Source organism: Prionailurus viverrinus, chromosome A1, assembly GCF_022837055.1.
Source record: "Prionailurus viverrinus isolate Anna chromosome A1, UM_Priviv_1.0, whole genome shotgun sequence".
NCBI classification, from domain to species: domain Eukaryota; kingdom Metazoa; phylum Chordata; class Mammalia; order Carnivora; family Felidae; genus Prionailurus; species Prionailurus viverrinus.
In genome coordinates, this window is record NC_062561.1 from 113147343 (window position 1) to 113217872 (window position 70530).

Consider the following 70530-nt stretch of genomic DNA (forward strand, 5'->3'; position numbering starts at 1 on the left):
AGATACTGAGGATACAGCAGTGAACAGGACAAGTAAGATTCCTACCCGCAAGGAGTTCAAATTTAATGAGGGGACAGATAACAACCAACCAACAAATCAAATGGCAGCAGTTGTTAAAGGAATGAAAATGAATAGAGGGTGATAAGGGTCAGGAAAGACCTGTGTCCTTTAAAGCGAGTTCTGAGGACAAAAGAAGGGAGACAGAGGGAAGAGCCTTCCAGATGGAGGAGACAGCTAGTGCAAAGGTCCTGGGGCAGAACTAAACGTGGCATGCTAGAGAAACAGGAAGAAGTCATCCAGATGGCTAAAAGTGTGCAGAGTGGAAGTGGGGAGTGGGTGGCGTGGGAATAAAGAAGCGGGTGGGCTGAGGCCAGATCACACAGATTAGTCTACCTGTGCCATGAAGCCACCGAGGTGCTCTAAGCTGGGTGGGGGAGGGTGGCACAAATCTGTTCATGGAGGCATTTTGAGAAGACCTCGTGATCAAACCAGGGTCTCATCCTTCTGTGGGGATGACCCTTCCACTGTCATGCTGCTTTTAAGGGAGGGACGTGACTTTCTGCTGCTCTTTCCTCACTTGCTTAGCCCTTCCGGTGCACGTTTGGGCCTGTAGAGGAGAGAGACTGGCTCTCAGGAGGACGGAAACCACAACTCCGGGCTTGAAAGCACTGAACAACTCCACCCTGGCCAGGGCTCTTTGGTTTTGTGTGTGTGTGTGTGTGTTTAGTTTATTTATTTATTTTGAGAGTGAGAGAACCAGGGAGGGGCAGAGAGAAAGGAAAGAGACAGAATCCCAAGCAGGCATGGAGCCTGACGGGGGTCTCAAACCCACAAGCCCACGAAACATGAGATCATGACCTAAGCTGAAACCAAGAGTCAGATGCTTAACCGACAGAGCCCCCCAGGCACCACTGACCAGGGCTGTTTTAAACTGTAAGTGAGAGAGACACCACACGAACCAGCTAAAGTCAGAAAGGGAGTTTGTTGGCTGCCAAGACTGATAGTGACTGTGCTTGAACTTGAAGGGACAGCAGGACTGTCTCTGTCAGCTGTCACTCTGTTTCTCTCTTTGCACTGACTTTATTTTCTCTTACTCTAGCAGAGCTTCCTGCCAGATGCCTTCAGTCCTGCAAGGTAGAGTGTCTGTCCTGGACATCATGCCTCAGGGGGCCCCATGCTTTGGAGTAACTTCCTTGAAATTACTGGGGCTGGAGCCATCAGTCCCTTCATAGGTGCTCTGGTCCTCATTTCTTCCATTAGGTTCCTCTTTCACCTACAGTGTCAATCATAGGCTGGGAGGAACTTGAGAACTCACATCCGTGGGGTTATCCTGGGGCCCTGTGGACAGGCCCCAGTTCCAGGATGATGGTCTGATGAGTAGTTCACTCTCCCAGGGTAGCATGGTATTTCTTTCACTGGATCTCACAAGATGGCCATCAGAATGATGCTGACATGCTGATTTGGGATGACTTAAAAAAAAATTTTTAATGTTTATTTATTTTTGAGACAGAGAGAGAGAGAGAGACCCAGTGCAAGTGAGGAAGGGGCAGAGAGAGGGAGACACAGAATATGAAGCAGGCTTCAGGCTCCCAGCTGTCAGCACAGAACCCAACACAGGGCTTGAACTTATGAACCGTGAGATCGTGACCTGAGCGGAAGTCAGATGCTTAACCCACTGAGCCACCCAGGCGCCCCTGATTTGGGATGACTTTTACTCCCATCTGACACAGGATGAGTTCAGAGTTCTGGGCTACCATGACTCTTGGGCTCAAGGTGCATGTGAAGGCCTGAGCATCAGTCTCTCCTGTTCATGTCCTGATTGTGGTGCCCTTTTAGTCTGTAACCCCCGAAGATGGCCTGTTGGTGGCAGGCGTCCTTTATCCTGTCCCCTGCTGCTGTACCACCCCACACTACACCACATGTCAGGATCTATACCACATGGCCATGCCTCTCTCCCTCGAGGGTTTTGAGACCATTTCTCCACAACCACAATGTGCTATTATAATTGATATTCTCTCTTGCAACAGATTGATTTTTGTGCCCTCCTGGGTTGGTTGTGACGCATGCCAGATAAGGGACAGGCCTTCTTTGTGCAGATGGAGATAACAATATAGCTCTGACCTCTGCCCTCAACCACCTGCATCTTTTCATTTACCTCCCTTCCATGTATGATTGGCTAGGAAACCTTTATAAAGCCAGGACCAAGTGGCACAGTTTCAAGAAACACAGACCATCTATCTAAATTAATTTCAAAATAGCTCAAGTATTTTTATTCTTTACTCTTTGAAAATTCTGAAGGGAATCTAAGTACATGCTTCACAGCAATTCTCTACATTTTTACCTGACAGTTCACAGCTTCTCCAGCACAGATTTCTTCAAAATTCGTACCCTTCCTGGGCACCTGGGTGGCTCAGTCAGTCGGGCATCTGACTCCTGATTTCAGCTCAGGTCATGATCCAAGGGTCGTGGGATTGAGCCCCCTGTTGGGCCCCTCACTGAGTGTCAAGCCTGCTTAAGATTCTCTCTCTCTTTCTCTCTCCCCCCCCCACCTTCTGCCCCTCTCCCCTGCTCGTGCTCTCTAAAAAAAAGAAAAAGAAACAAAATTCTTGCCCTTGCCAAAACACCTAACCCCACAGCCCGTGTGGCCTTTCTTCTTCATTTCTACTCTTCCTCTTAGTATTTAATTACCTAGATCTGTGCTGTCCAGAGTATGGTGGCCACTAGCCACGTTTGGCTGTTAAGCACTTTAAGTGCGGCTGATCTGAAAGGAGATGTGCACTAAGTGTAAAAAACACACCGTATTTTGAAGGCTTGATATGAAATTTAAAAAGGAAATTTAAAATAACTGACTGATTTTTTATATTCATTCCAAGTTGAAATGATAATGTTTTAATATATTGAGTTAAATGAAATATGTAATTAAATTAACTTTACCTGTTTCTTCTTGCTTTTTCTAAAATATATATATGTATATAATATATATATACATGTACATATATATGTATATATATGGGATATATGTATATATATATGTATATATACATTTTTTTTTTGAGAGAGAGAGAGAGAGAGCAAGCAGGGGGAGGGCAGAGAGAAGGAGACATAGGACCCAAACCGGGCTCTGCGCCAACAACAGCGAGTCCAATGTGGGGCTCAAACTCACAAACCACAAGATCATGACCTGAGCTGAAGTGGGACCCTCAACTGACTGAGCCACCCAGGTGCCCCTCCTTTTGCTTTTTTAGTATGGCTAGTAGGAAATTTTAAGTGGCATATGTTGCTCATGTTATATTTCTTTTGCACAGTGCTGAGTCAGATCAGTGAAGACTTCCCAGTTTTCTCCTTTTCCTCCTGCTTCTTCCTCTTTCCTTCCTGGTTCTGTCTTCCTTGACCTGATGTCTTGGTTTGAAAATACAAAAGTCCCACTAAGTGGTCTGGCAGAAAAGAAGCTCTCCCAGATGGGGGCATCAAAGGGCAAAGGCTCTAGATATAAATACATCAATCATTTATTTTAAATTTTTTTAATGTTTATTTTTTTTTTTTTTGAGAAAGAGAGACAGCATGAGTGGGGGAGGAGCAGAGAGAGAGACACACAGAATCCAAAGCAGGCTCCAGGCTCTGAGCTGTCAGCACAGGAGCCTGATGCAGGGATTGAGCTCATGAACCTCAAGATCGTGACATGAGCTGAAGTCAGACACTTAACCACCTGAGCCACCTAGGCACCCGATACATCAATCATTTTTGTCTCATCCCACGTATGTTAAATAGTATTTGCTTTACTTGAGGAACGAAAGGACTTCACTATTGAAATCATCATCATAAAATTTACTACACAGAAAACAGATGGAGGAAAAACAGTAATTCTTTTTTCCTGAAACACTTACAAAGTCCACATCTTAATCTAGAGTTTAAATTATTTCATTCATGATTTAACTCCTCGCAAATGTCTGTTGTGTCCAGGCTCTGCCATGATTCTATACTTCTCAGTCGACACATTCATATTAAGACCATTAGCTCTTTTTTATTTAAAATTGGTAGGCAACACTTTCCTATTTTGTATTTCTTCACTTGGATAAATGTCTAGTTAGTTCCCAGTCCATCATCACCAATAACTTAAGAACCACTTTATTCTTCACTCCAGGAGGCTGTCCCTAACCAGGAAAGCCAGGCTGCTGTGACTCACGCCTCGCATAAAATATGTCTGTTTGGGAAAACAGCCAGAACTATTGCTTGACCTTATGATAAGAGATAAAAAGTAGTTGTGAATACAACAGGAGGATTTGTTCTAAACTTTTAAATATTTTTATTTGATGATCTTTTAAATCTTTTTTTTATTGAAATGCAGTGCACAATGACAGCTAACAAGAGACGTATTCCCACGTCTAAGTGTTCACATATGTGAAAAATAATTGGATGTGGGCTGAATAGATGCATTTGAAACAAATCATGGGTGAAGAACAAGAGACGATCTTTTACTTGATGATTATTCTCCCTGTGTTAATAAGGGAGTAATTTACCCTGGGTGGTTGCAGCCAAAGATTGAAAAGCTAACCAGTTAATGCTATCAGCCTGTGGTTTTGTTAAGTCAGGAATCGAACTTGGAAAATGGTTCCTTGGAATCTCCAGGGAACAGGGTGGGGCTGGAAAGCCGGAATCCCATGTCTTTGCCCATGAAGAGCACACATATATAATTTTAGGATTTATTAGTTAGTATTTACTAATACTTTGGTTTTGTACATTTAAAATTTCAGACAATTGCTTGTTCATGTTCACTGAGGAAGAGGAAGTCGAGTATTGTGTAATTAAACGGAATCAGGAGAATTTACGCTGATATTTGGTAAGCCATTTCCTCTTCTTACTACAAGTGTCTGATACATGCTTTTCCCGATAAGTAGCAGAACTGCTGTTCTCATCAGAAATTTCGGAGCTGAAATAGAAATCTCTGAGGGGCTGTTTGACTTTGAGGTGGCGTTTTTGTAAGGATTTTTTGGAAACAAGGGGCAGTTGCGAATTTAGATCTTCGAGGACTGTGCTATTACCTCTGACGAGATGAATGTTCAGGCATGTGCAAACAAGTCTCTTGGTGTTTGGCCCAGAAAGCTCGATTGTTTCCCCCTCTGGCCTGCACTTTCTGTGGACCCTTGCAGTAGAGCGGAAGTAGGACAGTGATCTGGAGATCTGCACGCTTACCCAAAAGCCCAGCCAGCTTCTCCTGAGTCAGGATGAGGCCGACTGCACTCCTCAAGAAGTCCCAACGTAGAAGCAGCTTTCAAAGGTCCCTTTCCCCACCCCTCCCCCTCTCTGCGGTGCTTGCCCTCAGCCAAATGCATGGCTGTGCGCTCCTAAAGATCTCAGGACACCTCCCAGCAGCTTTTGCAACCCGTCCCAAGCCTAACACTAGAGCAAATCCTCTAAATGTGTAATATAAATTTGCCCTGGTCTAATCTGGGGACCCCGTGGGGGCGCTGCCTTAATACCACATGTCCAGGTGAGGTATGGAGAGACAGACTGATTTCTATCTCTGTTAAATATGCTCCCTCTTAAGTGATGTGACTAAGGAAGGAACACCTTCTCAAATTTCTCTGGAGGCCTATGGTTTGGTGCTAAGAAGATACGGAGGCAGAAATTTGCGGCTCTTTACTAAATCTTGCCATACACCTACAGCCTTGTCAGTATAAATTCTGATCTCAGAGGAAAAATGAACTTCAAATGTGACCCACACGGATGCATATCAGAACCCTGTCTAATAGATAGGCTGGCAGGGCCATAGAAGAAGTGGGTACCAAATCACCAAGTCAAAAAGATGTCTACACCCCAGTGTTCATTACGATATTATTTATAATAAATATGGAATATATAAAAGATAGATATGGAAGCAGCCCAGGTGCCACTGATGGATGAGTGGCTAAAGGAAAGGGGAGGTGCACACACACACACACACACACACACACACAGGATGGAATACTATTCAGAAAGAAAGAAGGCACTGTTGCCGTTTGTGAGAACATGGATGGCCCTTAAGAACAGTATGCAAAGTGAAGTAAGTCAGACAGAGAAAGACAAACTACTGTTTGATATCATTTATACGTGGAATCAAAAGAAGAGAGAACAGACTGGTGGTTGCCAGACTGGGCGGTAGGGGACAGGGGCAGGGGACAAAATGGGTGAAGGGGGTGGGAAGGTACAAACTTCCCATCATAAAGTCCCGAGGGTGTAATGTACAACATGGTGACGATAGTTAATAATACTGAATGGCAAATTTGAAAGTTGCTCAGAGAGTAGATCTTAAAAGTTCTCATCACAAGAAAAAATAATTATATATATGTATGGTGATGGATGTTGACTAGACTTACTAGGGTAATCATTTTTGCGAGATGCATCAAATCATTATGTTGGAAAAATAAAACTAATACAAGGTTATATGTAAATTATCCCTCCATTTAAAAAAAGGTGTGGGTGGGTGCCTGGTAAGGGCAGGAGGTGAAGGTGAAGAAGACCTCCCAACACTAAAGGAGCACCAGCTGGGGCCCCGGGTCCCTGGGGAGGAAGACACAGGTCTGCCCTGCTTAGAGGCTGTGGAGCATCACTGTGGAGCAGTGATGGTGGGTGGAGCCCTCCTCCCGGCATCCTGTTTCTAGACATTAAATATCTGGTTCACTGCCTGAGCAAATCTCTGAATGCTTTTCATAGCGTGAAGGGAAAACAGAGGAGGAGTCCAAGCCTAAATGCTAATGCAAGTCTCTGCATTAAAGAAACATTTATTATGGGTTTGAACCAAGGCCAGGCTCAGGCTGCCAGAGAGAGCTGGAAGGAGAGATTGGAGAGTGCTTCCTTTGAAGCTGGTGGTCAGATCTCTGCTGGCTGTGGTAGCGAACCTATCTTATCCCACCAAGGAGGAAGGCTATTATTTAGGAGGGAGGGGGCCTGCATTTGAAGTTCTGTATTAACATTATTACAAATGATAGAAAACTTTTTTTTCCAGACAGCTTTTATGTTGCAGAGACCAAAACAACTTGCCTAATGTGGGTTTTGCCCACTCCCCTTAGAGTAGTAATTTTAAAAGAGCTTTAATTTAATGAAACAAATTGCCATGCCAAATAGTCCCCAGTGGGGGTGGAGATGGTCTGCAGTGCTGAAGAGCTCTCAGCTCTGCCTGAAATTTCCAGGCTGTGGAGTTTTCCTGGGCCTGCCCGCCGCCTAGGGGTGCAGCTCTTCACGAGTAGCTCTGAGTGCCGAGCCAAGAGCCAGGATGAACAAGGATGAGCCGACCTTACTCTGCCCTCATGGCAGCTCTGAGCCTGAGGGGGCCAGGTGGGATGGGGAGAGAGGGCATCCAATGTGAATCCAAAGCAGAAAGTATGAAGGGCCATGTGAAAGTCTGATAGAACATTGCAGGGAGATCACCACCAGGCAGGGGGCATCAGGTGGAGAAGGCATATTTAGGATGCACTTCAAAAGATGGTCAGGATTTGGACAAGAAACAGAGTAGAAGACAGATGAAAAGAGGGCACATGGGGAAGTTGGAGGCATGCCTGGGGAAGGAGGAGAGTTTGGAGAAGAGGCTGAGAAGGGTAATCAGGGCCAGGTTGTGGAGGGTCTGGTGTGGGAGGGTAAGGGCTGGGGGTCGCCGCAGTGGCCCAGGGGAGAGGAGCCGAGTCTGGCAGTGCTGTTGCAGGCGTGTCTGTGACAGTGACTGTCAGCGGGCCCTGGGAGCTTAAAAACTGAGGCTGGGAGCACAGAACCTGAGTTCGGGCTTAAGTGGTCTGAGGTGAGGCCACGGGCATTAGGATTTGTGAAAAGCTGCCCATAGTCACTGATTCTAAGATGCTGTCAAGGTGAAGAACGAATCGTTTGCATTGTGATTCAGTGGGGTGGGACTTGTTTTCGAAGCTTGCGGTGATGCCAGTGATCCTGGTCCACGGGCCACTCTTGGAGTAGCAAGAGGGTCCTTAGGACTCGGCCACGCAGAGCACCTGCCTGCAGTTGAACCTTGCTGGGGAGGAAAAACGGAAAACATTTGACCTCTTCCATCTGGTATGCCCTGGGATGCTGGAGCTTGCTGAGGGAGGGCAGCCTCTTTCACTAGCGGTCGCTGTCCTTCAGAGACAAATGGGAACTCTAAACTGAAGCACACATACTCCTAGGGCAAGAGGAAGACGTTTCAGGGGTTGAGCGACCATGGGCAACTTTTGCTGGATCCGTTTCCTCAGCTTCCACAGCTGGGCTCTCCCACAACAGATCCGCCTCCATGGCACCCTCCTCCATGCTGACCAGCCTACTCCTCCTCACCTTTCCTCCCAGTCTCTTCCCTCACCCTTGGCAGAGGGAAGATGTCCCTCTCATAGGCCTTACCACGGACGGGGCACTGTGGCCGGATGCAAAAGTCCCCACGATTCGTACCAGAGGGCAACGAGAAAATGCAGGCTCTCGCGATCAAAGCAAGAAATAGTTGACGGTGTTGCCCTTGGCTTCGTGAGCACAGAGCCTTCTCTATCACTGCTAGAATCATATCTTGTAAGGGATTCTCAGGAGGGCCCACAGCAATATGTTTATTTGAATTTAAAAGATGAAATCATTCTTTTCTGACCAGAAGTAAGTCAACTTTGCTTAATGTTGACAATGAGGACTGACTGCAATTAGATCATACATTTGTTTAGCCGTATGGACCAGTCCTTATTCCAAACACTTTACACAAATGCAGTGATTTAATCCTCTCAAAGGCCTTATAATTAAGTACTACTATTATTCCCAGTTGATACAGAATATTGATGTACAAGAGGTTAAGTAACTTGTCCACAGTCACATGGCTGGTAAGGGTTGACATTTTCTATAAATTTCACGAACTCAATCTATAGTTCCAACATTTTGAGAAAAATACAATGTGATGTCCATGTTCAAAGTACAATACTTGGGCATCTTTGGCAGTTATTTAAACATATGGTAAAGATCTTTAACTATCGCCTTTAAAATTTGGCTCACTGACTATGCAGTCTTGGCCCAGTCCCACTTTTCTGAGGGTCAGCCCCTCGTCTGCAAAAAATGGAACAAGCATCTCTGCTCAGCAGGGTTGCTGAAAGAGCAAATGTGAGAGCCCAAGAAGTAGCCTGGCCCATAGCCAGTTCTGGATGAATGGCAGATATTATTAACGTGGTTGGCATCTGGAAAGCCATCTTGGCGTGTGGTAGGAGCTCCCTGAATGTAAGCGCCCGTCCACCTGATTAATGATCCCCAGATTTCATTCCCATGGCATAAAATGCCCTGTGGGGGGTGGTAGTGTGAGGCAGCTATGCATCCTCTTGTCTTCCTTGTCCAAATTTCCTCAAAGAAGACATCACAGTGCACTTCCTCCAGCATGCCCCCTCTGAGTGATAAAGCCTCACAATGACCTCTCTTTTTGTTGATCATTTGACTGGCTCACACTAGGTCTTTGCGAGCAGATCAATGAATCAGTGAATGAATGAATGCTGGGAATCGGGGAGAGGGAATGAGGCAGGCACTTCCTTGCCTTCACCAAACTTGCAGTCTAGATGTCACCAGACAATTGCAACACTGACAGATGCCAAAATAGTAGAAAAAGAGGGGCCAGCACAAGCCCACGTAAGGGGCATCAAGGAAGGGAAGGAAGGCTTCCTGGAAGGAAGTGGTGTCTAAACTAAAATCAAATGGACAAGTAGAAGTCAGACAGCAGGAGCAGTGTGTTCATAGGCCTGGAGGTAAGAAAAGATCCACTGAGCTTTGAGAATAGGACTTAGTAAACTTGACCATGGATGAAGATTTCCTAGTCCTAAGCTTGATTTCTTGCCTTCTGTTGTCCCTCCCAGATGGTCAAAACACAAGGAGTTTTCTACATCTTTTGTATTCACCCTATATTTGCTCATTTCTTACCTCCTGGAGCACTGCATAGAACCCATTCTAGCCAGGAAATGGGTTAATAGCACCCCATCTGCTGGCCCCTAGGACACACATCCCAGGAAGCCATGCTCTGAAATATCTGTTCACACATCAAAATCGGGATTATGTGGGAACACTTCACCTGCAAGGGGCATACAGACCCTGTGGCCTCAGAGCTGGGGCTTTGGGTCTATAGGGTGGATGAAATGTGTGGCTTGTCCCAGTCTGCCTTTCCATCCCAAGATCAGAGAAGAGCACAGAGTCAGCAGCAGGGCAGGGAGAGCAGCATTGTCTGTTTATACTCTCTCTCTGTGACTGAAGGTCAAATCCTGTCACCAGCAGACAGACTAGCCTTTGTTGCTTCCCCGGAGTGGCCCTGGACACTCTCTCTCCCCCATACTTTCTGGGGCTTTCTGTTCCAGTCTGCAAAATTAACTCCTGCAAATGAAACAAGAAACAAGATCTGGACACTGCAAATCCACCAACCGAGATCAGATATGTCTTTTGAGGCATGAAAGCAAAGATTTTCTGTGATTTTTCAGAGCCTTCCCAGTTGCAAGATTTTCCTGGAAATCCACAAGTAAGTGCTACTTGTGTACTAGAAACAATGAAATTCATTCTTACGGTTGGCTCCAGAGTGGTCAGTGATATCACCACACAGGCAAACACACTCCCTATCCATCTGCTAGCGAAGGCTACATTTATGTCAAACTAATTTATGTGTTTCCAGTTTAAAAAATTCAGTTTATTTTCCCTGTGGTTGTGATGAGCAGGTTGGCTGACAAAGAAAAATCAGTAGAAGGAGACTTTCCCAAAGATCAGAAAAAGAGTAAAACAGAATGTGACAACACTTGGCTCTGTTGGCCTGACCAGTACATTGACCAAAGCCTGAGGTCTAGGGTGAAGTTCCCTGCACATGGAGACTTGGCCACTTGAACCATACTAGAGCCTGCCATTTTCTTTCTTTCTTTCTTTTTTTAAATATAATTAAGTGTCAAGTTAGCTAACATACAGAGTATACAGTGTGTTCTGGGCTTTGGGACTAGATTCCCCGTGATTTTTCACTTACATGCAACACCCAGTGCTCATCCCAACAAGTGGCTCCTCGATGCCCATCACCCATTTTCCCTCCACCCCCCCCATCAACCCTCAGTTTGTTCTCTGTACTTAAGAGTCTCCCATGGTTTGACTCCCTCTCAGTTTTTAACTATTTTTTTTCTTCCCTTCCCCCATGGTCTTCTGTTAAGTTTCTCAAATTCCACATACGAGTAAGAACATAAGATATCTGTCTTTCTCTGAATGACTTATTTCACTTAGCATATTACATTGTTGCAAATGGCAAGATTGCATTCTTTTTCATTTCTGAGTAGTATTCCATTATACACACACACACACACACACACACACACACACACATATGCACACACACATATACACCACATCTTTATCCATTCATCAGTCACTGGATATTTGGGCTCTTTCCATAATTTGGCTAGTGTTAATAGTGCTGCTTTAAACATTGGTATACACGTGCCCCTATGAATCACCACTCTCGTATCCTTTGGATATAAATGCCTAGTAGTGAGCCTGCCGTTTTCTAAGAGCACTTCTTTTTGCTCCTAAAAGTAGTCCCAACTTTCCTTTACAAGACCTTTAACATGTGTGTTTTCCAGGATGTCTTTCCTGACCAATCTCACCTGGCCCTGGTCACTCCTTTGGGTTTTCTTTCATGGCTGTGTGCCCCACCTCGGGTTGTAAGCCCTGTGAAGTCAGGAACAAACCATTTCTTGACTGTCCTCTCTGCAGCTCTAGAGGAAGCATTTGTCAATGGGAGGGATGGGGTCCGAGGCTACCGACTCCACAGGTACCATTTCCTTACTGGCAGGATGTTTGAGCCCAAATCCAGCCCCTGTCTTCCTCCATCGCTTAGGACTCCTCTTGCAAATAGGCCATTTTGCACAACTGCCTTTTCCAGGAGACACCTTGCGCTGCGGTGCTTGTGTTTGGCTGCAGTTAACTCCAAGGCCTGTGCCAGCCACACACTCAACAAGGGCCATGCTTCCAGCCAAGTGAGTCCTCTGAAATGAAAACACAAACAGGCCATCCTGCCGGGACCGGTAGCCGCCTGCTGCTAGCTGGGGAGGAAGGACTTTCATTAGTTATTGTCACTGAGCTGGCACTGTGCCAATCCCCACATCTGGAAACAGTTATGAAGAAAGAAGAGGCATGAAAGCCTGGGCCTCATGACCCTGCAGTGTTCCTTTCTGCTGCTTTATTTATTAATTTGCTGGTTTGGAGTGATCAACTCAGGTCCCCAGTGTAAGTTACAGGAACCGAAGTTAAAAAGGGGCCACGACAGTCACAATACGCTCCGAAAACAGGCCAAGATCTTATTTATGGGGTCTTGGATGAACTTTACATCTAAATAAACATGTTTTGAAGTTGCATAGTGTGTTGGACTTTAATCACCAAGCCAAGCCTTTCTAAGCTCTGCCTCGAGCTTCATGCTCCTCCCCAACTTGGCAGGACTCTGCCACATAGGTCTCCAGGGCACGCTAGGATTTGTGCTCATTGGATTTGGACATGCAGATAGAGCCTGCTGTTTGTGCACGCGCGCGCGCACACACACACACACACACACAGGGACACACTTGTTACCTCCCCCGCCTGCCTCCTTTAAACTGTAAGTAACTGAAATGTTTCAGTGGAGGCTGACCTGTGTCTGCACGCACCAGTGCCATGTGCCGTTAGCTGCTGACAGTGCCCTGAAGATGAAATAGTCCACAAGGCCTAGGGGCCTGTTCCAGAGTGCTTATTGGTTCTAAAGTTTGGAAAGTGCTATATGGAAGATGGGCTTTTTGAAAAGGACCCAAATTCAAACGTTAGGATATTTAGATTTCTATACAATGGAAGGGTGGAGAAGGATGGTCTTAAATCGAATGATCAAGAAGGCATTTTCCTTGGCCATTAAGAATGGATGCACAGAAAAGCAACTCTTCCAGGCTCTTGTAGGTCTCAGAAACTGTAAGGTGCTAATGAGAACCAGAAACCCAGACTAGTAGTATGTCTGTCTCTGGTACTAACTCTGTCTCTGGTTTGGGGTTTGATGAGTTGCAGTCTACCTTGCTGACTTGGCTTCCCTCCCAACCAGATGATGAATCACCTCTTCTGGGAAGAATCCCAAACCCCCTCCACTCCTCTCACCCTCGACCGACTAGCCAGCCACCATCCCCCCCTCGCCCCGTGTGGTTGGGTACTTTCCTTTGGAGCTCCTTTCTATGGAGCCATATATTAAGCGCTTATTTCATTGTATATACGCCTGGCTCCCCCACCAGACTGAGTGCCTCATGGACGAGGAATGACTGAGTCATTTCTGCAACTGCCACAGGCAGCCCGTCGCTGAGCTCGTAGCATGATTTCTGTGAGTGTTTGTACAATCAGTCCAGAACCACTTTGTGGAGTGAGACGGTTGACCCATGCATCGGCAGTAGCATTTTGTTTTTAATGACATAGAAAAATAGGACTTACTCAAACTACAGTTCAACTGTGACTTCAGAAACGTGCTAAATAATCCGGACACATCTTTTCTACAGACTCTGGGGGTCATTTTAATTCTTTTGTTGTCCTGGGATTCTGTTGTATTAAATGTTAATCTAAGTGACTGCGCCGTTAATTTGAAGAATTCTCAAGGACAGATAATTGATGTTTGATCAGTAATTTAAAGAGGAATAAAAGGAAAGTTTGGGTTTTTGTTTAAATGAGACTTACCGAAGTGTTGTCGTGTGTGGGGTTGTGCCAGGCACCCCAAAGAATTATCTTTCACTTCTTATGTTATACACTTTTACGGTGCTTTAAGAGAAATGAGGGCTCAGAATACATAGTCCATCCGCAGTGTGAAATGTATTAGGAAAGAAAACGATCTGTCTTGCCAGCCAAAGAGTCAGACAGAGGTCATTGCTGGAGTACGGGAGGCTGCAAAGAGGGGTCTAGATAATTAAAGAGGAATGATGAGGCCTTGCCAGTGCTTGCTGCAGTATGTTTAAGAGTCCACATGTGCTGAGACCATAAGTTAGCTCTGGGAGCCTAGAGGCTACCTGATGGTAAATTGGGTGCAGGTGGGAATGTTCCCTTTGGGAGGTCCCAGGCCATGGGGAGCCCAATGTCAGTGCTGCAAACTCCCTCAGGTGTCTGAGTAAGCCGTGGGGAAAAGACAGGGATGTGCTTCCCCCAAATTCAAGAAAGCAATTCTCGTCTTGCCCATGCCAGCTGAGTAGCATTTTTATTTGGTCAACGCAAATTCTGGAGACTTCATCAGAGGACCCTGCAAGTGGCTAATCTGAAGGAGCAGCAAGTCACTGCTATGGGAGCAGGTGGGTAATCCCTTCCCCTGTATCTGGGAGGCACGGGCTCATCTAGATTCACCAAGCAGTAAATACAGATGGTTCTTTCTGTAGGCTGGGAGTGGCCTAACGGTAAGGTTGTTGAGGGGTGCTAAATAATTCTAGTTGAGTCACTCAAAGGAACACAGATTTCATGGTGAAGACAAACGATGGTTCCACAGCTCAGTCCTCTGCCTCTCTGGGGTGGGAGGGAATGGCTCTGTGTCACCACTTTCCTCACCGAAGCTGCCTCATTCACCAGAAAGTCTGCTGGGGACTTGCAGGGGTTTGCTCAGTGAACATCTGTGCAAGCGAGAGAAAGTTCTAGAGCTTTCGAAAAGTGTGCAACTACACTGCCCGCCGAGGGGCATTCAACAGTGGTGTAGGCAGTGCGGCTGCTAGGACCTGGTGGGCCGTCTGTGCTCAAATGCTGACTCTTCCGCTTACAGCTTCATCACTTCTCTGGCAAGCTCCTTCACCTCTCCCAGCCTTGCCTTTCTAACATCTGTAAAACAGAAAAAATAACGATTCCCACCCCATAGGATTATGTTAAAGATGAAATGACTTAATGCACAGAAAGTACTTAAGACAGCACCTGCCATTGGTCAGCTAGGAGTGGTGTGCAAACGGGTAAATAGTCCGTGTGTGCGCATACGTACAAGTATAGCCTGTGCACATGCGTGCACCTATGTGCCTTTCTCGGCTTCCCCATCGCTCTGAAGCTCACTGCCTTTCTAGAAACAGCCTCATCTAGGGGATCCCCGGGCTAAACCCTGCTTTTGCTGTCTTGGGAAGCAGCAGTCCAAGCCCCTTTCCGTGGCTCCTCTCATCACAGCATTTAGGCCCTCAAGTCTTGGTGAAAGGTCAGGAGCCCCATGGGTGGAAGGCTGAGGTGGAAATGCTGGGGAAGGCTGGGAGTGGGAGGGAGCCGGCTCGGAGAGGCGGCTGGTGCTGACAGGTGGGCTCTGGGCCCAGCCTGACCGCTGCGTGAGGGGCGGGGCGGGTCCAGAGAAGTCAGCGTGTGTATCACAGAACGCTGAAATGCGGAGTAATTTTGCCTCCATTTCAGGGTAAAGGTGCTGATCTAGAGAACGGGCATGTTCCAAAGTGTGCAAGATGTGTCTGTTATCTCTCAAGCTGTCTGGCCTGCACAAATCACCTTCTGTACCATGGATTCAAATGTCCTGAGGCCTTTTGTGGGAGGCGGGGTGGGGGCAGGATCAGAGCATTTCTTAGGCACTTTCAACATGGCTCTCAGGATGGCTGCTGTAGAGCCACATCTCTCGATGGCTGCAACCTCTTCCCCCTTCTTCTGATGGTCACACAGCTTGCGGCTGAGGAAGTGGAGGCTTTCGCTGCATTTTAGCACGCGGTGGGGGAGTGGGCAGTCAAAATCAGGATGTGACGTTGGGAGGGAAGGTGGGGAGGGGAGCCAGGACAAACATTTTTTTAAGCCCCTTGGTTTCTGCCTGACTCTGAGGGCCGCTTAAATCAGAATCCTAGCTGCGTGGAGGAACCATCAGCTAAAGTGGTGTCCGTCTCCGCTTACTCCAGACCCATCCGTTGCAATGGGTGGGGGTTGCACCAGAAGGGATTTAGTCTGGGCCTTCCAAAACACAGACAGCAGTCAATCACTGAGGCTGTAGCTGTTAACTGGGCTCTATGCGGAGCTATTCTGAAGTTCTAAAAGAAGAGCATGTGTAAACACTTGGGCTAAGTGTCATGGCAGGCCTAAGGGCTGACATGGGAAAGGAGAGCCTCCCTCAAGTGGGAAGTCCAAGGAACGAAGACGAGATGATAACACAGCATCCCAGAAAGGTTACGGAATCTGCCTGAGGGCACACAGCTTCTCAGGAGCAAAGCTGTTCTTACATGAGTGGAGACCAGGAGGAGCCCAGTGCTCTGCATAGCGGAAGCAGAAGTGGGGCTGTGTGGGGTGTGGGCTGTGTGCTGTGTGCCTTGCCCCACAGGAGCCAAGGCTGATGTCAAGATACGTGGGAGAGCAGGCTAGATCCATCAAAAGGAGGCATTCTATAGGAGCCTTAGCGGCCAGGCACAGCAAAAGAACGGCAATGCGTGGAAAGTAACTTTGGGTGTAGGGATTATGGATGGGATCAGTTTTATTCTATGATCTAGCCTTTTCGGTGTTTTCCAAGCTCTGTATAATCTGCATGCGTTCTTTTTTTAACCAGAAAAAAAATTGTCCATTAAAATGAAAGAAAACAGACCGGGAAGTCTGGATTTTCTCTCATAAACAATAGAAGCCATTGGGCGTGTCCTAGGAGATCAGTGTTTCCAGAGAAGCGGTATTTGGGGAAGATAAGGCAGGCAGTGTTGGGAAAGGTGGATGGTGGCAGTGAGGGTAGGGTGTCAAGGAGACTGGCTGGGGACTGCTGATGGTGAGAAGTGAGGCAGTGGGGTATTTGAGTGCTACCTGGGGGAGCAGAAACATCTGGAGAGGTGTGGAAAGAATGCTTGGAGGGTCTTGGTGACCGTTTGCACGTGGGGGGCAAGAAGAGGGAAGAGGCAAAACTTGCTGTGGGGTTTCCAACCCTGGGCGGTGCCCTTGGCAGGAATATAGAAGCCAAGAGGAGTCGGACGAAGGAGAGGAGTGGGACAAAGCAGCCATTGGGGCTTGCTGGAGTTTGGAATGCATTGCCTTTGGGTGATGTCTATTTTTTTGAGGCCTTTGCCCTCCAAGCAGGAAAACTTGAGGGGAGTAGAGAAAAGGCATGGGTAAGCTTTGTGTCTCAAGTTCCCTACTGTGGGTATCACTCCTCGAAAGTATTTGAGGTCAGGCAACCTCAAAAGTGCCTGCGGATTCTTCTAGGAGATTTTATCTGAGCCAAATCAATGCAACTCTCGTGTGAAAAATCCATTTCCCTGGAAAATGAAGTTGGGTTCTAACCAACAAGTAGTAGCGTTTGGCAAGCCCTGATTAAGAAAGCCAGTGTTTGGAGAAGTTGTGACAACAGCCAGTCATTTAGGAAAGTAAACACTGGGGACCTCATGCCATTTTAGGGCTGTGACAGTTGGTTCTGTCCCCTTCAGATGTAGAGACTGACGCTGCAGGTTTAAGTGCTTGCTGTTACCAGCCTGTGGACTACCCAGGCCCCCTTTGCAGGCTTTGAAAAGCAAGAAGAATTGAAGGTGACCCTGACCAGACACAGTTTCCTTTCCCTGTTCATTGTGGAGAAGACACTGAATATCTAACAACTGGACTTAGCAAAACAAAAGACAAACCACCTGCCAGTCACCAAGGTATCTTGACCGACTTTCAGAAAGTCAGCTGGGCCTCAGTGCAGCAGCTGACCACTTTCCAACGTCGTCATGTTGCTGGCAAAAATTTTCGGGTGTCTTTCTCTTTGTCGATGTCTGTATTTCTTGAAAAGCTTTACATGAATTGAATCGTAGTTTAAACTCATCTGAGCTTTACCCGTTTAACCTAAAACGCCACTGGCCTGTGTTTCTCAGACTTTGACATGCACACAAATGACCTGGTGATCTGTTAAAATACAGTATCTGACGGGGGGTGGGGTGTCTAAGATTCTGCATGTGTTCCACATGTGCTCAGGGGCAAGGTTATGGTACGCCCTTGACAACCCAAATCCAAATTCCCCAAATGGCACTGCAGTAACCCCTCAATTTTAGTAGACAGGGCTGTTTCTTGCATTTGTCAGGGGGATAGAGAATTGCTGTGTGAAGTACTGTTCTAAATGCTGTGTGTTGTACAAAGAATGGAAGCTTTCCCCCACATGTGACTCATGTGTTCCTTTAAGTTGGATATCTCATGCCAAAGCTCATCCTTCTTTCTCCCCAGCAAGTCTTAGGGTGCTGAAGAGCTAATTCGCTACATGGCGGCAACTTTTTTAGGCCGAGTGCCCTCTGGAAATTATTTTGGCCATGTCATCTGACCCCACTGATGCACAGACATCACCAGGAACTCTGGGGAGGATGGCCAGAGGGAGGTATGAAGTGGACCAAGCTGCGAACACCAGTTCTCCCACCCACAGACCCCCAAACCAGTTTCTCTCGGTTTCCTTTGTGGGGAACTTGCTGGAACCACTAATTCGTTGTGATGTTTAAGGCGCGTCGTCAAGCACAACAGGGTTATTTTCAAAAACTGAACCGTCTTTGGTGATCTTACATGAGCCACAGAATGTGAAAGTAGTCATTTTTATAAAGTGCCTGAAAAAGCCTAGCAATTATTGTTCCAAACAAGCCGGTCTTTCTCTTCAGTTTGTCTGACGTGGAAAGAAAAAGAAAATCCCTTCCAAGTGAGCGGTCTTTTAGTGAGCTGTGCTTGCCCTGGCTGGATCCAGGTCAGCGGGGATGGGGGACCCCTGCTTTTCTCTCCACCTGCATCTTGTCCTGTGGTCCAAAAACACCCCTCCAAGCAGCTGTGTCTGGTGGGAGAGCATGTTTACAATCACGGCGCTCTGTGTTGTAAAACTGTAAAGTTTCCGAGAGGGGCAGTGGTGGGCAAGAACGGGATTTATTTTTTACTTACATCTAAACAGTCAATGAAATATTACTGTAATCTCTTACTGAGCTCATGGAAAAACTCAAGTCATCGAATGTTAGTTTTACAGATGAGGGAAGTTTTACAGCAACATTACCTGACTGGCTCCAAAGCCCGTAAATCTTGCTACAGGGAGAGTTAGGCTGGGAAAGCAGGGCTCCCGGGCTCTTACACACGAGATGCATCTTCCCTAAAACTGCGATGCAGCTAATGCTCCAGCCCCAGGGGAAATTTCAAGCCTGGGCTTGGATCTCTTTGAGTGCTTCCTAATGTCCTGTGCCAAGCAGTCATGTTGAAACAGAGAAACGTTCTGCTTGAAATTAATTAAAAGATCATTTTCACATGATCGCTTCTAGAGTTGTTAATCAGTGACCTCTATTATATAAAACAGTTACTGGGGAGAAGTAAGCAACTCATATGCATCGACCACTTGACTTGAGTTATATTATAATCTACCCTAAGTCCTATGGGGTAGTTTTGATGATCATCTCTATGAGATAAGTAGCAGTTGAAGCTCAGAGGAATTGACCAGCTTGCCCAAGGCCACACAGCTTATAAGGAGCTGGGATTTGAACTCATGCCATCTGCCTCCAGAGCCTGTATTCAACAGCTTTGTTATACTGGTGTCATTACTCAGGCAAGACTGGCTGTCTACATGGTGGATCCTGCGTGGAGACAAACGTGAACCAGCTGCAAACCTGAACCATCAAGCGAAATTGCCAAGGGCTGCTTCCTCCCTTTCCTTCCCAGAAACTTCCTGTCGTTTCTTACCCTACCCTTCTTGTCAAAGCCACCCCAAATTTACAATGGAGTTATTTTACAGCAGCTCATACTCAGATGCCAATCCATGGAGGCTGCTGTGTGCTCAGACCTCAGCCCAGCCAATGCAGCCTTCCCAGCTGGTGATCTGAGAGGCCATCCATCTTGACTCAGTGAGTGGGGTCATTGCCAAAGATACCTCTTTCTTTGCTTGACCACTGGCTGAGCAGAAAGTCAGCAGATAGGATTTTTTGATGGGAAAATCACCAAAATAGTTCCTCCTATGCTGCTCTCTGGATTTTCTCCCAGAGGCTCCAGAAAGAAAAAAAAAGAAGAAGAAGAAAGAAAAAAGAAATGATAATAAGCACCACGATGAGGAAAGAACTCATAGATAAAGTGGAGCTAAATCCTAGGGGCCCAAACCCAGAACCTAGGGCAGCAGGAGAGACATTTTCCTCTCTCAGAAATTTGTTTTCAGGAAAGTGCATTTATTCCAGACTGAAGTGTGTATTTTGATAATGCTCCCCAGTGAGCAGAATGAGCCTCATGTGGACAGAGATAGGCAAAGGGAATATTTTCCCCAAAGTGGCAGAGGTCCCCAGCACTGAGCCTGGCCCCCACAGATAGCCAGCAGAGTGAATGTCCCAACCCTCCCTTCTGGGGAGGTGGGGAGGGGAGGAGACAAGGAGGGCATCAGGGAAGGTCAATGTCAGGACCACTCCAGATCACCTCCTGGTCTTCAGGGCAGAAGACACAAGTGGGGTTTCCCGGAAACTATAGCCTTCTGGTCTTTGGCTTCCTGAGTGCCAGCCAGAGGCTAGAAGCCGCTTAGTGATAGGATCCAGCTGGAACTCTGTGCCCCAGTTGACAGTGGTGGTAGCTCTGTGAAATCCTCCTCTCCATTGGCCTCCCTTCAGGGTTTCTTCTCTGCTTGCTTCTCCGCCTCTCAGATGGATCCTTCCTCAAGCTCAGACCTGCTTCCTCACCTCCCTTCCCCTTGCTCTTCCTCCTTGTCTTTTCCAACGCAGGAGCTGCAGAGAGCTCACCTAGTCCACGGTTTGGCCACCACCTGCTGGTGTGCTGACTCAGATCTGCATCTCCAGGCCTCAGGATTCCCCTGGCCCCCCGCCCTGTGAGGGCAGGTCTGTACTGGGCCTCTCCATCTGGAAATGCAGGGGACCCAGAAGGCATGATGTGGACACACCTGGACTCATGGTTCACTCCCCACTGGCACCTCAATGTGCCCTTCCCGGGGTGCTCATCATGTATCCAGTCGTCCGAGCCTCAAGCCTTGGTTAACTCTGACTACCCCCCTCCCTCCCTTACCCTCCAGTGCCCACGGGGTTTCCAAGTCTAGTCAAGGCTACCCTGAAATCTCCCTGCAACCTGTCCTCCCCTCTCGACTCCCTCTGTTCCCCCATGTCAGGCCCCCAATAGCTCTTCCTGCCCCTTCCCCAGGCCCTCAACTGCTCTGCTCCCCTCCTCTCCTTGCACCCCACACTCTGATGACCCCTTCTTCTCTTTCTTCTTCCTTTCCATCAGCATTCTAACATGTACAAGCCTCTCTTGATTTTGTCTTCACCTGACCTCCGTCCTGACTCTCCCCTTCCCTTCCCAGACAGGATTCTTGAGAAGAATCTTCTCTACTCCATACTCGTGTCACCACTCCAACCACCGCAGTCTGGCTTCAGCCATCCTGCTGCCCACAACCAGGTCCCCAGGGGCTCTCTGTAACACGGCAGGCTGAGTCCGTCATGTATACAGTAGTGCTGCTAACAGCCCCTCCTTGCGGGGCCCCCTCCCCAGTGTAGCTCCACACTCCCCATCTCCTGTCCCTCTGTCAGCTGCACCACCTGCCTGGTGACTGCTCTGTGCCCTGCCTCCTCCCCATCATTGCTGTCACCCACCTGCTGCTTTGCCTGCCCTCCCCCGGAGTTCAGGGACTCCTGCAGCTTCAGCTTCATGCAGGCCCAGGGTGACGCCCACGTGGGAATCTCCACACCCCAGCCCCCCCAGAGAGCCACATCCCACATCCAGCTGTCTGTGGGACCCTCCACTTGGATGAGTCACAAGCACATCAACCTGAGAGGATCCAAAACCACTTACCCTCTCCTGGCAAACCTGCAACCCCGTCCGTGTCCCTTATTCTAAAAATGGTTATCACCACCCGCCTAGATGCCCATGCCAAGAGCACCTTAGTCATTGTGCCTCCTCCTTCTCCCCTTCTTACGTACAGCGTCCAAGTCCTGCTGAGTGTGTTACCTCCTCCACACCCCTGGAGTTTGTCCGCCTCTCTGAATGCCCACCTCCACCACTATTGGTCCAGCTCTTACATGGTCCCCCTCCTAGTCACCTGACCTTCCCACCCCAGGCTCGCCCTGTTTTGCCTGGGCCTCTCCCAGCCTGTTCCTGACACTGATCATGTCACTTGCCTGCTTTTCCGTCACCTGCACGACTCTTAGTTTGGGTCTGGGTCCTGTGACGTGTCATCCCGCTTCCTCTCTCCTTGACCTCCCTGTTCCTGAATGCATGCCGTGGTTGCCTGGCTAACTCCTTTTCACCCTCAGGCCGAGGAACAGGTGTCACTTCCATAGAGCCAGGGGTCTCCTCCCGGCCCCCCAGGCCCCAGCTGCCACTCTCCATGGCACGGTATTGGCTCAGAGATCTCCAAACGGTGAGCTTTTTCAGAAAGAGCCTCGATCTCCTTTGCTAGCACGTCTCTGTCTCCCCAGGGCTACCAGTGCCAGGTAACTGGTGGGTGATTAATAGGTGTTTGGATGGATACTTAGCTCCCTCCCATGTGACTGTCTGCTTAGGCACTCTGCGCTGCTCCGGGCCAGGAATCTTGCCCCTTCTTCCATCTCTTCACAGCATCCATCTGGCGCGTGGTGCTGCAGAGACGTTTACTTAAAGAGAATGAGTGTGTACCAAGGCGAGGGACCCCACCCTTCTCCAGGGTTTCCAAGGGTAGCTTAGCGTCTAACAAAACCTGCCCCGTGTATTTTTAGCTTCTGGCAGTCATAAGGTTTACTCCTTATCTGTCTGCCAGTTAGCAAGCCCTGGGGTGAGTGCTCTTCCCGAAATGCAGAGGCCGAGTGTGATGGGAGTGCGGTGGGCATCAGCGGTGCTCGTCAGTCACCCCTCTCCCCAGAGTTTTGTAGCCTCAGACCAGGGAGGGACCTCGGAGCTGGGCAAGCTGCGGGCCTGGAGGACAGAGACGTGTGAGGAACCCAGCACACCACCGCCCCGCCCGCCCCGCTGTCCCCGCTGTCCCCGCTGCCAGCCCCCACGCCCGCTGCGCTGTCGGATGACCCGTGGCCCCGGGGAGGGCGCAGCGGAGAGCGCGGGCCTGGGGCTGCGGGGGTGCCGCGCAGCGGGGGCGGCGGGTCGGAGGCGGGGGCGCCCGGCTTCCCCGCCCCTCGCGGCCGCTCCCTCCCGCTGCCGCCTACTTAACCTGGCCCGCGGCGGCGGCGCTCTCACTTCCCGAGGTCCGCGTCCTCTCGCTCCATGGCGCTCCTCGTGCGGCTGCTGCCCCTCGCCCTGGCGCTGGCCCTGGGCCCCGCCGCCACCCTGGCGGGCCCCGCCAAGTCGCCCTACCAGCTGGTGCTGCAGCACAGCCGGCTCCGGGGCCGCCAACACGGGTAAGCCGGCCGCCGCGCCAGGGGTGGCCGCGGGACGGGCCGGGGGGGGGGGGGGGCGCAGGGGACAGAGCGCAAAAACGCCGAGCAGGCAGCACGGGGAGGCCTGAGGGACCGGCCCTGTACCGGGTGAGGGAAGGAGGTGGGGGACGTGGAGGGCAAGCCCGTGGCACGGGCTTCGTAGAGGAAGAGGTGGGAGAACTGAGCGGCAACACCGGCCCTCGGGACCAGAGCACTGGACGACGGAGGCTTTCAGCTTCCTCTCCCAGGGGTAGGAAGGGGGAGTTGGCGGCCGTGCCCAGAATAACCGTGGAAAGGTGGCCAGGGCAGAGAGGAAGCCCACCTGCAGGGCACATGGTCCAGTGCAGCCAGGGCCTTGTCCAGAGAGAGCCTACAGATGTGGCACTGGAGCCGCACAAGGTGGCACCGTCCAAAGGCTCTGCGGCCACCACCTGGCTCCAGGCAGTGCTCACCAGGCACCCCAGGGGCCGAGCGGCACCTCCTCCCCTGCCAGATGAAGAGCAGAATTCCGTGGGCCTCATGCACGCTGTGTAGACTGGGAAACTGAGTCCAGAGAGGACTCATCCCTTTTCTCTAGTCCTGCCCTGGAGCCAACACTGGAATCTGCCTTAAAACATTAACTGGGATCATAAATGTGGCACATGATCCTCGCAGATATTCCTTTGAGACACTGACACTGATGTGTTGGCTGAAGGAGGCAAACCCAGGCAGAGGGTCTGACCTGGTAAAGACACCAGCCCAGACCCAGGCAGGGACAGGTGATATTTCTACATCCCAGACTAGACCATCCCACTTCACACTCACCCGGGCTTTGCCATAGCTTCCAGCCTGTCCCGTTGCACCAACTCTTTTTTCACAAGTAAGTAAAACCATACGTGGATAGAGTCATGCCACTGGGTCTGGCATTCGAACCCAGGTGGTGCCCTGGGCACATGACTGGGCAGACCTGTACTCAGGTCAAAACTCACTGTTGGGGGTGACTACAGGTGACTTCAGAGGCCTCACTATGCCTTGGCTCCCCACCCTTAGGAGTGCTCCAGGGGTGGGTGCCGGCTACCCCCCACAGAGAGCAGTTGTCCTTGGGCTTACCTGGCCTTTCAGGTGCCCAGGGCTGCGGGGAGGGGGATTTCTGCAGACTGGCAGGGTGAGCTGCGGCCTCAGTGCCCTCCTGGAAAGAGTAGAGCATGGGAGAATGTCCTGGGGTCTTTAGGGAAGGGGGAGAATCACCTTCGACTGTGGCTGTGTGTACAGAAGGGTGAGGGGGGCAGCTCAAAAAGTTGAGGGGGATCATAAGAGACGTAAAAGTCAAAAAGTGTGCGACTGGCATCTTCATTGTCTCTGCCCAGCTCACCTTTCCTTGCCTTTCTTGCCAAAGAAGCATGTTCTGTTTGGGTGCCGCAGTCTGCGTGGGAGGTTTCTGTTCCTTCTGTATGTTAGCCACTAAGTCAGGAGAAGGTGCCGATAGCATGCCGAGCAGCGCTGTCGCCCAGAGTGGGATCTCCATGCACACCACAGTGAGGCTTCCCCAAAGGTGTTGTCAGGGCTCCACCAAGAGTCATCTCGATAGAGAAGCTCCTTCCCTTCAGAGCTCAGAAGAGACAATGACCAACTGAAAATTAGGACTTTTTTTTTTTTTAACAAGGCGAGTGCTCTTTGTTATGGATTTCAGATATTAGCTCAACTTCCTCTGCACCCCTCTTCCCCATGCCCCTGCAGGCCAATCCTGTTGTTTTGCTTCTTGGGGGGTGCAAAGGAAGGCCTCTAGGAAGGCCTATGGAGATCGGGGATGGGCAGAATGGTCTGGGAAGTCACACACACACACCCTTCCCAGTAAAGTGTGGGTGTGCAGGCAGGTGAACTGTGACCAAACGCTTGCAGGCACGGTTGCATTTCCTGTGATCTAACTGTCCCTGAGAATTCAGAGGGACTGCCTGGCCTTGCACATAGGTGTGGCACCCTGTGCAAAATGGGTAACCCTGTTCAAGCCCCAACCCTTCAAAGTGAGAAGTGGCGGAAAGGGAAGAAAAATCTGCTCTTTTCAGGCAATGCAGCATGCTCCAAGACGTGAAGGAGAACTAGGAAGTGTGCTTTGCCCACGAACAGCGTTTTATCACCCCACACCCCCATCTCCACCACAGCGCGGGAGATCTGTTGTTCGTGTTCCCATCTTACAGGTGGGGAAACTGCAGCTTAGTGGGATGGAGTGACTTAGTCCCAACACGGGAAGCTGTTTGGAGAGTAGAGACTGTGATGTGACCTCTTGACTCCCAGCTGCATCCATGTTGCTACAGGGAGGGGAAAAGAAATATGGACAGAGAAGTAGAAACGCATTTGCACTTCTGACTCCCAACATCCAAAACTGGACTGGATTTCCTGAAGCATTTGAGTTTCTTTCTTTTTTTAAATGTTTATTTATTTTTGAGAGACAGAGCAGGAGTCGGGGAGGGGCAGAGAGCGAGAGGGAGACACAGAATCTGAAGCAGGCTTCAGGCTCCGAGCTGTCAGCACAGAGCCCGATGTGGGGCTCGAACTCACACCAGGAGAGCGTGACCTAAGCTGAAGTCGGACGCTTAACCGACTGAGCCACCCAGGTGCCCCAAGAAGCACTTGATTTTCAAATCCGAGTTGAACAGAACTGTTGTGCTGGAGGCAGTGGGCCCAGAAATGGCTAGGTCATTTCTATTAAACTTCAGCCTAGATTTCCTGTGTATACAGCCCACCCCTCCCCCTGCTGCTGTGAGTGGGAGCCACCCCCAGCCTCTGCTCCTGTCTCAAAGGGGCCGCAGCAGTGGAAACTCACTCCACAGAGGAATGTTAGAGCCACATCCACAAGAGACTCACTGAAGATTCGCCAGCCGCCTACGGAAAGTTGCAGGGAATTCATCGACAGTAATTGTTTCCTGCTTGGGCAGATAGAAGAACTTCTGAGGTTGTTCAGCAATAAACAGTACCTAGGGCTGGAGTGTGGCCAGTGGGGACTCTCCAGGGGTTATTTGGGGACGGCTGTAACCTGTGAATCGCAGGTGGCAAACAGAGGAGCAAGGTGGCTTCGGTTAGAATCCTCTGGAGGCTGTGGGCATCTGGTCAGACCCAGCTAGGACTAAGGGGACACAGGCTTACCTCCCTGCCAGCCTGTGATTTGCCGCCCCCCCGACTTCCCTTGCCCTCTGCTTCTTATGCCGACTCACGAATATTTAGTGTGCCTTCTTGGCCCATGCACCTTTGCCTCCTGAGCCACAAGCTGGACAAAGAAGTGACCTCCATATGGTAGAAGAGAGAGGGCAGAGAAGCAAAAGGTCAGTGTGCCCTCCTACCTAATAACCTGATTCTGACTTTTTGAGAGCTGACCACGTTCCTGCAGCTGATATGATGGGGATGGTAGGTGTAGCTGTTGCTGAAGTACCCATGGCCTCCTGGCAGCAAGTGATGATTGCTAAGCACGTTTTTAAAGTAACAGAGGAGGTGATATATAAAAATGACACCTGAATCTCTCAGGACACAGAGGTTTTGTGGAAGCCCTCAGTCTCTTCGCTTTGTTTTCCTCCGACTTGTGGTTCAGCCGAGGAACTTCCTGCCTCAGGTCAGGGAGACCCCCTCCCAATTGTCTCCCGCTACACAGCCACAGCTAACTCCTTTCCCCCGGGGCTCCTAATGAAGATCCTGCCACTGCGTGGCCTGAGCATGGTTTGGGTCACGACTCCGTACATTGGTTAAAAGACACACCAACAAACCCCCCCAGCTCTGGGAAGGGGGGCTTCTCAGCAGAACCCTGGGCGTTGCACTGAGCTTTTCCAGCATTCCCGAGAACTCCTCCGAGTGGGTGGTCCCAGCAACAGTATCTTCAGCAAGGTCATTTCCAAGCTCTTGCTTCACCCTGACTCAGTGCTGGGCCCCATGTAGAATGTAAAAGCGAGAACAAGGCAGCGCACCTACCCTCAAGGGTCTTTGGGGGGGTAATTGGAGAGAAGAAAGATATGTACTCTGATCAGTTTTGGATTCTGTTTGGTACCAAGCATCAAACAGGGGCCGTATTTTGGGGTAGATTTGCACAGGAGAGGGTCGCCTGGGACACTGGAGGGAGGCTTTCTGGGGGCAGTGGACTCAGGCAGGGGCCTAACTAGTGAATGGCTGAGAGTCCATTGGGAGAGTGTCGCCTACCGAGGTCCTCACCTCAGCCAGCATAGTAGTGTTCAGAGCCAGGCTCCTGGCTTAGGGATGTGGAACATGTCTGTATGGAGCTGCCTAGGAGGTGCCGGGCTCAGACTTTGGCCTCCTCTCATGACAGAGGGGCTGGCTATGTGCACTGGGATGCCCAGTTAGAGCCTGTGGACATTGTGGCTCAGAGGGGCCTTGGGGGTGCAGAGGAGGGCTGAGGGCTTCTCTCAAAGCTGCCTGGCTTCACAAACGTACTACTTAGCTAGCTTTCTCAATCTGTAATGTGATCTAAAAATGTTAAGATGCTTTTATTTACACAGACCCACTACCTATGTCAAAGGATACTTCCATGAAATTATGTCAGTGTGCGAGATACACTTTGACAGGGTTTAATTTGGTAGGAAACTTGCAGGGGAGCTCGAAATCAAGGGAGACAGTATCTGCCCCCGAGCCACCCCGCAGGTCCCAACACTGACATGACTGTGCCTTCTCCATATCTAGAAAATTCTAATGACCCATTCTAAAACATTCCCATGACAATTCTAGAACATTCTAACGACCCTGGAAGGCCCACATGGCGGGAAGGACATGGTAGGCGGGTAGAGGTGCCGACCATCCTGCTGACACCACTGCTTTTATTTCAGCCCCAACGTGTGTGCTGTGCAGAAGCTCATCGGCACCAACAAGAAGTACTTCACCAACTGCAAGCAGTGGTACCAGAGGAAGATCTGTGGCAAATCAACGTGAGTATCTGTAAGCGCTCGAGACTGCCAGCCACCTCAGAGGGCACACTGCACGTAAGCCAGTTGCAGGGCCCCTGGGCCAGGGCCGGCCTTCTGAAAGGTTAGGCTGCCTAAGGAGTCACGCAGATGCATGTGCAAACGTGTCACACAGCTGTGTCCTGGGGAGGGGCGCTTTTAGGAGGCTGGCCAACTTTTTTTTTAATTCTTTTTTTTTAATCTTTATTTTTGAGAGAGAGAGGGAAAATGACAGTGCAAGCAGGGGAGGAACAGAGAGAGAGGGAAACCCAGAATTCAAAGCAGGCTCCAGGCTCTGAGCTGTCAGCACAGTGCCTGACATGGGACTCGAACCCATGAACAGCGAGTCTGTGACCTGAGCTGAAGTCGGATGCTTAGCCAACTGAGCCATGCAGGTGCCCCAGGAGGCTGGCCAACTGTGGTTTGCATTTTTAAGGCTCCTGACAAGACTTGGATACATTCTTCAGGGCTGCTGTGGGATTATAAGCAGCATAAACCATGGTGTGTGTGTACATGTATGTGTGGGCATGCTTCTCAATACTCACCAAGTGGTACAGAGGCAGTAGAGATGCCACTGGCCTGTGTCTCTAGGTAAGAGAGCCCACTGGTGAACTTACACAGCACTCCTGCTCTGCAGTCATAAGGTAAACACCCCCAAAAGACTGGATGCCTAGAAACATGCATGTTATGAGGCAGCAAGCATGTTAAAAACATAGGCTCAGGCTCCCTTGCTTCAGATGCTGGCTGTGCCACTTAGTTGGGCAGGCAGCTTCACCGTTGGAACCCTCAGTTGCCTCATCTGTCAAATGGGAACAACAAAGGACTGCCTTACAGGATCATCATGAGGATTGAATGAAGGAATGCATTTAAGGCTGAATAAGGTGCCTTGCATATAGTAAATGCTCAGTAAATGCTACCTGCTGTTATTTGCAGATCTAGGCCATGCAGACAGTGGTGAGAGTGCCAACGGGGTGTGGACCAGTGTGGTTACAACAGGGCTTTTCAGTGCCTCTGTCAGCATCCAGGGAGGTGGCATTCGTCCCAATTGTGCTGCCTGGTGGAAACAGGGTGGCATGCGTGTCCTAACAGAATTCCTGGGAGGCTTAATCTGTTTTGGCACCAACAGTCAACCGATCTCAAAGCTGGCTCTCTGCTACAGACAGGAAGAAGTGCTATGAGAAACCTCCTGGGCCACTTTTGAGGGCCTGACCTTCCTCTTGTCTGCATACTAGGAGGATTAAGAGCTTCTAAGCCACTCTCTTGAACTCTTTCCCATGTTAGGGAATTTTAAATGTATTGCTTGGGACATTGCTTTTGAGTAGATGTCTCCTTCGGCTTCATAACCTGCAAAGGAAGGGAAAATGCTCTTTCCTGAAAAGGTACATAGAAAAGAAATATCCCAGCCTGTGACCCTGACTGCTTTAGGCAATTATCAATCCTGGTATGAATCAGGAGAAGTTAGGGCTCATGGCAGAGCAGGGGAGAGACCGGCAGCTCCCTGGGAGCTTGTCAAGGGCAGATCCATGACAGCTGGCTCTCGCTTGACCACACCCAGCCTCAAAAGTAAGGGCTGAGTGAACTAAGAGGACGTACCTTCTGGGTTCAGTTGAGTAAACACCCAGCAGTGTTTGCCGCCGTGGACAAAAAGAGATTAATGCAAATTCAATACCATACCTCCTTCCATGGTGTCCTTCCATGGTGTTTGTTACACAAACAACAAAAAAGTCTTTAGTACTGTTTGATTTTTCCCATGTGTGTATATTATCTACTCGATGTAACAGTGAATTAATTACTTAATTAAGCATAGAGGTAGGCCGCACATAATTGCTTCTTGGAAGGTGACCAAAGACCTGTACCAAGCAAATAGCCCTTCGACATCTCGGAACCCTGGGTTTCAAGAGTTGCACACTTTTGTTAGTCCTGGTTTCCCTAAAGATGAGACCCACCTGTAATGTCAAGCTGGCCTCGGAGTGGCGTTGGCTGTGGTATTTTGTTCAGCCTTGTGTAGAAGCATTTGCCTGACCAGTTAACCGTAGCTGGGTAACGTTCCTCAGCAGTTCCTGGCTGATACCCCTGTCAACGATGAGTCGTAGCCTTGGCTTATTGGCTCTCAGTACCTACACCCTTCTCATCTATGTGACAGGACAGGGCATAGGCCGCATAGCTGTGTGTTGGCAAATGTTCTCGATGGCCCATTCTTCCCTCGGGGAAGGTCTGGCTTTAAGAGGGTGGTGATGTGGTAGCACAGCAACCTTACGCCAATGAGCACAGGGGAAGCCTGGGGTAGATAGGGAATGGGCGGCTAGGCTGTGGGGGGGAAAGTGAGGTGTAGCGTGGGGTCACGCGGCGCCCCATGCCCAGCCCCAGCCGTTGACCCGGTCCTGCAGAGGCAGAAGGGGTTGCGTGCGCATTCAACTCTTCCATGTGGCCTTTGCTTTGGGCGACTTCAAAAACAGGAAATGAGGATAGGAAACCATGAGTTGATATAAAACTTCATGATCCGGGACAAGAGGGTCCCTTCCTGGAACATCACATGCAACATCGGAGGAGCTGACCTGGAAGAAGTCCAGAGACCTCAGGCAGGGAAAGGGGAGGCAGTAGAACGCGTCCCCATTCTCAGAGACTGAGAAGGAGCAGCCTTGTGGTTCACATGTGTACATGGACCGAGACCCGAGAGAGAGCTACCATCTGACCCCCAGGAATTCAGTGCCAGAGGTGGCCACGAAGGGAGGGGCAGAGGGTTGTGTTGGCTAGAGCTGACAAGGGGTCCCTCCAGACAAAATGGGTCCCTTGGCGCATTTGTTTGGGTGAAGACGAGAGTGGGAAATGGGGAACATAGTTGTGGTTGGAGCAGAGAGGACCGTCTCAGCCTGGGGCCGACTTGGGCAGTGAGAATTTTTAGGGAAGAGGCTGGAGCAGAGGTATGTGTTGGGGTGAAAGGAAGCCAAGCGTCTCGGGGAAGGAGGCAGCCCAGGTCACCAAGGGGCCCAAGTCTGGAGGAAGAGTTTAAATTTGAAAGCAGACAAGTGGCACTAAACCCAGGGCCTCGGGGTGAAGACTTTGCAGTGTCCAGTCACACAGAGACCCGGGACCCTGAAGCCACTTGTTGGATGCTTGGAGGCCCTGGATTCCAACTCCATGGAGGAAGGAAGGGGACTGGCCACACACTGTCCTCCAGTCAAAGTACAGGACATTGTCAGACGGAGGTTTTGCTGCATTTCCAAAAAGAGAAGAACTTGAGTCTTTGGTGCTGTTCGTCTAGCTTGCCATATGGATTTTATTACAGGAAGTGGTTACCAGTGGGCCCCTATTTAGCGACTTGAGTGAATTTTATTACTTGGAAATTCACATGAGCTTTTATTTCAGGTCCTAAAGAGCACCAGCACGATACAATAGCTAATCAAGCAAAGAGGGTTTGGGGGGAGACGGCATCCCATTCCGTGATTTCAGGCCCCAGTCTGATCAGTCACCGTAAAAACTTTGTATGCAGCGGCTTGAGCAATGCTGCAGGAAACGGTGGTCAGGAAACCTCGCCGCCTCTCAACAGGCCTCCTTTGTGCGAGCCCCAGGAGAGGGAGGCCTGCTTAACGGCCAAGTCGGGTCAGAGTTGACATCACGGGGACGTAGCAGTCATCGTTGGAGCGCAGGCATCATAAACGTGGCACAGGCAGGGCCGGCAGGGGAGCCGGCAGTTAAGAGTGGTAGCTGTCCATTCTAAGAGTCTTGAAGTTATTTTGTGAGTAACACATCTCACAAGCTCAGCAGCCGGTTCTTCGAAGCCAAGATGAGCTGGCGGGGCACACCCCTTTCTCTGGGAGCAGCGTTGCTTTGCCCAGGGGCTGGAGTATGAATACTTCCTCAGCACTGTGTTAAGGCTGCAGCACCCAAGGCAGCGGGGGTATGGCCGAGCCTTTCCATCAGCGGGCAGAGCCATTTCCAGTAGGTCTCACGTTGTCAGGGCACCCAGGGACATCTGCAGGGAAGCTGAACAAGAACCCTCCTGTTCCTCCCCGTCCTGTATCCCACAGCCTTGGTCCTATGAGGAAAAAGAAGAGGATGGTCCAGGGATGCCAGGCTGTACCCAGGCCCACAGCGGCACTTCCTTCCTTGTTTGATGTTCCTTGTGTAGTCACCTGGGATAAACCACTTCAAAATAACTGAGATCGGACGTAGACCAAACACTGGGGGTTCACTGGACACGTTGGCCGTACAGGTTTTCCTGAAGGTTCTCTCCCACTCTGTAAATTCCAAGGAGGCAGGTTAGCTGCCAGAGAATTTAGCTTGGGTGAGAATTTACATGAATCCATGTACCATCTGGGGTAATGTCCTGTGGTAGGTGAATAACACCCCAGTAAAGACGTCCACATCCTAATCCCTGAACCTGTAACAGTGTTACCTGACCAGGAAAAAGAGAGCCTTTGCCAACATGATTAAATGAAGGATCTTGAGGGGGGAAGATTATCCCGGGTTATCTGGTGAGCTCAGTATAATCGTAAGGGTCCTTTTAAGAGGGAGGCAGGTGGGGCGCCTGGGTGGCGCAGTCGGTTAAGTGTCCGACTTCAGCCAGGTCACGATCTCACGGTCCGTGAGTTCGAGCCCCGCGTCAGGCTCTGGGCTGGTGGCTCAGAGCCTGGAGCCTGTTTCTGATTCTGTGTCTCCCTCTCTCTCTGCCCCTCCCCCGTTCATGCTGTGTCTCTCTCTGTCCCAAAAATAAATAAACGTTGAAAAAAAAATTTAAAAAAAAAAAAAAAGAGGGAGGCAGGAGGGCAGAGTCAGAGAAAGAGATGGTGCATTTAAAACTGAGGTTCGGGTGATGGGACCACAAGCCAAGAAGTGCACACAGCTTTTCCAGATGCTGGAAAAGACAGATTCCCCCCTAGAGCGTCTAAAAGGAATGCAGCCTTTGGTTTTAGCCTCATAAGGCTGCTTTCTGGCTCTAACATCCAGAATTGTAAGACAATAAATGTGTGTTGTTGTGAGTCACTAAGTGTGGGATTATTTGTTACTGCAACAATGGGTAGCTGATGCAGGCCCTGTCTGTTAAGTGCTATAGATGTGTGATGGGGGATTCGTCTATCACGATGTGATTTGATCAGTGGCCACCTGGGCCACCTTAGTTGGTTGAGAGTCGGACTCTTGATTTCGGCTCAAGTTCTGATCTCAAGGTTTGTGAAATCGAGCCCCACGTCAGGCTCTGTGCTGACAGCTCGGAGCCTGGAGCTTGCTTTGGATTCTGTATCTTCTCTCTTTTTGCCCCTACCCCTGCTTGCAGTGTGCCTCTCTCTTTCTCAAAAATAAACAAACATTAAAAAAAAATTTTAAAGGTGCTGTCTTCCTCATGAACCAAGCTGGACGCTGGTTGGTGATGGGGCCTTTGATGGTGGACAGTAGGTTAAACAATCCCTTTTCATAGGGGAGCTCACAATTTTGATTTTGTACTGGGGGCTCAAGAAAGCTCAGCTGAGTTTCCAAGCCAGGAGGACAGGAAAGGAACCACTCCACATGGGCAGTCTGTTGGGGGGGGGTGGCGGGGGAGGGACAACTGATGTCTAGACCATACTGGGCTGTGTTTGCTCTGTGATTCTGCTTGGAAATCATGACACATTGAGCAGTTTACCTTCTGTCTCGGGCTGTGTTCCTTGCTCCACCTACTTCCAGAGTCTGCTCAGTCCCTAGATGTTCACAGCCGTGATAGCCGGCCAGAAGTGTGCAGTGCACTTGGAGAGAGTGATTGTTTTAACTTATTATATTAACTGCTCAGAAAATGACTTTGGGGAGAGAAGTACCAATGCTTCTGTCTATCTGATCATGAGTAACTCTGGAGGGGAATGGCAGAGAGCCTCCCAAGTGTCTCTATTCTTAGACCTTGGACCGATGCTGCCTTTGCCTTCCTCCTTTATTTTTTTTTTTCTCAACGTTTTTTTATTTATTTTTGGGACAGAGAGAGACACAGCATGAACGGGGGAGGGGGGGGAGGGGCAGAGAGAGAGGGAGACACAGAATCAGAAATAGGCTCCAGGCTCCAAGCCATCAGCCCAGAGCCTGACGCGGGGCTCGAACTCACGGACCGCGAGATCGTGACCTGGCTGAAGTCGGACGCTTAACCGACTGCGCCACCCAGGTGCCCCTGCCTTCCTCCTTTAAATGCCCCTCTAAATTGGGCACCTTTCCTCACCTTCTTCCTCAAATTGTTCTTCTGACCAGGGAAGCTGGAAGGAGAATATTAGTGTCTCACGGTCCTAGAGGATATTCTTTTTCTGATCTCAGGTCTTTACTTACTGGACTGTGTTAGGTGAAGGAAAAGCCAGGAGCCTCTCTTGAGAACAGCTTTCGCTGATGAGATTTGATTCAGAGACCAGTAGATGGTCCTCCCTGCACAGGGAGGCCAAGAAACTAGGGAGACGCAGATAGAGGCCCCCACAGTGTCCGTCTTTCCTGTGTTCATCTTGGAGAGATGGCATCAGCTGCACGAGCCTGTGAGGGTCCCCAGCCACATCTTCCCACGTGTGTTCTCCCTGGGGCCAGAGACCAAGGAGGACGCACGCTGGGCTGACGACAGACACTGCTCGTCCAGGAGCTCGGTGGGCTGTATTCTCAGTCTGCAACTTCCAGCTGCCCTCTGCTTCTCTGGGGCCACACGGACCTGTCCTGGGAAGAGTTGGTATTGTGGGGTAGGGTTGGGAGTAGAGAAGTTGCCAGCCGAGGCAGTGTCTCGGCCCAGGAGGCTGTCAGGCTGGGGGTGAGGGGCATGGCCCGTGCCTGCGCACCTAGGGAGTGCCAAGGATGCCAGACTGTGGCAGCGGGAGTTGGGGGAGACCAGCAGGGCGAGAGGATGAGGAGAGAGCTTCCTGGCAGAGCCACACTCAATTAATCAGGAAAAAGCCTTCGGCTGGCGGACTGAGCTCTGCTGGGGGTGACCCACATCCAGCCGATGTGGGATGCAGGCGCAGAGAGCCCACGTAGCAAGGTACGGTGGGAAGGGTGCTGATGAGGGTAGGCTCTGGCCACATCAGAGAGAGCCCCTGGGTCCCCTTCATGTCAGATCGGTCTGCTTTCCCCCAATCTGTATGTTGCCAAAAGCAATGGAGAAGGGATTAGACTCCATAAAATCCCAGGGGAGTCCTAGGTCTGCTTCTATCCAGCTGTGATCTTTTTTTTGTTTTTAACATTTATTTATTTTTGAGAGAGAGAGAGCATATGTGCTAGTGGGGGAGGGGCAGAGAGAGATGGAAGGAGAGGATCCCAAGCAGGCTCCAGGCTCTCAGCACAGAGCCCAAGGTACGACTTGAATCCACAAACCGTGAGATCAGGACCTGAAGTGGAAACCTAGAGTCAGAAGCGTAACCTACCGAGCCACCCAAGCGCCCCCTAGCCAGCTGTGATCTTAAGACACCCTTTTGCCCCTGAACACCCTTGCAGCTCTCTGGTTCCATCCTAAGTATCCTTCTCCATGCTGACACTTTCCTGCTTAAGTAGGTCTTACCTCCCAGACGCTTAACCCCGCCTGTTTCTCCCCAATGCAACCCACTCCCCCCACACATGCCCGTGTATACGTGGCCACAGAAACTAGTGAGTGCACACTTGAGTTGCTTTTCTCTGTCCTCCGTGAAATCCTGGTGAGGCGCCTGAGCTGTGGAGCTCTCTCTTGTTTTTTTGAGATGGAACTCAAAAGGTTCCATCTGGATACCCTGAGAGAATCCATTGGTCAGCACAGCTGGGGGCTCCCGGGTGTGGAGTGTGCAGCACCCATGTGCACAGGGGCCCCCCAGGATGAGGAGAGCTTTGAGGAGAAGACCCATCCTCCAGCTGTGCTACTCTGATTTCATGGAGTGCCACCCAAGCACTTTTGGAAAGAAGCTAAGCTTTGGCGGACCTGACCGTAATCCCACCTCTCCAGCCCCAGCCACAGAGCCCTGGCGTTTATCAGAGGAGCCCTGGGATCCCGCGTATGGGTGTCCCGTGGACCTATGGGCCCAAGGCTTGGAGCTCTTCCCAGACTTATCTGGGAGAAGCCAGTGGACACTCTCCTTCAAAAGACAACTTCTCTGCCCCCTACAATACTCCCAGGGACTAGGACCATGAGTGTGAGATTGGAATGAACCTTGGATATCATCGAGTTTAACCTCACCCCGTTTCGTAGATGAGGCAACTGAGACCCCGAGAGAGAAGTGGACTTTCGAGGTCACAAGCCAGGTCTCCTAGCTCTAGTACTGTTTCCATGACACCACACTGCCTTTAGAATCAGTGGCATACCTTTGCACATCAGTCAAATCTTACTTTCGTTGCAGAAGATGACTTCAGTTTCCGAAAATAAAATTGTAGGTTGGTTGACATGAGTCCTGAGACTATTTAGCCCTTACAAGCAGAACTCTTATGGGTTTAGGGATAAGGGGTTAGAAGGGAGCAGGATGAGGGAAAGGCTGGAGAGGAGGAGGGTGGGGTGGGCAGGAGGATGGAGGGAGCCGGGCAAAGAGGAATATGCGTGGCTCGTCACTCCTTAGCCATTTCCCAGAGGACTGACTCATTTCTGGCAAAGCGATTTCTGTAGCTCCCTGGCTGCCTGAGAATCCTAGTCGGTCTGTCTCTGAAACACCCCCTGGACGACAGATGAACCTGGCTTCGTCTTCTCATGACTCACCAGGGCTTTCCTGAGCTGACTCCTGTTGAATTAATAAGAGCAGAATGTCCTGGGCTCATGGAGAGCAGCCTCCCCAACTCCCAAGCCCGCATTTCTCCCCCGTCTGCCCGCCTGTCTTTGAACGAGGTTATTGAACATCCTATGAGAGCCCCGTGGTGAGCACCTATGTGTCAAAACCCGAGTTCAAGTCTGAATTGTCTCCTGTCCCGAAGGGACAAGAAAGGAAGGGGCAGGGAATAGCTGCTCACATCTGGTTACAAGGCTGCCAGAGAGGACTGTGTTCACTGCCAGTGCAGGAGTGGTCTTCGAGAAAACTTGGGGATTTGATCAGAAGCAAGTCTTGCCTAGGTGTAAGCTTTTAGAACACTTACTTCCTTGTGATATTTCTTGGAATTCTCAGTCTTTTTGGTTCCCCAGAACATGCGGTTAGCTGAAGCTGTGTGTTTCAGACCTCCAGAAGACAGCAACTGTCCCATAATATACTGGCCAGAATTGGGAGAAGGGAAGTTTTTCTGCCAAATGATTTCAAAGTTTAAAAGTGTATACTGGCAGGGGCGCCTGGATGGCTCAGTCAATTGAGCATCTGACTCTTGATTTTGGCTCACGGTTGTGACACCTGCTGAGCATGGACCCTGCTTGGAATTCTTTCTCTCTCTTTCTGTCTTTGACCCTCCCCTGCTTGCTCTCTCTCTATCTTTCTCTATCTCCAAACAACAATAATAACAACAATAACACACACACACACACACACACATACACATACACACACACACACACACACACACACACACACACACACACACAAAACCCACAAATTGTATACTGCCAGTCTTGTTTTCATCCAGGTACCAAAGAACCTTGCAAACTGGTGATATCAATGATGTTGTCCTGGAAGGACGATAGGATGAATTGGTTGAGGGATGAGGGTGAGTGGGGGACACTTTGCTATGTAATCCTTTGTATATTTTCAATTTGAAACCATATAAATATGTTTATTGATTAAAATTTTGTTTTTATTTTAAAGAAATGAAAAAAAGAGCTTTGTTTTTACTTTAACTTTAAAAGTGTTAGAGTTTGATTGTAAAGACAGAAAAACTTGATGATCATCTATACACTGTCCTTCCGGGTCCTCTAATTGGAGAGCAAATGACTGTGAGAGATTGAATCCCATGACTGTTGGAAGATACACACGTACATTTTACAGATAAGGAAACGGAGTCAGGAGATGGGACTGGCAAGGGAGGTCCCAGTCGGTTAGTGGCAGACTCAGCCAGGACACGTTCGGGGCTCCCCTTCCTCCTCCCTGCTGTCCCAAGAATGCTGACGAGGGGGTTTGCCGTGAGTTATGCTGGAGATAAGTTCCTAGTGGGGCTCTTTTCTAATCCTGCTATTGAAAAGGCCACCACAGTCCCCTCTGGATTGCTGGAGGGATGGTGACCATTAGGAACATTCTACAAAGCTGAGGAAGAGTGACAAGGTCTTTGTTCCAAAAGGCACAAATAGGACTGAGAATGAATGATCTCCTCCAAGACGGTACAGTGTTGTACCATCGTTTCCCTTCCTCTGCCTGTGGACGCCCTTCCTGGAGTGAGGACTGATGACAGCCAGGAGAAGGGGAGCCCCGCCTTCCCCTCATGTGTGTGTTTCATTGCAGAGTCATCAGCTATGAGTGCTGCCCTGGGTACGAGAAGGTGCCAGGAGAGAAGGGCTGTCCTGCAGGTGAGTAAGCCAGGCCTGGCCCGTTGGTACAAATGGAGGGAGATGGGGAGGGAGGAACACCCATGTGAGAGGCAGCAGTGTCCACGGCGGAGGGGAGGGTGGCGCGGGTCTGACACACAAGGCTCCACGGACATGCCCCCCACGTGCTCTCTGGTTCTGGGCTCTGTGCGAGGGCCAGAGCATGGAAGCTGGGAACACGGAGCTTCCCGCCCTGCTCCTTCCTATGCAAGCTGACCTCCTCACGGGGCTAGTGGAACAGACTCCAATTCCAGCCTGCCTGTGCTGGCCTCCCAGCCATGGGCTGCTGGCCTTGTTGTCTCTGGCTAGGAGTGATTTCTGATCAGCTCTGCCAGAGAGCCAGGCTGGAGCACGAAGCCACCCCTCCTCCCTCTGTCAGAACTTGGCTCATCACAGTCCAACAAGAAGAGCAGTAGACCAGGCAAGATCACCCAGAAATGGCATAGGGAACCACCAATGGCCAAAGACTGTGTGGCCCCTGTCTTTTATCAGCTATCAGGCATATCCCCAGGGGCTGTGCAGAGTGGGAGTTTTAACTATGAAATACTTGCTGTTGATTCGTTGAGCATGTGAGACGGAGTTAAAAGGAAGGGGCACTTTGGTTGGTACCAAGGTCTCAAGGTCATGGTTGGCGTGGCGGGAGGCTCAGGTGGAAGGCAAGTGGGAAATAGCCAGTGGAGAAAGGAGAATGGCCTCAGAGAGGAGCTCAGCCTCTGAGCCTTCCCTCGCGCCCTTTGAAATGGACGGTGAGCTCACTGTGGGAGGGGAAGGCCCCTTGTGGGACATAACATTTTATTGCTTGTAAGTATACAAAGAACCTGGAAGGTCTGTAACGCTCTTTCATTTTAGTAGAGGCCATTAGGAACCCGGTTGGGACAACTAGATGAATCAGAAGGCCTGGTGTGTAAATAAGGATATCTATTTCCGATGTCCATTCCTGCCGGTACTCTCTAAATGTCTGGGAACAGAAGCTTCATCTTGCGTATGGCTAAAAGATGAAAAATTACCAATTAGTTGAGTCTGAGTAGGGAGGCGTTTGACCTACGGAGCTGCTGTAAGAAGCGTGTGACACACGTGACGACCTTGAGGCACATTGAGACAGTGGACGTGTCTGGGCTTTCCCGCACACTTGTCCCGCAGCTGTACCCACGCTCTCTGCAGCCCAGGGAGGGGGCCGTCTGCCTGGGGTGGGCCCCACAGCCTGTGCCTCCTCTGTCCTCTGCCCCCACAGCCCTACCTCTCTCAAACCTTTACGAGACCCTGGGAGTCGTCGGCTCGACCACCACCCAGCTGTACACAGACCGCACAGAGAAGCTGAGGCCCGAGATGGAAGGGCCAGGCAGCTTCACCATCTTCGCCCCCAGCAACGAGGCCTGGGCTTCCTTGCCAGCTGTGAGATGCCTGCCTTACTTCCCAGAGGGGGGTGCTTGTGGGCATGAAGGATGAGGCTCTTTAGTGCTTTCCCACTGTTTCAGGAAACATCTTCCTTGAGCCCTCAGAGAAAGCCAGGGAACCCGAGTTAGAATACACCTCACCAGGTTGCCTCCAGTGCCCCATCTGTCCAACTGAGCTCAGCAGACTGACTTTGGTGCTCACGGAGGAGAGGTCCTTGGCAGAATGGAGGCGTGGGGCCATTGGGGTTTCAGAAGCGCCTTTCCCAGGGTAACGAGAACCTCCCCCCTTGAACATGTGGTCTGCAGCTAAGTGCAACTCCGGCCTTCCTTCTAGGAAGTGCTGGACTCCCTGGTGAGCAACGTCAACATCGAGCTCCTCAATGCCCTTCGCTACCACATGGTGAACAGACGAGTCCTGACGGATGAGCTGAAACACGGCATGGCCCTCACCTCCATGTACCAGAATTCGGACATCCAGATCCACCACTATCCCAATGGGGTAGGGAGTCCCCAGCTACACTTCCCTGTGTCCACACCAAGCCTGCCCCTGGTCCGCATGTGGGGCTGGTTTCTGGGGTTTTGTCCTGCAGGTGAGATTGGCCGGAGGTAATCCCTGCCTCCTGCGCCTGCGTCTCCTCAGGCCCTCCTCAGGCCCTCAGGCGGGTGTGGAACCCACCTTCTGCACCATGTTTTCCCTTCCTGGGGCTTCAGGCCTGTGCCTCCGATGTGTCAACCACTCCTCCTCATTTCTTCTCTGGGCAGATCGTGACCGTCAACTGTGCTCGGCTGCTGAAAGCCGACCACCATGCAACCAATGGTGTGGTGCACCTCATCGATAAGGTCATCTCCACCGTCACCAACAACATTCAGCAGATCATCGAGATCGAGGACACCTTCGAGACCCTTCGGGTGAGGGACTGCCCTGGGAGGGGAGCCGACCTGGGGACACACCACCTCCCCAAAGGGCCTTCTTGTGTGGGAGAGGCAGAGGATGTCTCCATGTTCATGAGCATTTAGGGGACATGGTACAAGCTCCTCTAAGTGCCCACGAACAGGAAGGGTCCACTTACCAGACGCTCGGCTTGACCACAATGAAACATCATAATCCTCTGCTGGAAAAAAATGTCTCTGCCCGTCTTCTCCTTTGTCAAGCTTTCCTTTCGTGACTCCCCTGGAAAGTTCCGTGGTCTCCAGCTGCAGCGGGGCAGGTCGCTTGAGCCCGAGGCTGCCTGGGCGCGCACTGTGGGTTCCAGAGGGGAGAGGGCCCTTCCTCCCAAGCAGTGGCTCCCATACGTGGGACTAGAATGATGTCAGGCTGCCTGATCTTCTGGAACACATGTTCCTACCATGGGGCCCTGCTGCAGCCATACCCGTGTCTCCTTTGAACCCAGACCGGCAGTGAGGCCACCAATGTGGACATGGGAGGCTGGGTTTGACTTCTGGCCTGGCTTCTGACCTGGCCACCGAGTACTGTTCCTTCTGCCCTTCCCAGCAGGCATTTGTCTTACAACTGGAGTGGCAAGCAGGCATTGCTCTTGGCAGTGGCTGCTGAGAGGAAGTGAACACAGGCTGCCCCGTCAGGGGTTTTGCCCTGATTCAAGGAGAACTTCCTGACCACAAAGGACACCAAGGGGGGTGGGGTAGTTCCTCCCCTGGAGATCTCCAACACAGAGAGACAAACACCCTGGGGCTGGGCTGCCTCTGAGGTGGCCTCAGGAAGTAGCTCTGCAGGAGACTCTGCTCTCCAGACTTTCCCCCTGCTTTCCTTCTGGGTCACTCCAAGGGCAGGGGTCTGCAAGGGAATGATGTCCCTACAAAGTTGGGGGCACATCTTTTGATTAACCGTAGTTGACCCCTGAGTAACCTCCTCTTATTGTTTAGGTTTGGCAAATATTCCTTCTTTCCTTCTTCCTCTTTGGATCCCCCTAACGCCCATCCTTCCTCCCACTAACCCATACTTAGTAACACCTGCTACTTCCCAGGTATTGTTCCGTGTGCCAGGGGTATACAGGTGAACAAGATGGACCAATTTGTGTCCTCTGTGGCACTTCTTATTTTTTCCTGGGGAGACAGACAAGATGCACACGAGGTAGCCATGGATTGTGCTGGGCATTGTAAAGTCAGTGAGTAGGGAGCAGAGGAGGCCAGTTGACGCTGGATGGTCAGGGAAGGTCTCTCTGGAAGAGGTGACTTGAGCTGAGGACTAGAGGATGAGAACGGCCAGTTAAACAAAGCGCAGGGGCAAGAGCACAGTCAGCAGAGGGGAACAGGTCGAGCAAGGAGGAGGCCAGCAGGGCCGGAATGAAGAGAAGCATGCTGACAGAGCGTGAGGCGGGAGCAGCCGGGCCACCAGGGGAGCAGACCGGGCACAGGAGTGTGTCCTCATCCCGAGAGCACAGGGAGGCACTTGATGCTTTTGCGAGATATTCTGGCTGCTCTGTAGACGCGGGTGATGGGACCCTCCCACTCCTGGAGCTCACCCAGGTAGTATAGCTAGTAGTTCTTTATACAACGTGAGGACAGCAAGCCCTAAGAGTATGGCAACAGACCCCTTCTCAGGTGCGGAGTGGGGGTGGGCATGGGGTGATGGGGGGTTGGCTACCTAGAGAAATGACATTTCAGTCAAGTCCCAAAGAAGGAATAGGGGTCAGAGAAGCAAAGAAAGAAGGAAGGGCAAAAGGAATGGTGGGGCCAAAGCGTGGGGGTGGGAAGGACAAAGCCACGTGAAGTCACTGAGAGCTGGCCGGAGGGGTAGGAGCTCATCAAAGCTCAGAGAGGTAAGCTTTGGTTCGGCTCTCCATCTCGTCTTGGGCTTCTACACAAGCCTGAGGCCCTTTGAGGCAAGACTGGCGACACCGTGTGTGCCTCTTGCCTGTGGAGCATCCCAGAACCTTTAGGGAAACCTCCATCCTCTCCCCTCCCCATAGGCCGCCGTGGCTGCCTCTGGGCTCAACACACTGCTTGAAGGTGATGGCCAGTTCACGCTGTTGGCCCCGACCAATGAGGCCTTCGAGAAGATCCCTGCTGAAACCTTGAACCGGATCCTGGGTGACCCAGAGGCCCTGAGAGGTGAGCACCCCTCGGCTCCTGCTGCCCCCTCACCGGAGCAGCAAGACTGAGCCTAAGGCCTGCTCTTGTCCAAGACAGACATGTGGCCTGATGTTCTGTCACAGGACAGACATGCCACCTGACATCCTGTCTCATTGCTCCCAGCTGGCTCCATCTCTGCCGAAGCCAGAGCAGAGCCATGGTTGGAGGGGCGAATACAGAATCTAGCCACCTTTGTCTAATGACACAGTTGGGCTGAGGAGCAAGGCAGAGTTGGAGGTCCAAAGCAGGCCCTGGCCAGACTCAGAAAGAGCTAAAGGCCTGAATGATCAAAACCAGAGCAGGGCATCCAAGCAGGCAGCAGCTTGGAGGTGTGGGGAGGAGATGGCAGGTCCTGGCATCCTGGAAATGAACCCATCGTGCTGACCCTTGAATTCTTCCTATGTCTGGCCAGGGGCCTCATGGATAATCGAAAATTACAATTAAATTCAGTTACGGTCAACTTCATAGCAGAGTCCCTCAGTGCTTCCTCAGTGGGTTGCTTAGCTAGGGGTGCATTGATTATTGGAAAGACCATGCACGTGAGAGAAGGGAGGGGAGGGGAGACCTGGCCCTCCCTGCCCCCTGCCACTGCCCCCTTCAGCTCCACGAGTGCTGAGCCGCTCCTGCTGACCGCGAATCTCTTGCAGAGAGGAGTTGGTCCCAGGTCCCCTGTGGACCCCAACCCCACTTAGTCATCCCAGCTATAATCCAGGGGTGACATCATTTCTTTTGAATCTATTTAAACACACCTTTGAAATCTACAATCTACAATACCTACTGCATTTCAGACACTCTGTAAACGTAAAATGTTCTCCTTGCAGCCATGCAGGGATGGGCGAGGGCACATTTCTGAGAGCACAGATGGGGATCTGTTGTGTCCAGATGTTGTGGCGCCTCTGTGCCTGGCGTGTGGCAGGAACTGGGGCCACACAAGGGAACATGGTACAGACTTGCCTTCAAGGAAGTTTAAGCCTAGCTGGGCTTAAAGACAGGTCGTGGGTTCTGAAGACAGGCAGTGGTGACAGAGATGCCCCCACCCTCATGGGCACCTGCAGCTGGAGGCATCCCAAAGCTTCCTGGAGGAGCTGAGACTTGGGTCCATCTCAGCACACTGAACTTGCCATTCAGAGCTATGCTTCCCGTAACACCTGTTTTGTGCAGAGCACATTTGCATCTTTGTAGATATCAGAATTCCTGATGAGAAGAAAAAGACACTAATTTTTCCCTTTTGCACATCTGCCTTTTCCTGCTCAGTAACCCATTTGCTCTAAGCAAGAGCCCTCTGCACATGGTTCTGGATGGCGGGCTTGAAGGCGGAGGGACAGGAGTGCAGCCGGACAGGCTCTGTTGTTTCTAGTGGGTTGGCAGACAAGCGAGAGGCCCGGGCTGGCGTGCCTTGTTGGAAGACTGGCTTCCAGCCCTGGCCCTGCTCTCCCTCCCAGTGGCCCTAGTGGGTCACCCCACCCTGCCTTCAGTTTCCTTCCCTGAGAAGCTAAATCCCGAGGCCTCTTTCCCATAGCGACCCAGCTGTCCTTTCTCTCCCGCCGGCCGAAGGGCGTCAGCACTGGCTTTCAAGGCCCCCAAAGCCCCTGCAGCAGCCCTGTGACTCTGCAGGTCCTCAGGGCTTCCTCCTGTCCGTGACTGTGCGGTTTTGGTTCTCACACTCGGCACAGATTGAGACACGCCTCTGTGGCGAGAACATAAGGCAAAGGGCCCTGAGTAGCCATCTGGGAACTTGTTTTGCGTGGCTGGGGTCATGAGCCGCCCCCCCCCACTGCCCCTTGCAGCTTCCTCAGGGCCCCCAACTTCTGCCCTGTCCCTGAAGGGCTCCTGGACAAGTAAATAAAGGATTCTATTTATGATTTATGGGTGGGGTGAATGCAGTGGCAAAGACCGTGTCTTTTTGTTCACTATCCCCAGCCCCTAAGCAAGGTCCTGGCAACTAGCAGACCCTTGGGTAAAATGAACAAAAACAGATAAAATGAGCAAATACTCCCAGAACTCTCATTTGCTATAGTTTCCATCTTGGCCTCTCACATTTTACATTTTCTAAAGGTCTGTCAATAAAAAGTCCCAGGGTGAACTCACTTTGAGGTTCAGGTACTAGTAAGAGAATTCCCCTTAGATTCAGGTACAAATGAGCCAGTCATTAACACGTGTTGGGCATTCACTATTGCCCAGCACCGTGCTGGGTACTTCACGTTCAGAGCTCACACCGCCCCCAGGAGAGGAATGCCGAGCTCATCTCCCCTGAGGAGGAAACTGAGGCTCACAGAGGTTCAGTGACTTGCCTGGGGCCCCAACCGCTGGTGAGTGGCTGAGCTGGGATTCAGACTCAGGCAGTCTGCCCGCGGAGCTGGGCTCGACTCGGGGCAGCAGCAGGAGGAGGGGAGGACCCAGGCTTGTGTGGTGCCCCAGCCTCATCTGAAGGGCAGCGTCAGAGAGAATAGAATCGTTACAGCCATGGAGGCTGCGTGCTGGCCTCTGATATCAGCCTGGAGCCAGCACCGACTCGACCTGTGTCCTTTTCGACCCCCAGACCTGCTGAACAACCACATCCTGAAGTCAGCCATGTGTGCCGAAGCCATCGTCGCAGGGATGTCCGTGGAGACCCTGGAGGGCACTACGCTGGAGGTGGGCTGCAGCGGTGACATGCTCACCATCAATGGGAAGGCCATCATCTCCAACAAAGACATCCTGGCCACCAATGGTGTGATCCACTACATCGATGAGCTGCTCATCCCAGACTCAGGTGAGCCAGGCCTCCTAGGCTATGGTCCTTCCAGGCCTCCTGTCCCCTCTGGCATCCAGGGTGGAGACACTTGGGGAATGTAGGGATCTGGGGGGCCATTTCCTTGCCTGCACACAGCTCACAGCCTCTCAGGAGAAAGGGCCTGGGCCCCTGTTGGGTTGCAGCCGGGACTGAAGCATCTTGAGCTGCTGGCCTAGGAGTCCAGGCGTCTCCTTGGAGGCAGTGGAGGAAGCTCAAGGGAGGTTGGAGGGAGCTGGGGAGGGAGCCGCTCGATCACAGAAGAAGCCTTTCAGAAGATCTGCCTGCACAGAGGGCCATTTGCTGACCTCAGAGCATGTGCCTTCTCAATGATGCCCAAGCATCCCCGAGTCGCTGACCCTGGTAGAAATGACCGAATGGACTTTGGCTTGGGTTTCATTCAGCATGCTAGCTAGCCCCATTCTGGACTTCGAGGGAGGTCGGTTGCTCAGGAGTGAAGCAATTTCACAAGAAAAAAACCAAACCAGAAGAAGACTTTGTACGGGTGTGGTTGCTGGCATTATCTACTACTCAGAAGCCATGACACGGATGGCGCTGCCCTGCTGCAGGCATTAGCCGGTGCCCTGACCAAGGGTGGGGACAGAGGCCAGCCCCTGCTCGCCTGCACCTCCCCTCGCTCCCCTGCCCAGTGAGACCTGGGTGACCAGTGCCCTGATGACACGAGCCCGCTGCGCCCCAGCAGTGCCGAGAGGGCTGTTGACTCGCAGGATGACATTCCTGCTGGTGTGTGTCACGCTCTGGGGTGGACGGATGATAAATGAAAACAGCACTTCTAACTTTTGAACCTGCGTTCTCCTTCCTTGCAGCCAAGACGCTGTTTGAGTTGGCAGCAGAGTCGGACGTTTCCACAGCTGTTGACCTTTTCAGACAAGCTGGCCTCGGCACTCATCTCTCCGGAAACGAGCGGGTGACCCTCCTGGCCCCCCTGAATTCTGTGTTCAAAGGTAACATGGTGACAGCAGCCCCAGGAGTTTGTCTCTGGGGTAGCTCCCCCCCACCACCACTGTCACCTCTTGCAGCCTCCTCCCTGATTGCCAGCACCCTGCAGAATGTTAGCACTCCCACCCAGCTCAACAGAAACCTCGGAGGCTCTGGCACATCGTTTGGCAGAGCAGAGAATGCATTTTGGGGATCTGGTCCCCAGAATTCAAAAGTTCACATCTGGCCGGAGAGCAGAGCACTCTCATGCCTTTTTATGTACAGAATCAATCGCCCATGTGATCATCAGAAGGTCAGAGTGAGGATACAGCTGAGCTGTGGTCATGGGGAAGGCGGAGGAGGGGGCCAAATGGTGTCCATGCCTTCCCCTCCCTCCACGGGCAAATCTCCAAACACCCTCGATTATCTAGAGCTTTTTGTTTGGTTAATTTGCAGAAGATGGCAGATGTTAAGGAATTTGGCAGCCTTACTGCATTTCTCAATCTCCCGTTTCCAAACTTAAGGAGGGTTGGCCTTCTCACTACATTTGTCTCTCATTCTCTTCCTTTCTGGAGCATGCCTCTGGACCTACGCACACCTTCCCTTACAGATGGAACCCCTAACATTGATGCGCGCACAAAGAATTTGCTTCTCAATCACTTGATTAAAGAGCAGCTGGCCTCCAAGTATCTGTACCATGGACAGACCCTCAACACTCTAGGTGGCAAAAAACTGAGAGTTTTTATTTATCGCAATGTAAGTTCTGGTTCCCCAATTGTCCTCTTTCTTTGTCTCAGGTCTAAGAAATGGAAGCTGTATTAGTGGTAAAAGAACATATATGTCTATGTCTATGTCTATGTATGTGTGTATATACGTATATATTGTATATGTATGTGTGTATATATATACATACCTATTATATATATATACATATACACACATAAAATCTCAATAAACAGAAGCCTGCCTGAGTATGTGTGTGTGTGTGTGTGTGTGTGTGTGTGTGTATATATATACACTGATTTCTAATAAGGAAGGAAGGAATTTCTGGAAAGTATCTTATTTGAAAGGATCAAAATGGGAAACTGTAGAAGGATTAGAATCTCCTTTGGGAATAAACCACGCAGCGGTCTCAGCTGTCTGGGTAGGCAGCCGTCAGCCTCAAGCTCAGAGTGATGAACAGGGGAGGAGGAATGGAGGTTTTAAATCCTTGGCTTATGTGAACAGAAGCCCCCTTAACTGAATGAGCACAGCCCTTCCTGGTCCAAAAGGCTCTTTTCTCTCTTCTCCAGTCTCTTTTCTGTCTTCAAACCCAACAAAATATCAAACAGGAAGCACACCACAATGCAGTCCTTCCTTGGAACCATCCAGTACCATTGACTAAAGATGGTTGTCATCTGTTACATAGATGAGTCAATAGACTCGATCTGTTGATTTGACCACTGTTGATGGACACCACGTGTGATGGGATATTCTCATTAAGGGACCTCTCTATATCTTTATTGGGGCCCGATAGCCATTTTTCCTCAACACAGTTTTTATTTTTTCTCTTCTGGAGAAAACACAACATTTTATCCTAGTCTTAATGACCCACACCAGTGTATATCCATTGATCTTTGCAGATGAAGCCATCGGCAGGCACATGTCCTGACCAAATTATGAGGCCCCCATGTGGGAGGATAACGTGCCCTTTCTCTGCTCCTCTTTTGCACAGAGCCTGTGCATCGAGAACAGCTGCATTGCCGCCCATGACAAGAGGGGCAGGTATGGGACACTCTTCACCATGGACCGAATGCTAACCCCCCCAATGGGGACCGTCATGGATGTCCTAAAGGGGGACAATCGCTTCAGGTAACCAGCTTCTCCCAAGTGGTCATGCTGGGGCAGGACATTGGGTCTCAGCTATCTGTCAAGCTCCCCACTTCCTCGGGGATTCAGTTAACACTGACGGTGCACTGGTCACCTTCCAGGCTGGGGATCTGGGAAGGGTGAAGGTCAGACTGGAAGCTTATGTTGATAAAAAGGGTTATTTCTGGGAATGTAATCCTCACATCCTTGGGAACAGGGAGGGGGCGACATTTTTGTATTGAAGTCCGAGGAAGACATCAAATTCTCTTTTTAAAGTCCCAAGTGGAGAGCACCTGGTTTTGAGTGTGGGATGAATCTCGCTCTGAACGATATCCACTCGTGGCGCCTGGAGACCCCCAGCTGCTCCTTCTCAGGCTCCCTGTGTTGCTTTGCTTTCTTGCTCCTCTCTCTCCTTTTCTGACTTGCTCACTTACCACAGGGTGCTCTGACACCGGAGTCTGGGAGACCAGCCAGGCACTCCCCTGAATCGTATCCCCAGGGCCCGGTGGCTCGGCCAGTCTGTGGGTTGGCCATGCTGCCGGCCTCTCCCTTCCTCCTTCCCTCTCTGGCCTCTGACTTCCGGCCATTTGACTGAGCTTAGCATTTATGGAGAGAAGATGCAGACTGGAATCTTCCCTCTTTGTGTACGAGCCGGGAGTGAAAACCAGCCAGGGGTGTGAATTCCATTGCTGGGCCCCACCTACCCACAGTGGGGAGGCATTTGGGAAAGTGACCACCCCTCTCCCCACCACAGGCAGGTGACATTTTCTCTGCTGTCTCCACAGCATGCTGGTGGCCGCCATCCAGTCTGCAGGGCTGACAGAGATGCTCAACAGGGAAGGCGTCTACACGGTCTTTGCTCCTACAAATGAAGCCTTCCAGGCCATGCCACCAGGAGAGCTCAACAAACTCCTGGGTAAAGACCAAGTGAAGTACATTTCGCATGGTTTCTAAAGTGACCGTATCGGTCAGGGGACCCGCAGGAAACAGGTGGCACGTTACAGAGGGTTTCACTGGAAGGAACTTAATGAAGAGACTGTTTGTAAAACTATGGGCAGGAGGAAGGGACCAGCAAAGGGTGATGACACCCAGGCCTGGGGTTGGGGAGGAAGGTGGAGGAGGGGACAGGGAGAACCAGAGCTTCAGAGGAGGGACACAGGACAGCAGCCAGAGCCACACGCAGCTGCTGGCAGAACCAGGGCAAGGGGGCCAGGACTACCTTAGCCTCGTTCTCTTCCCGCATGCCCGTTGCCGTGGGCCTCCTATCAGCTGTGAGTTGGGGGGACACGGGGCAAAGGAGCCTTGACAATGTGCTTCACAGCCATCAGCCTCCCTGGGAACCATACAAGGCAGAGAAGAGTAGAAAGGCATTGAGTGGGTAACAGCCAGCCTGGTCACTGAGACATGTCTGCCACTGAGGACAGCGATAATGAAGCCATGTACCTTCACGAAACGTCCCTTGGGATAAAAGTTTACCAACAAGCTATTCCTGGCCCTGAGAAATTTAGTTGAGGATGTTTCAGAGGTAATTCTCACAGTTCAGAGCTTGGGCTCTGGGATTAACTCAAAGCTGCTTCCCATCCTTTCTCGGACATTCACCAGCTGAGTGACCTCTAGCAAGTTGCTTAACCTCTCTGAGTTTCAGTTTTCCCATTAGAAAAATGAGAGCACCTTGATGTGTGTTGTGCGGAATAAATGTGCTGCTGGGCGCTGGGCACGCGTCCTCCCTCGGTGATGGCTACGATGAGGAGGGGGTGGGGTGGGGGTGCAGTGTTGAGCTTGCCCTTGACACACACACCTCACAAAAAGGTGAGCCTGAGGAGGGAGGGTGGGGGGAAAGAGAGGGAGGAGGAGGAGGAGGAAGGACCTTGGCCAGACTTTGGGGCCCACATCATAGACACCTTCCTTCCTGCTCTGGAGCAGGAGAATAGGAAATTCAGGTTGCAGGCAGCCCCGAGCTGAACTTGTGTTCTGTTTAAGATTCTTTATTGCCTGGTAAACGCCTGTCTCTTTGATGCTGACGTATGTTCCCGAGAAGAGGGGAGAAGTTCCTTCTGAACATAAACTTGTTCCATCCTCTCTGTGTCCAGCAGGACTGCAATATTCCCCAGTGGCCTCGGGCCTGCTCGGCCTCCCTCGCGTGTTCGCTTGTGCAGGAGCAGGGACGGGGTGGGATGTTGGTGTGCCCAAGGCTGCCCATGCACACCTTCCGCCAGGTCTGCGGGCAGGAATAGCCCCCAGCCCTCCTGGGAGACAGAGACGGAAGGCCGTCCAGGTGTAAGAGGTCAATCCAGGTGTTAAATGTCTCGGAAGAAAGAAGCCTCTTGCACCCCCGGGGGCCGGCTGGGCGCAGCAGCTCCCGGCAGTATTTTCGTGGAATGGGAATCCGTGGCAGCCAGGCTGTGGGTGTTTGGAAATTACTTGGTACCTGGTGTCTCCATCCCACGGGCACTGATGTGGATTTGTCAGTAACCAAGTGAACTCTCCAAGATGCTTTAAAACTTCCCCCGTTCTCAGTTTCGAGATGCTGGAAATAGCCATCCACAGGCCCTGGGGAAATCTAGCCACTGGGCTGGGACTGTGAGTGTCGGGGCAGCCGTGATGGAGAGGAGAGGGCAGCTGGCAGCTTCAGGCATTGCCTCCCACACTTAATTTGGAAAATGCCTGTGCACCTTTATGAGCAATCGGATGCTCTCCCCAGTTGGTGGAGGAGCTGATGTGGGCTGGAAGGAATGTTGAGACGTGACGGGAGGGGCGCCGTGGAGGGAATGCCCCCCTCAGCCCTGACCTCATCGGCTCCACAGCCACCCCCCCTCAGACTGCAGCTGTTGACTCTTTTAAGTTCTCCCTTCAGGAAACAGCGGCCGCAGAATATGCATTTGAGGGCAGAACGTGTAAATATTTCACTACTGTGTTATAACCATCGGGAGCCATGCTGATGATGAAATGTCCCAGATGCCGGGGCTGGAAAGGTTCCTAGCTTTCCAAGCAAATATTTAGCTCATGGAAAAATGAGTCATACTCATAGAGGAGTATGGATTAACTCCTTCTCGGCATCACAGAGAGCTCTCGCTTAGCCCATCAGCCCCCTGACTGCCGAGGCAGATGCAGGGCCGCAGACATGGGCCTTTTTCCCCTGAGCCTTAGGCAGGTGCGGGGGGGGGGGGGGGGTCCAAGGGGTGAGCACGCGGCAGGTGCTCAAAGAGTGCTCGTTACCTGTTCAGGGAGTTCTCCATGTCAGGCATCACCGCTCGCATCCCCTCTGGGCCCTCCTTGACCACGCCAGTGACCAGCCTTGGAATGAACTCTGCTCTCCCTTCTTTCCCATGAACCTGCAGGCAATGCTAAAGAGCTTGCCAACATCCTGAAATACCACATTGGTGATGAGATCCTGGTCAGCGGAGGCATCGGATCCCTGGTGCGGCTGAAGTCTCTCCAGGGGGACAAGCTGGAAGTCAGCTCAGTGAGTGTGTTTCAGAACCAAACAGCCGGCCGGGCACCGTCACTGGGGTTCCAGGGCTTCTCTTGCCCCCGGGCCAGCCTTAGACACACACACAGTCTTGAAGATGCACCTTGAATATCTGAGTGCATTCTGTCCAAAGAAAGAAAAGAGAAAAGGGTTTTCAGGGAAATGAGGCGAGACTGTGGCGGCCCACAAATAAGAACTCGTGGATTTGCTCAGGAATCAAGCATCCGACTGGCATCTGGGAGAGGCCATTAGATCTTCCTCCCCTTAAAGAGACGATAGGCAATTACTTACGCGTCTTGAGGGATCAGTCCCCCTGGCCCCTTCCCGCCCCATCCCTTCCAGTCTGGGGCTCACTGAGCTGTACCACGTGCCAGACCATCCCAAGAGCCCTTTCCTTCAGATGCTTGGTCTGCAAGCTTTCCCTTGCTCTGCACTTTGATAACACATATTCTGCTCTGAAGCTGCCTCAGGGGGTTCTTACCCTGAAGAGAGAGAATAGATAGCTGGCCCCGCTCCGTGAAGCTGCCCGTGGCCTCCGTGGCTGCACCTGGCAAGGTCACTGGGCTTCCCCATGGAGGGACCACTCTTCCAGTATGTGGCTGGCTCGGCCTCTGCTGCCTGCTCCTCTCTCCCGACCTTCCACCATCCCTTTGCATATCACTTCCCCATGAGGAAGCATGGCAAGGGTAGGAATGTGATGACTAGTTGACTTCTGCAGGTCACCTGAGAATCTCCCAGCTCCTCGTTTGGGGTGTTGGGATGCCGTCACAGGCTTCTGTTCTTCCTTCCCCCTTGGGATGACACCTGAGGTTCAGGAAGGACAGAGAGAGACACCCGGGTGCGCTTCCTATGGGAGAGGTAAGGCACTGAGGATGAGTGGAAGGAAGGAGTCCTGCACCAGAACTGGAGGCCCAGCTTCTGTTCCCAGCCATCCCACCCGCTTAGCTTAAAGGAGGCACCTGGCCTCTCTTGAATCTCTGTTTCTCTTCTGCTAAGTGAGACGATGACATCTGTGTCTTTACCACATGTCGCTGTGAGGACCAAGTGACTAGCACGGAAGGGTGTTTTGTAAATTACACTGGGCTGAGGCACACAAGGGATCAGAAAGAGTCCGCCAGGCTGAAGGTGTGGCTGGCAGGGACCATTCCATTCACCAGGTGTCCCTCACACTTAGCACAGGCTCTGGCATCCAGAACTGCTCACTGAGCACTTGCTGAGAGTAAGATACATACGGTCTATGTTCAACAGTGGTCTCTTTTTCTCCCAGAAAAACAATGTAGTGAATGTCAATAAGGAGCCTGTTGCTGAAGTTGACATCATGGCCACAAATGGCGTGGTCTATGCCATCTCTAGTGTCCTGCAGCCTCCAGGTAAGGCCCTAAAGTATCCCATGGCCCCGCAGTCTGCGGCTGACTCTTCTCCACACAGCAGCTGGTACTCGACAGGAAAACTGTTCAAAGCAAAGATTAGTGTGCAACGTGCCCACAGAGGGTCCGTGGCCAGCATCACTGTGGCTGATCCAAAAGTGAATTAGGAACTGTTGGTTTCAAACGCGCTACCCCAGAAACTCAAGCCAGATTTCTTTTTGTTGAATTGCCTGGCTGTCTTCACCCCACTCAGACACAGACACAGACGCGGCTTTCTCACACGTGGATGCTGGGAACGTGGTTCCAAGCACGCTTCTTACATCTCGCCTCATGGGAGCTCTCTTTACCTCCAGCAAAGTTGAACTTGAGTCCAGCCTCTGCTGCACTGTGCATTCACCTTTCTTGGAGCTCTCTCCCCATGGGCCAGATTCCATCCACCCTCAGTTATGAAAAATTTTAAAGGAAAAATTCATTGGCGAATGTGAGGCAGGAAACCCAACAGTGCCCCTCAGTCACGGTCGCTATGAATGCCGTGCTAATAGTTTTGCTCTCACCAAAGTTGCCTTTTCTTTCATCGCCAGCCATCAGACCTCAGGAACGAGGGGATGAACTTGCAGACTCTGCACTTGAAATCTTCAAACAGGCGTCTGCATATTCCAGGGTAAGACGCGGCTAGGTTTGCCTGTGGCCTCAGCACCCTTGGTGCCTCTGCTTGGGCCCCTGGTGGGGGGGAGCTCTCTGGGTCCCTGTCTTCCTTGGCTGCCCTCCCAGGGCTCCCGTGAAACTTCTCCTCACTCCCATTCAGGAATCCTTAGCACTGGCCTGTGTGGCGTTCAGAGAAAAGAACGCAGGCAGCCCCTGTATCCTTTGTGGGCCAAAATCCAGGCCTATAAACCAAGGCCTCTGAACCTCATTCTATGGGGAAGCCTATAGAATTCTGGTGAAAACAGATAAAGCTCTAGAATCCATCTATCCAACTAGGGCAACCCATCCCAAATCAGCCTTACAGTGTGGCCTCTAAGTCACCCTCTGGTTTCCATGATGTGGCCCATCTTGGGTGATGCTGGGGCTCTTCAGGGTAGTGGTGAGGATTCTGGATACAGGGCAAGTGTGTGTGTGAAACCTCCCTTCCTTGCTCCAGCTTCTCTTTCCTCGCAGAGCCTCTGTGATTCTTCCTGGGCTTCTGTTCCTGCTCCCCAGCTTGCCCAGGGCCTCCTAGAAGCCCCACTCAGGCTTCTTTGCTGCTTCGAGTGAGGTGGAGCCCCTTGGGAATATGGGCACCTTACAGAAGACAAGAGGGTGCGGCTGGAGGTGGTTCTTACCCCAGAGACCCAGAGCTGGAATATGTCCTCTGCTTTTGGACAGAGAGGTCTCCTCAGTGCCACTTGAGAAGGGTTGTTGGCTCTGAGCTCCTACTCCTCAGGGCCACCCCCTGTGCCATCCCAGCTGTCCAGGCTCTAGGCTTTGGTCTCTGTGGAAGTCAGGTTTTGTGGTCTCCCAGGAATATCCACCTCAGACTCTAGTTGGTTGGGGCTTACACTTCACTTGGGGCTGCTGAGACTGACTGAGGGGCTCCCTGGGGCCCAGCAGCTACACATTCCCATTCCTCTCCCTCACCGCTGGCATTTTTTGTGAGTAGTGTGGCAGGGGGCAAAACCATCGCTGTGAACACATGCAGGGACAGCTTTCACTGGAAAACTTGACACTTTGTGCGTTTTTTTGTTTGTTTGTTTTTTCAGGCCGCCCGGACCTCTGTGAAACTAGGTAAGTCTGGCCTGGATTTGAAGTCCTTGTATACTAAATAGTTTGGGCCTTTCCCCCAAGCAGGCCCAAACGTGCCATCTGATGTATATAGATAAGAACATCATGGTGCAATAAAACCAGCCTGGCCTTTGGGGTCAGACGCAGAACACCCACTTCCCTTCTCCATAAGATGGAGATAATAAGAATACCAACATTTTAGGCTTGCTGCAAGTTTTTGGCTTTGGGAACCCAGCTGGAAGACAGAGAAAATCCCAGTTCAGAACATTGTTGAGTGAGACAGCAAGGCTCACCAACCAAAAAGCACCCGGGATGTGCGGGAGAGAGTGGCGGAAGGGGCCGCCGGCCATGCGTTTGTGACTCTGACGGTGTCTTGACAGACAGGGGCAGTTTGCACGTCTCACCTTGAAACTTCTCTCTTCCAGCTCCTGTCTATCAGCGGCTATTAGAGAGGATGAAGCATTAGTGCGGAAGATGTAGGAAGAACGCACTTCGGCAGCTCCCTGCCACTTTCTCTGAGTTTACCAAAGAGACTGAATGTTTTTGAAACCAAATATCACACACACTTCAGTGCATCTGGGCGGCACCATAATGAGATCTGAGCCCTGGGTGGGTGGAGGGAGGAGAGAAAGAGATGTCCTTTAAATTGTTTTCCCCCCACACGCGGCTGGTAACCTACTCCATGCAGAGACCTGGATGTCACTGCCTGAGAGTCACTTCCAAAAAGGCCCTGTCCCAAACGTGGAATTTCCTGCCCATGCCAAGTGCTCTGGAAAAGGGAGCTGAGGTTTTGTGGAGCTCACAAAACACGAATCACACGCTCCAGCATCCTGGTTGGGGGGGGAGTCCTGGCGTGGTCTCTGTAAAGCTCTTTAGCAACTGGAGAAATGGCATCATTATAAGCTATGAGCTGGAACTGCTCTGTCCAGCGCGTCTCGTGCCTGCACGTGGTTTGGACACTTCTTTGTGGCCCTGTCCAGGTAGGAAAGAGAGGGCAGGTGGAACACGCAGAGCCCAGGATTTCCCAGGTGTGGCAGAGCCATCGTGTGTTGGTGAAAATAAAACCAAAGGAACATGTGCCTGTGTGGACGGGACCTGTGTGCTGGTCTGGGTATTCACGAGGGATAGGTTTCTGTTTCTCGCGGTTCGCGGGTCCTTCTAACCGGGGCTCCACCAGCAAGCAGCTGCAGTAGCCCTGAAAGGAGGGCTGAGGGGACCGTTTGTGGGCCGTGCTGAGTCTTTGCTGAACTTTTTTCCTTTTCAGTCTCCACAGGCCCTGGGGGGCTGAGTCCTCAGTCTTCGCTTTCCTCCCCAAGTGCCCATCTCCCTTGCAGCCTCGTGAGCCCCGCCTTCGGGTTGGACTTTTGAATGCTCAGCGTTCTGCCCTGTGAAGAACTTACAGGCACAGTCCCATTATACAGATGAGGAGGCCAAGGTTCCGGAAAGGGAGAGCCACTGGCAACACAGAAAATAGCTGAGTTGGGACTGCCTCCCAAGCCTTCTGCCTCCCAGAGACAAGGCAGGGGAGCCGTTCAAGGTTTTCTAGACCCAGACCCCCTGTGCGGACCCACACACAAATTCCTGCCCCTGCTCCTTTTGTCTTCTCCGTTTTGAAATATCCTCAGCACAGATAGGCTAGTGCAACCGGGGCATCACCACTCCCTGCCTATGTGGCCTTCACCTCTCAGGGCCTCTGTTTCGTCATCTGTACCAGGGGGATGACCGTATCATCTCCTTCCTGGGTCCATCATGAGGAAGAGAGGAGATGATCCTGGTAAAATGCTTAGCACAGCATCAGGTATCCTTACTCCCGTCCTGGTGTCGGGGATTGCTCAGGATCAGTGCAGCTGAGAGCCCTTCTCTGGTTCTGTCTCGAAGGCAGCCCACTTACTCGGAGCAGGGGGTCAGTGCTGCCTCCCACACTCTGCCAGGGCTGTCTGGCTCCAGCAGGCGGAGCTCATTCCACTCCCAGGACCCCGAGACCCAAGGACGGTGCGTCCCTGGAGCCACTGCTGGCAATAGAGCCCCTGCCCCACAGCCTGGGGAAAGACAGACGTTACCTCTCACACCTTAAGGTCACTCATCCATCGCCCTGAGGCGCTTCTCAGTGGCTCCACAAATAGCTGTGTTAGGCTCTGTTTTCATGAAGCTTCCCTGCTCATGGGGAAGCGAATTGTGAATCTGCTAGTGGCACTACCCCCTGAGCTTCTGTGACAGATGACGGAGAATCTGAGGAAGTAGGGGTGGAGGAAGGGATGCCAGGGAGCTCCCGGAAGTGGGAGGAGTGAGAGCAGGTTCAGGAGCTAGCCTGGGGGCGAAGGGCTCTCGGGGAGAGGGTGCCCTGAAAGGTGACATTTAGCCCCTTCTGCGGGCTGGTGCTGTTCCCACAGCTCTGCCCTGCTCACCTGCCCCCAGGGGCTGCCGGTGATGGCTAGCTCTCGCAGAACATGCTGCAGCCATACCTCACTTAAGCACCCGAAATGCACACCCCAGACCCTCCAAGAAAACGCCAGAACCAAAGAAGTGGTTGGTGTAACTTTTAAAGATCCCTTAATTTAAAATAAAAATCAACACAAGTTCCTTAAAAATGCCCTGTGTCCCTGCGATCCCTGCCCTGCCTCCACCCCAGCCTCCCAACTAGGGGCTCCATTCTTTCAGCTGCCTGTGTCCTCCTTGTGACTGAGCATCACACACAGCCTGGCCCTGCCTTCCCCTCCTGGGCAAAGAGGGTCAAGCTCCCTTTTTTGGGTCCTCAACACCACGACCCCCGCCTGTGTTTTTCCTGGAGACGCTGGCTAAAGATTCGGTGCTCCCATCTGGGAATGGATGCCCAGGGCTGGGGGAGCAGCCCCTGGATGTTTGGGGGGTGGGCGGCTGCTGGAGGGAGGTGTATGCCTGCCCTGTATCCCCTTCCAACAGAAGGCCAGAGGCAGCCCAAGCCTGGGCCAGCCCTGACCACCGAGCCCCAGTGAGGAAAAGGAAGGAGAGGGAGAAGGGAAGGGCTCTGCTTGGCTCCCTTCTCTCTCTGCTTCAGCCACTGGGTGGCTGCCAGTGCCTCCGGGGTAGAGAGGACCACAGAGACCCTGAGCAGGGCCGTGCATTTCCCACACAGGGCCGCCTGGCTCTGGGGCCAGAGGAGGGAACCCTGCACTGGGCTATGCACTAAATGCCTTATCTTTCCTAGTCTTTACAGTCTTATAAAATAAGTGTGTATGAGTAGTTTTCATTTTACTGCTGTGGAAATGGGAGCTTAAAGAGGACGTCTGCCAGATGGCAGACCAGGCAGAGGCTGGAACATAAACCTGGCCCACATGGCTCCAGACCTCACGCTCTCAAGCACTCTGCCCTCTCGGCCCCACTCACGCCGGGGTGTCTGGCCAAGTAGGACATGGTTCTGGGGGGCTGGAAAGGGTGTGACGCCCCCACCCCTTCTGAGAAGCCCCAGAAAGCCTGGTCTCTGTTTGCACAACTTAGACCATAACTTGTTTCCGTGCTGCTGGTGGCCAGGAGGGGGTCAGCAACAGCTGCGGGTGCCGGGGCCACAGGGATGTCAGGAAAGAAGAGAGGAAGGGGATTTCGCATGCAGGGAAAATGCCTTTGTGCTTGAAGCCATATTCAGTGTCATGGTCTGAGAGGAGCTGCCTGGAATACTGTGCTCAGAAATCTTTCCAAAGCCAGGAGAGAAAGCCATGGAATGAGGGATGGGCCCAGTGCCCTTTCCAGACAAGTCAAATGAGGCCATCTCTGGCCATCCCAGGCTGGCGAGGACAGAAACGCATCCCCTCCGTGGGATCCTGTGGCCAAATGCCGGACTGAAGCAGTTTGGGGAAGTACACACACTCACAAATGCTCACACATTCGTATGCATGTGCTCTCACATGGTCACACGCATGCACACACTCATTCTCACATGGTCACACACCTGCACATACATGCACACTCACACACTCACACACTAACTCCCCCCCCCCCACACACACACACCCTTCTGCAGGCCTGAAAGGCCCCAGACAGACCCTGGGGTGCAGGTAACTGGCGGTGGCAAGGGGACTCTGGGACCTGGGAGAGGAAGGGGAGCAGCAGGGTCCCACTTTCCCCCCCAGGAACCTCTGGCTGTGGCCTCAGGCCTGTTGGCGGCAGGCTGCACACGTCTGAAGCCTGATGATCAGTTAAGTATTTTTTCACGTGTGTATCTTCTTTGGAGAAATATCTATTCAAGTCTGTGCCCATTTTTGAGTTAGGTTGTTGGCTTCGTGAATGTTATAGAAGTTATTTACATACTCTGGATATATTTTATTTCATAAAATATATGACTTGCAAATATCTTCTCCCATTCTGTGGGTTGCCTTTTTACTCTGTTGATATTGCCCTTTGATGAATGGGAATTTTTCATTTTGATTAAGCCCAGTGTATCTGTTTTACTTTTGTTCCCTATGCTTTTGGTGTCATACCCAAGAAATCATTGCCAAATGCAATGTTGTGAAGTTTCGCCCTATGTTTCTTCTAAGAGTTTTATCGTTTTAGCTTTTATGTTTAGATCTCTGTCCCATTTTGAGTTGTGGTGTCAGGGTCTCACTTCATTTCATGCAGACCCCAGTTTTCTCAGTAACATTTCTTGGCAAGACTATCCCTTTCCTGTTGAATGGTCTTGGTACCACCACCTTTGCAAATCATTTGGCCATATCTGCAAGGTTTTATGTCTGGGATCTGTTTTCTATTGGCCTATATGTTGATTTTTATGTCAAAACCACACTGTTTTGATTACTGTAGCTTTGTAGTGAATTTTGAAGTCAAGAACGTGAGTTGTCCGACTTTGTTCTTTTTCAGGAGTATTTTGCCCAAGCAGAGTCCCCTGAGATCCCAAATGCATTTTAGGATGGATGTTTCTATTTATGCAAAACAAAAACAAACAAACAAACAAACGTCATTGGGATCTTGGTAGAGATTTCACTGAAAATGTAGATCACTTTGGGTAGTATTGACACATTTACAGGATTAAGTCTTCTGGCCCGTGGACCCAGGATATCTTCCATTTATTTTTGTCTTCTTCAATTTCTTTCCATAATGTTTTACACTTTTCAGTGTGTAAATCCTTCATAGAACCTGGGTTAAATTCATACCTGGGTGTTTAATTTTTTGATGCTATTGGAAATGGCGTTGTCTTCTTAATTTTCCAGTTTGTGTTTAAAGGATTGCTTTGGCTTCAGGGTGGAGGGAGGGAGTAGAAAGAAGCTGGGAAGCCAGTCAGGAGATTGTTACAGTCATGCAGTCAAGGGACGGCGCAGGACCAGGGTGGTGGCACTAGAAACGGGAGGACATGGAAAGTTGAGATCTATTCTGGAGGTGCAACAAATAGGACTTGGAACTGGGTTCGAGGAGTGGTGTGAAACAAGAGGAGAATTCAAAAGTGCTAATGTTTCCACCTTGAACATCCGGCTGAAAGGTGGTGCCAGTTTTTTCTAAAATGCAGAAGAATGAGGGAGAAGCTGTCGGGAGAAGAAAACTAATCGCTCTACTTTGGATATTTCGAAGCTGGGGAAGCCAGTTCAACATCCGGCTGGGGTGTCAAAGAGGTTTTTCCATATCCGAGCCTAGGGCTCAGGGAAGAGGTCAGGACCGAGTTGCGGTGTTTGGCAGTCATGACACTTAAGGGTTGTTCACAAACGGTGCCTGGGTGAGATCACACAGGTCAAGAAGAGTGCCTTGGGTTTCTGTAGCATCCAGAGGCCTGGCCGAGGCAGAGAAAGCTGCAGAGGGACCCGAAAAGTTGTGTGTGGAGCCCTGGATGCCAAGGGAGGAGAACCTTTCCAGAAGGATAGAGTGTCAGCTGTGTTAAGTTACTGGTATGCCCATGGGATTTGGCCACATGAATGCCCTCAGTAGCCTTGGCAAGAACATGGTCAGTGGAGGCAAGAGGACTGCATCTGGAGTGCGAGGGCACAAAGGTGAGACGGGTACGTTTTGTGGTCTGAGTGTGTGAATAGATGCCCTTTTCAGGGAACAAGAGCCCTGGAGGGGGGGGGGGGAAAACCTGGACATTGTCCATTCGTTCAGCCTCCTCATTCATGTCTGGCTCAGAAGCCCCTTCCGCCATCCCCCATGCATCCATTATCATAGCCTTCATCACTTATTTGGAGTAGTTTTCCACTTCCTTTCTGGCTCCCCCTCCTAAAGAGTGAGCTGCTCTCAGGTAGGGACTCTGTCCCAGCACCCGGCATGGGGCCCGGCTCGCGGTAAGCGCTCAGTAGGAACTACCCCAAAGCCTGGTTTCCAGACAGGCAATAGCTCCTTTCTTCAACAAGGTGGGCTCAGGCCCCTTTTCTTCTCTGAAAAGGAAGAGGAGTCTTCCCAGATATGGGGGATGTCCTCTGGAGGCTGTTACGCATGTGGATGGGAGGAAGCATGAATCCAGGGCTCTCCTGAAGTCTCTCTCTGGAAAGCAGAGGGTGGCCTGCTCTGCTCTGCTTCAGGCCACTTTGGCTAAGAGGCCTCCCCCTCACTCAGAGGGGACACCCGTGGGCCAGCAGGCCCCAGATGGAGGAGGACGTCTGGTCCAGACGGCAGACATACGGCTGGGTAATCACGCCATCGAGCAGGTGACTTCATCTTGAGCGGGTGACCTGACCCTCTAACCCCTCTGGGGAGGAAGTTTCATGCTTAGGTAGTTTTCACCGTGTGCAGGATCCTCTCCCTCCAGTTCTATTGAAGGAAGAAGGTCTGCGATTGGGAAGCAGCAGAGACAGAGGGGAAAGACTTTGGATTAAATATCCTCATTTGGGCGGAAATGAGTTTTTGAGGGAACAGATGGAAAAACCACTCTCTCCCCTGTCAGTTGGGGCCAGTACGTCCCTATGGCTTCCTGGCAACAGCCCATAAATAATTCGAGCTCAAGGAAGCCATCTGCATGCAGGGACCTTTCCCTGATGACAGCGCTCAGTAGGGCTCCCAGAGGTGGAGAATAAGGCAAACAGACCTGGGGGTGGCGTCGCCACACTGTGGTCGGTCCAGGAGGGGAGTGACCCGAGGCTAGCGTGCGCGCGCGTGCGCGCACACACACACACACACACACACACACACCTGTATCCTCAGTTCTTCCAGCACACAGGCACAGGAGCTCAGAACATATCTGAGAGCAAAGCAAGAACAGACTCTGACCTGCCAGGATGCAGCCTCAAATCCCAGTTCTACTGTGACAGGAAACACCACCAATCAGACCCCGTCGACTTCCAGCCTAGAGCAGGGCTTCCTCACCCTCCTTGAGCCCGGAGCTCCTGATGCAAGCTGGGACCCTCTCCCAGGGACACGGGCGCCTATACTCAGTTTGAATGACCACTCGCCCTTGAGCCCCGCCCTAAGCACATTTCGTACTGGCTGGAATTCTCTAGCACTTCGAGCTTCTTGGCACCAAGTTCTCTGCCTCCCCAGCATCCCACTTGGACACACAATGTACACCAATAAAGATAGCATATATTTATAAAAGAAATATAAAACATTTATATAAAATATGAAATATACACCAGTAAATATAAAATGTGGGCCATCCCACAGCAGCCCGGTGTCTGGGCCTGTGACAGTGCACACGGGCTGTCCGTCAGAGGCACAGGGGTAGGCAGACAGCAAGGGACTTGAGAGAGTCATCACCAGGCCTGATGGGGAAAGGCCTTCTGGGGTCTCATGGTGTGGCCCACCCATCGGCACAGATGGAAATGGTGAGAAGCCCCGCGGCTGTCAGGAGTGTGAGAAGACCTTTCCTCAGAACTCAAAACGTTTTTAACATGAGAGAATCCACCCCGATGGGAACCCCTGTGCCCTTGAGTGACAGGGAAGCACCACTATGTGGGGTTTATAGTTTATATCCTTGTGTCGACTCGACCACAAGGACACCCCATACAGAAAGTCAGTCTTGGAAGGTGGTTCTCAATAGCCTACACCTTTTTTGGAAATCATGGAATTTATACCAGTAAGTTATTAAAAATAAAAGCCCTTCAGTCATCTCTCTAACCACCTTTTAGCTTGAGAAAAATCCTATTTGTGAACTTAGTTTTATTTCCTAATGCATCTATCATATTCGTGTTCATGTTTAAATTTGATTTGAATTTGATTTACTCTAAGACAAGAATTCAGGGTCTCTTTTTTAAATGTTTATTTATTTATTTTTGAGAGAGACAGTGAGAGCATAAGTTGCGGGGGGGGGGGGGGGAGGGTGGGCAGAGAGAGAGGGAAACAGAATCCAAAGCAGACTCCAGGCTCTGAGCTGTCAGCACAGAGCCCGACGCGGGGCTCGAACCCACAATCCATGAGATTATGATCTGAGTTGAGATCGGATGGTTAACTGACTGAGCCACCCAGGCACCCCCAAAATTCAAGGTTTTGATGAATAATGTCACCTCCAATCTTTTATCCCCCTGCCAGAAATTCAACAGTTACTTCCTCCCCTATTACGTTGTTTTGTCTTCTCAGAGATACTTTTGATTTTTATTCATATCGGCTGTGTCTCAGGACCATGTTTTCTCATCTTCTGTTCCTTTCATCTACCTAGCTGTGCTGGCACCTGTACCACACCTCATCAACTGGTGTTAATTTAACATCTTTTAACACCTTGGAGTCAGATTTCTTTGCTTTTGAAGGTAACTTTTTTCTTTTTGTGAAATTAACACTTCCTCCTTGTAAAAGTTTCAGAAAATACAGAGAAGCAGGGAAAAAAAAAAGTAAAAATCATCTATACCTCTATCAACGAGGGACAACCTTGGTCAAATTATTGGAGCAGGTTCTGCCAGATTTTGTTTTTGAGGCAAATGTGAGCATATGTAACAGCTCATAATCTCCCTTAATTGTGCTAAAATAAATTATTCACAAGTCTCAAAATAAAAACAAAACAGGTGTTGTGGTAGACGCAATTTTGGAGGGGGCCTCCGTGACTTTGGCTCTCTAGTGTTACTCCTTTGTTGGCAAAAGGGAGATGATCCAGGTGGGTCCAATCTAATCACACAACTATTGAAAAGCAGAGTTTTCGCCAGCTGTGGGCAGGAGAGGACGTTAGGCAGACGTGGTGTTTTAGGAAGGCTGGAGGCAGAGTTGTTCTTTGAATTCAGAGATGGTCAAGTGGAGAACAAAGCAGGCAGCCTTTAACAGTGAGAGTAGCTCCCACTGAGAGCTAGCAAGGAAATAGGACTACTACCCCAAAGAACTCGGCTTGACCACCCACCTCAAGGAGTTTGGAAATGGATCTTACTTCAGAACTTCCAGGTAAGAGCCGCCCCCCCGCCCCCCGCCCCCCACTGCCATACTGTCAGCCTAGGGGATGCTGAGCAGAGAACCCACTCAGAGCACTCATGGAACTGGGTAACAGTTAGTGTTGTTTTAAGCCACTATGTTTGTGGTAACTTCTTACACGGCAGTAGAAACTAATGTAGGTATTTAAACTAGTGAATGATTAAAAAGGAAAACACATTCATCTTTCTAACTGTATTTTCAATATTAGGAAAATCACTTTGGGGAATAATCCTGTGGATTTAGTTTCATTTCTTTCTACTCGGCATCTGCAGCGGCCTCTCGATTGCTCTGGTTCCAGGGAAAGCCTGTGTCAAGATGGGGGTCTCTGGGGCTGGGATTCGGGGCCAGGCCGTGTGAGGCCTCACTGCGCACCCACTCCACGAAGCGGAGTGATTCCCTGCCCGTAAAGCTCTCCCAGATTCACAAGAGACTTGTTTTGAGCTGGGGGTGCTCCTAGGCACACCTCTGGTGGGCTAGCTCACCCCCAGGGCATCCACACAGTGTATCTGACAAATTAGGAGCCTGTGAGCATTCAGAGGGCCTCCTGGGAATAAGTCCCCACCTTTGCATTTTAACACACGGAAAAGCCTGCAAGTTGTTATCCTATAGCCGCCAAGGGTGGCCTTAGGACTGACCCGTGAGAGAGAAATTGAATCACAAAGACTCTGGGGCTCCACCAATCTCACCTTCTGGTGTCTACTGTAATAAACCAAGACCTCTCTTACTGAACGCCTAGCTTTGTGAAGCCTTATGCTCCCTATGTTACACTCACCTTCTCTTTCATTATTGTTTTCGTTTACAGAGGGAGAAGCTGAGGGCCCAAGAGATTGTATAATGTACCCAAAGAGGCACCGTTGATGATTAAGTGGGGATTCTGATCCCGCTCTGACTCTAGACTCTTGTCACCATTCACTACCTTGGGTAGCCACGGGGAAGGACTGCCTCAGCAACAACCCAGAGCAGTGCTTTTTATCCTGCTGCATGTTAGAGTCTTGAGCAACCTTCTAAAAGCCCTAGGCCTGGACTCCAACAGATATTTGGACATGAATGGTTTTAAGGGAACCTGTGCCTCAATAGTTGAGAACCTCTCTTGGAAATTTTAAGGTGAAGAACCGCGGTTCTCCGCCAGTGTTATGCAAAAGATCCTTACTAGGGCCCTCCTGACATAAGCAGATGCCTGGGCCTCCCTGGGTGACTGGTTCAGCTGGGGTGGGGTAAAGACCAAGAATTAGCATATTTCACCCCCAGCCGTGTGTACTAAATAGCCGTCCGTGCTATTTAAACTTGCTGAAAATGAAGATTCCAATTCATAAGTCTGAGAAGGAACCTCAGAGTCTGCATTTTAAACAAGTTTCCAGCTGACATGAACGGTACTGGTTCAGGGGCTACATTTGAAGTGGCCAATGTCCCAGCAGACTTAGAAGTACCCTAGACCAATGTTTCTCAAAGTGTGGTCTGGGGACCAGCAGCATGGTGAGCAAACTTAACAGAAAGGGCAACTGGGGGGCCCCACCTCAGCCTTACTGGATTAGAAATTCAGGGGGTGGAGTCAGCATTTTGAATAAACCTTCCAGGTAATTGTGATGTGGGGTATGTTTTGAGAACCACTGAGGAATCGGCCATATCTGGGATAGCAGCTCAGGGCTGGCAGAGAAGGGGTGTCTGCTCTCTTCGTTGTTTCTGCTTTGGGCTCCAAAGGCAAAGCTTTGTTTCCCCAGGAGGACAAGCCAGTGGAACAGGAAGCAGGCAAGGCTTCCAGCAGCCACACTGGAACCAGCAAAAATTCCCTAGTTTCCTGACAAGGTCTGGGGCAGCCAGGTAGATATTGTGAGGCAAATATGGAAAACTGAACATTCTTGAAGGATGCAGCACAGTTAGGTTGAGTTTTTTCTCAGTGCATCAGTTTCTGGAGCCTAAATACCCTTTTCTGGAAAGCAGTGGGATTTCCCTGGCTTGAGGAAATCAAGTGAGCTCTTCTGTGAAAGGAGAGGGTGGGATTATTTCTCACTTTGAACATTGATTCAGTCTTTCTTTGAGTAAGTACATATTGAATGCCTGGTGTATACCAAGCCCTCTGCTAGGAAGCAGGGTGAGAAATGGCAGAAACATTTATTGTGTACCCCATCCCACCAACCCCCTGCCTACCCCAGAGGCAGGTGCCAGGATCCTCTCCCCTACAGGTCACCAGGTACCCTTTATAGGGACACATTCCTACATTCTGGGAACATCTAGCTTTTAAACAGGGGTCTTAGGGGGCATTCTGATGGGTTCCCTATTTGTAAAAGTAGAGCATGAAATAATAGGTATGCCTCTCTGAGCTGGAGCCTTGCGTCCTGAAGAGAGAAGGGCTCAGGGCTGAAGGCGAAGGAGCAGGAAGTACAAGAGCCTGGAACCAATGGGGGCCCAGTGGCCTCTTCTGTCCAGGAGAATAAGTCCAGCCCTCCAGCTCCCTATTCCCTGAGCTGGGCAGTCACATGAGACCCCCTTCAAAGTCCACCTGTTCTGCCTGGCCCCGCACAGAGGTTTTTTACATAGCAGGACACCACCTGTAGGTCTCTTGATAGCTAAGGGCTGAGAGCTCCTCACAGAAGAGAGAAGCCGTGTTTTAGGGATGCTGTGACAAGTCTGCAACAGTGAGCCTCAAAGGCCAGCCAGCCGTGGAGGGCAGAGCAGAGGAGCACGCGGTCTCCCCTTCACCCTCTGCAAATAGATAAATACGTGGATGTTTCACCCTGCATTGTGGTTCCCCCCCTCCACCCCGCCATCCCTGCCCCAGCTGTTGGATTAAGGATCTGGGTGTCTCCAGCCATCCTCCCCAGATTCAGGTTCAGGGATCCCAGGGAGCTCCTGGCACATCTCTCTGCCCCTCTGGAACATCCAGCTTCTGTATCCTTCTAATAAGACCCCAACAGCTTTGAGCATTTCCTTGCTTTTTTCATAGACCATTAGCAGGTGACCCTGCCATGTGGAGGGTGAACTGGAGGGTGCTAAGACCAAGCAGGGAGCCCAGCTGGCTGCTGTCACAGAGTCTAGGTGAAAAGTGATGGAGTCAGGATGTTTGGGGACCAGGTTGCAATGGCAATGATAAGTGATGGAATTAAAGATTTATTTTACAAAGTAAAATCATTAGGACTTGTTCATTAAAGGCTTGAATGGGGGCCGGGCGGGGGGGGATGACGAAGACCAAAAGATAGCATCCAAGTGGGTAGTGCTGCCATTTCCTGATGGGAAGGAGCGGGGAACATGTTTGGGTGGGTAGAGGGAGGGAATCAAGAGTTTGGGTTAATCAAGTTTGAAATGTCAGAGATCTATCAGGTAAGCAATTGGATATTAAGATGTGAAGGTCAAAAAAACCTGGGCTTGAGATCTGCGTTTGGAAATCATCTGCAGCCTGGGAATTTAATGCCTGAGGGTTGAGTAAGGTTACAGGGGGAGGGAAGAGGGCTGGATAGTCGCAGAAAAGATGGGAGAGCCATGGGGCCTTCAACCCTTGGGAGTCCAGAGGACAAGAGTCCGCAGAGGAGACCAGGAAAGACAGGCCAGGAAGGCAGGTGGGAAAAGGGGACCAGTGGTGTCAGGAGGCTTAAAGCAGCAAGTGTGGCTGAAGTTGGTGGGACAGAATAAGGTTGGGAAAGGGAATTGACATTTTCACTTAGCCTGAGGGTACCTCAGCTGGAGAGAAAAGCTCTTAACCCAGTGAGAGGAGAAAAGAATTGAAGGCTAAGAAAATGGAGACAGAGGTGCTTTGCCAAGAAGGGGCGGGGAGGAGGGGCGGGGAAGTGGGGGGTGTTGTCAGGAGAGGACATGGGTTAGAAGGAACCTCTTTGTTGGTGTAGGTCTTAGTTTTGTTTTTGGAGGGTTGGACCATGCTAAGGCCAGTTTGTAGGACCATGGGAAGAACCCAGTAGAGGGGGAGAGGTCGGTGATGTGGGAGGAGGTTAGGGGAATCCAGGTCGATTGTGATGGACCCATGCTCCTTTTTCTGCGCCGGGGAAGGTTCCTCCCAGATGCTGGTGCTTGCTCGTGGGCTGGGGCTGCTTGCTGCTCGCTGCTTGCTGCTCCCTGCTCCCAGTCCCCTTTCAGGATCTTGTGCCTATCCAGTAGGGAGCAGAGGGGTTGCGCCCGGGACCTCTGCCTCCCTGCCCCCCACCACAGTGTGGGAGGAAGGGGAGGCAAGCCCCTGGAGGCGGGGTGCAGAGGCAACAGGGCTGAGCCAGCCGGTGCAGCCAGCAGGCAGAACAGGGCGCCTGCAAGGGCTCGGAAACATGCAAAGACTTAGAAGTGTGGTTTGCACAATGCATGTAGCCTGTCCAGAGTCAAGGGGGCTGGATAGCAGGCAAGACTGCTGGTCGCCTGTCCTGGAAGGGCTGCAGTGTTGAGACCAGGGCTCGGAACTGTAGCCCAAGAGCACAATCATGTCAGGATCCCCTGCCCCACGCACAGTCTCAGCCTCCTGGGGCTTGTAAGGATTTTGGGGGGAACCAAGGGTCACCCCCCACCCCAACTGGACCACTCCGCAGGGAATTTGGGCTGCGAGTATCTAATGCCCTCAAATGTGCCTTAACTCGATCTAACCTTGAAAGGGCTGGATGCCCTGGGTACAGCAGGGGTCAAAGATGCTGCCCTCCTCATGCAGTTTATATTCTAGAAAGACCCCTCACATTAAACAAAATCCCATAAAATGTCTAGGATTTGGGCAAGCGTTATGAGGAAACCAGTAAGGTACTGGGGTGGGGGTGTAGATAAAAGGAGAGATTGCCTTTTGATTGGGAGGGAGGCATGCGTAGGGACTGCCCATGTGAGTAAGACGGCAACAGGCTGCCACAGGAGGATTCTAGGACTTAAAAGAAAAATCTGGGGTAAGATAGGAGGGGGAGGTCTCAGCTGTGGTTGAGCCAGCAGGTCCTTGGGGAGCTTGGTATATGCAAACAAAATAGTCTGGAAGGGTAAAATAACAATAAATGGCAGTAATTGTTATTAAAATTCCGGAGGCTCTCTAAAATTTGAAATGAAATCCATGATCCATACTACACAGTTTTGATCTTGCCCCTTGACTCTCTTGTCTGGCATTTACCGCCCCCCCACTCCCCCGCCTCGCCCCGTTGCAGGTATCTGACTGGTCAGCCTGTCATACAGAACTAGTCTGACTCTGGGCCCAGAAGTGACCCTTTTCATAATCTCCTTCAGGCTATCAAAGCTACACCAATATATATTATCAACAGATAAGTAATGGGGCAAAATGAAGACTGAAAGAACATAATCTAAAATTCTCAAAAAGAAGGAATTAATACAGAATTTGAGGACAAAAGGGTCAGAAAGCACCCGCGGGTCTCGAACCCCAACGAGAGGGTTGGAAGGTTTGGTAACCACACGCGAAGTAACCGCTTGAGCTAAAGCCGACCCGAGTGCCTGGTTGCAATTTCAACCTCTCGACTGCAGTGGTGTGGCGTGACGTCTAGGGGCAGGGCTGCATTTCTCCACGCCCCCAGAGCTGCTGGCCTCGCCCAGTCCTGCCTGTTCCCCGGGAGCTTGTCCTGTTCTCTTGGCCCTCCCCTTCCCGCAGAGCTGAGGGAAGGGATGATAATCAGGAGGGAGGGGATGGGTTTGCAGATCAAGGGCTATGAGAAGCAGCCAGCACTTGGACAAGTCCTCCCCCGCTAGAAACTTGTCAAGGTGTCCTTGAGCAGGCCCGGGGAGCCCAAGTCTTAGTAAAATCTCCCCCTACAGCCTGTGATCTTGCCTAGGGCTAAGAGACAAGCTCATTTCATCTCTATGCCAGGCCCTTGAGCTGGCCCCTAGTGACGGAGTTCGTGATGTGCAAATGCTTTTGGGATGGGGCCTGAGTGAACTAATGAAAGATTATCCGGCTTCTGGACCCCAAGGTTCAGCCCAGAATTGAGCTCGGAGGCTCAAAACTTGAAAGCCTCAGGGCACCTGGGTGGCTTGGTCCGTTGGGCAGCCGACTTCTGTTCAGGTCATGATCTCACGGTCTGTGAGTTTCGAGCCACATGTCGGGCTCTGTGCTGACAGCTCGAAGCCTGGAGCCTGCTTCAGATTCAGTGTCTCCCTCTCTCTCTGCCCCTCCTCTGCTCATACTCTGTCTCTCTCAAAAATGAATAAA

The 70530-nt window shown here is 51.1% G+C and overlaps 1 protein-coding gene across 2 annotated transcripts; it reads left to right on the forward strand.

Moving 5' to 3' along the window:
• Positions 1 to 22933: 22933 nt before the first annotated feature.
• Positions 22934 to 56213, forward strand: TGFBI (transforming growth factor beta induced). 2 transcript variants are annotated; one of them, XM_047865405.1, is made up of 17 exons: positions 22939 to 23192; positions 28010 to 28108; positions 38416 to 38480; positions 39730 to 39890; positions 40227 to 40391; positions 40655 to 40801; positions 42820 to 42961; positions 45522 to 45734; positions 46580 to 46717; positions 47302 to 47447; positions 48406 to 48542; positions 49325 to 49455; positions 51878 to 52002; positions 53276 to 53378; positions 53957 to 54036; positions 55115 to 55139; positions 55562 to 56213. In XM_047865405.1, the coding sequence occupies exons 1-17, from the start codon at positions 23059 to 23061 to the stop codon at positions 55600 to 55602; spliced, it is 2052 nt and encodes a 683-aa protein (XP_047721361.1). In that variant the 5' UTR covers positions 22939 to 23058; the 3' UTR covers positions 55603 to 56213. The 2 variants fall into 2 exon arrangements, 1 of the variants encoding a protein (XP_047721361.1); XR_007153776.1 differs by lacking the exons at positions 55115 to 55139; positions 55562 to 56213 and having other exon boundaries at positions 22934 to 23192; positions 51878 to 52006.
• Positions 56214 to 70530: the final 14317 nt, after the last annotated feature.

Coding starts and splice junctions, on each gene's coding strand:
- TGFBI (XM_047865405.1), top strand. CDS start 23,059: ATGGCGCTCCTCGTGCGGCTGCTGCCCCTCGCCCTGGCGCTGGCCCTG. Junction 40,392..40,654: donor TCCACCACTATCCCAATGGG/GTAGGGAGTCCC, acceptor TTCTCTGGGCAG/ATCGTGACCGTCAACTGTGC. Junction 40,802..42,819: donor ACACCTTCGAGACCCTTCGG/GTGAGGGACTGC, acceptor CCCTCCCCATAG/GCCGCCGTGGCTGCCTCTGG.